Source organism: Argiope bruennichi, chromosome X1, assembly GCF_947563725.1.
Source record: "Argiope bruennichi chromosome X1, qqArgBrue1.1, whole genome shotgun sequence".
NCBI classification, from domain to species: Eukaryota; Metazoa; Arthropoda; class Arachnida; order Araneae; family Araneidae; genus Argiope; species Argiope bruennichi.
The window spans coordinates 107,876,372-107,945,675 of NC_079162.1; the positions used below are offsets into that span (position 1 = coordinate 107,876,372).

Sequence of the window (69,304 nt, forward strand, 5' to 3'; positions counted from 1 at the left end):
GGCGGGGGTGGCACCACGAAGGAAGGGTGACAGTTTTATGACCTCGTTTTATGACAGTTTTATGCGCTCGTCTAAACTAGTTCAATTAAATTTAACTTTCCCTAAACTAACAAATTAAAGTATCTATTTCAAATTTTGATGTGGAGGTGCTCGTAACCACTTTGTCACATCGCGGAACTCCGAAACATCACGACGTTGCCGTTGCCGTTGCAAGGCCGGTGCTTCGCAAACTCTACCATCTTCGGCTATCTGAATGATATTCCTTAACTAGTTTCCAAATATATTATCTACAACGGCGGTCATCGCCGTTTAGCTTGAAAAATAGTCTTTTCACGTCGGGCGAAGGAGAGTTAAACAGCTTCGAAAACAGTCCCGTAGCTTTTCTGAAGTTTTACAAGCGATCGCAATGCCTCTACATTCGAATATTGAATCTAACCTCATAGAGTGTCGTTTACAACGTATATTCCATGATGGAGCTGTAGTGCGTAAATTTTATAGTTAAATGAAATGCATTCCAGATTGCTTTTATTGCAATTAATAGACTACATTTTTCGTTCTCCATGTATTCCAATTCATTTTATATTTTTATGCGGCTGATTGTTAACGAAAAATCCATTGAGGATGAAATCTTCATGGAGTATGGTCATTTTTTTCAACCCATAATCTCCAACCCTGAAAATATTTTTTTAAAAGCTGGCGGAATAAAATATCGGCAGCCTTTTATTTTCCGTATTTTAACATTTATATGTAAAATACTGAAATATTCATATTTTGCAAATTAGCTTTTATAATTGTGATAGAAAAGTTATAGTTTCTACTCCAAAGCAATTTGGCAAAAATCTGTCCATATTTTTTGTATTCTATGTACCTGACATTTCTATTTAACTTATATGATCCTGCTGAAGATAGTCTGAATTGATTCTTTTTAACAATATAGTAATATTTTAAATGATTTTACAGTTTGATAAATCGTTCGCATTATACTCGTAATGTGTTTTGCAGTAATGTTTTCAATGAATTTTTACAAGAAGCATGTTTTCAATATACATTATCATATTTCATCCCTTCATTTTTTTTCCTTCAATAAAAACCCATCATATTTTAACTTTTTGTAATCAGTCTAACTTTTAGTTATCAAGCGTTAAAGAATCTGATTATATGTAAGGAATAACGAAATAATTTTACAAGATATATAATATATTTTATTTTATATAAATTTTTACTATATGAATATATACGTTATTCTGTTGTTTTGTAAAAAGATATTCTTTTTCGATACAATCATGCAATATTTTTTTGAGTAAATTTATTTTAACTTATTGTTGCATGACCAAATATAGGTCTTTGATTTATTGTAAAGGTTGAAAACTAAGAAAAAAAATTTCTTAAATATTTTGATATATTGAATTTGTATTCTTCCAATTGTTTTTATTTTTTGTGTCTTCAATAAGAGTGCAGGCAGATTAATTATTACTTGTATCCAATAATTATTAATTGCATTTTAAGCTTAAAGAGTTAATTAATTTTTCCATCTGAAAAATATTATGAAAGATGAATAAAATTGAGCTAGTAAATTAAAATTAATTTCCTGTTAATTTGAAAGAATCATCCAATATGAAAGATAACTTTTGAAAAAGTGTATTTTTTTATTAACAACATGGAAAATACTTTCTTATTCTTAAATTCTTTACTAGTCAAACAATTGTAATATTTTACTAGTAAAAAAATTTCGTAGATAGTACTTCTCCTGTCCACCACAATTCAGGACGTCAACTGTAAGTTCGTTGTGTATACTGTGCTGAAATTCATGACTGCAGAAAATGTCCAAACGAAGAAGGAAACTTCATTCCTAAATACGCTAACTGTATTGTAATGGAACCGCATACAGCCTTGTTAAAAGGGTGTCAAAAACTCCCCAAGATTAGCTCTACCTTAACAAGAGGGGGAAAAAAATTGTATTTCCTTCTTTTAAAAAATTGAAACAACCGTTATTAAAGAAAAAGACCAAGAGATGGCGCTACAGGACCAGATGTCAGTATATGGGTTGATATTAATTGTAAACAAGACCTACTCACTTTCTTCCAATTCGTACTGGAAATTGAGGAAATACTAATAAAAATTCGGAAGAAAGTCCGTGAAATATTTCGAATTGGACATTGCTTCAAAATTTTTGAAGCTAGTGGAGGAACTTACTGCGAAAACATAAACTGAAACCTTTTCGGCCTTTTTGTCTACTCAATCAATAAGCATTCTGTATTACCTCTGAAATAATGTTTCTAAAAACCTGGGTTATGCAAGCAGGGAAACTATGTAATGAAACGGCTCTCCTTACTTAAGTAACAGCAGTTAAGCTAATTAGAAGCTTCTCTAATTTCTGAATTACGTATCAGATATATTACAGGTTCTGTTCTTACTTTACAAAGCGCGAATTATTGACTCGTTCTTTTGCAACAAGATTAGTATAAGTGAAAGTGTATATAATACACTACTATATAATTTTACAAAATACTATATTGTTTCTTACTATTTTGATTGAATAAACATTTTTAGTTTGCTTTGATCTCGGGAATTACGAGGGAAATTTTGAGAAGAATCTTCTTTGTCTGCCTGAAATTTACTGTTGTTCCAAGTATATTGCAACAAACTGTATATTTCTATCGCTGCTCGTTTAGTTTTTATTGATTTTTGAAATATACCGGTCATTTCTGAAACACCCGGTATCAATAGCTTCTATTTGAAAATATACCAGCTTCTATTTGCAAAATACAGGACAAACAAATATAGCACTACAAACACACCACTATTTTTATTAAAAATAAATTATTATTATTTTCTTCATCCGATATTAGTTTGGAGTAATATGCAAATTGGGCATTCGTTACAGTGCGGTAACCTCATTGGTATACCGCGCTAATGACTAAAAAGAAAGGTTAATGCATTCTCTAAGTTAGAGAAGAGCACAGGGAAGGAGATCTGTTTTTTTGTGGTAGAGTGTTACATTTTAATACAGGCTTTCCGATCCCAAAATATATATCCTTAGTAAAGAAGAATCCATTGCAAATAGTACGTTTCACAGGTAGGAGCATTTGACAGAGGATGGCGCCGGGGATAAGTATTGTCTTTTAAATGTTGAGCTGTATCACAACGTTTGTCGTGGCGCGTTGTTAGCGGAATGGTATTAGTTTCTAAAGGATATGCCTACGAATTAGCTTAAAACATATTTTTTCAGAAACCGTTCTATATATTCATCGGATATTAAATGCACATTCCATTTAATTTTATTTATGGAATGATTAATTAATATAAATTCCATTTTATAAGCTTTTCTTTGTATAGTGTTTCATTGCAGCGAATGCTGGAGAAAAATTAGTGTTAATCGTTCAGTACAAATGAAATATTTCAAACTGTTTATTTTTTTCTGATGGCTTTTACTTATTTTCTACTGTTTTTTAATACTTTTATTGCTGCTTTTACAGGGTTCTGAATTTCCTGATATGAATGAATCTTGAAATTAAATAAAATTACTTTTTGCCTGACGAATTTTTACATCGATACATCTTCAAAGGTGGTGATTTACTAGTTTTTAAAAAAAATTAATAGTAATTTATAACACCCTGTAGTTGGTGTCAGGCGCTGGGTTAAATAAGGAATCTTAATCGATGCTTGTATACTGTACAAGCTTCTCAATTGCAATAGCTATCTCTATGGGATCGGCGAATCCATCGCAAACTTTACTTTTCACGAGTAGGAATGTCTGCGAGTTCGCAGACTTAAAAAAAATCAAGATTTTTTTTTTTTTTTTTACTTCATTAAACTTAATTTTCCTAATACTAGTATAAGAATTTCTATATAAGACCTGTTTTTTACTTGATTCCCTTTGAAGGTATTTGGTGTTTTGGATTGAATGGAATAAAAATGCATTCCATTATGCTCGTGCATTTGTATTTTAAGTTCTAAGAAAATTTATTACTTCCTTTTAAAAAAAATAATATGCAATTAAAAAATATATATAACATGTATTTGCTAAATTTCATAATGATAAACTATCAACTGATAATTTTCGACAAACTTTGAAGCATATCTTTGTATACTTAAAATTATAAATGAAATTCTGATCTCAAATATTATGTTCCGAGAAACAACAAATGAGTATGGCCTGATTCCATACAATAGCTATGATTATTTAGATTATATGAGTACTATATCTATCTGAAATTTTTAAATCTAAATACAAATATGTTTGTAATGTTGTTTGTAATTAATAAAATTAATGAAATTTTCTTGACAAAAAAAAGTACAATGCCACTATATTAACCCGGTTGTTCGAAGACTTTTAAAGTCGAATTACTTCTTTTGATGTGGCTGCTCGCAACTCGGACGAAACAAATTATTAACATATTTTGCTATTCTCACTTGCTATAGCTTTCTAACGAAACTGTTTCAAAAGTCACTTTCAGTCGTAAAGAAAATATTATTCTAATAGGTTACATTAAACTGTCAGTTAAGTTAATGATTTTTTTTAAATAAAAACGTCTTTTTTTTAAATTTTAAATTTGCATCATAATCCCAATTAATCTATTTTCTTTGTTCTTTACACACTTCTCAAATGTCTTAAAATATGCAAAATTAAAAAATTACTTCTGTATACAAAAATCTATTTTATTCAAATCTGACTCGAAAAGTAACATATTATATGAATTAAGAAAGAAAATTCTAACGGAGAAGTTGCAGCTTCTACAAGCATTAAAACAATGTGCCATTAAGGCACTTTAAAATGTAACATTGATGCTGATTATTAATTCAAATTTCTTCTACAAGAATTACAAGGAAGTGTCAATAGAGGTGCATTAAAATGCAACATTAATTCTGATTCTTAACACAAAATTCTTCTATATGTGTATTTTATTTCTCTAATACATATACATATTTTAATAAGATAATGAGTACATAAAACCACTAGGAAAGAATTAAACTGATATGAGCCATGCATGTATGTCATGTTCTATAAATTATAAAAAAGAGCAACATCAAATTAAAAATATATTTGATTTTCAAAGATGGGAATAAGGAATTATTTAATCATTTTTATACAGATAATTTATGAAATAATATCTTTCAAAAAATAATTAGGTAGAGAATACATTACAAGTAATGTTAAAATTTGTTGTGTAATGAGAAAAAAAACATTAATAAAAACTGGGGATCATTTTCAGCAGATGATAAAGGTCATGATTTGATCACTTTAAAAAATGTTAATTTAATACACATTGTTGAAGATAAAAGCTGAAGCAAACTGATATTATAAAAGAGATTAGCTGTATTGAGTGACTAAGCACATTATTATGTCACACAATTTACAAATAACAAAAGTAATTTCTTTAAACTTCTAATTATTAATCATAATAAAAACTGCAATAATTCTTTTTCTATAAAAGAAATAATAAAATAAAAAATCAATTTACTAAAAAATAAACTTATATATCCATGTGAAAACAGTGTACAGTCATGGAAATGAATCATATATTCTATATCCATGTGTATAGTCATGGAAAGGAGTCATACAGGAAAGTTTCAAAAATACAAAAAGGAATCCTGTATAATCATCACCAGACAGATGAAAAAGATTTCTTTGTTTGTTGCTCTTCTTCTTCTTCTTTTTTTTTTTTTCTTTTTTCAAAAGGAAAAGGCTGTTCCTTATTTGTTCCATATCTCGGCAAGTCTTTAATCCGGGAAATGTGAAATAAGAATTAATTATAATATTATAAATAACTGTAATGAAAAGAATTGCTAATTTAACAATAATACTTACATGACATACTTAAAAATTGATAGTATAAACACAAATATTTGATATAAGTCAAAAATACCATTTTTTGTATCTAAATTTAGAATAAATATTTAGTATTCATTTATACAGTACATCTATTATAAAAAAAAAGAAAAAAAAGACATAAGATATTCTATTCTCAATCACTAGAAATGTGCAGTCTAAAAAATTTGCAAGTGATTTCAGATAACTTTCGAACATATTCTGCAAAAAGAATATTTTTTTTTTACCGAATCTTAAAATATTATTTGTTCAACGAAAACATATTTATTATTTTGGTGGGATTTTTTTTTTCCAAAAACCCTTCTTGCTTTAAATATTCATACAAAAATCTGCCATAATCTTTGATATACAGCAGTATAATTGTAGCGGTGGAGGAATAAGAATTTTTCAATATGGAATAAAGCATAATTAAAATTTTAAGTTTATATTGCAAATAATCTTCAATACTTGAATTCTTTATTATATTTTTACAGATTTACAAAATTGAACAACAAAAGGAACAAGGTTAAAATCGATTAATATGTACACTGTCTAAGTAAAGAATGGGAAAATTGTCTTATAGCATGACAAATGCAAAAACTGTAAAGAAGAACTATAGTTATAAAAGTAATATTAAAAGTTAATTAAAAATGATTTAAAAAAATATTACATACATACATTATCAATTTTTAATTATATCGCAGTAATAACATAATTAAAAAAACTATAAGACTAAAAATGATATGAATAAGTATAGATATGAAACAACTTATTTTACTAGCAAGTCATTAAATTAACCAGATAGAAAATATGCAATAAAATGTTTTTAATGGAAGCATTTTAAGGAACAATCATTTGACAAAAAACAGTATAATCGTACTAAACTTGACGAGTTTTCTAAAAGGTATGAATAAGTTTAGCAAATTCTTTTAATTATAATTCAATTGCTTCAAAAAACTGTATGTTCAAGGAATTATGCAAATGACAGATTCTAGTTTTAATTCTAGCAAATAATAATCAAAAATGGACTCGCATATAATAATAATAAAAAGGGATTCCCATATGAAGGATATAAGAGATTAATGTAAACATACCTCAATTCGCTCAAATTCATTTTCTGGTAGGTAAATGAATCTTGGCCTCATTTCAGCTATACATCTAGACACTTCATTTATAGCCCGACAACATGATGACTGACTAATTTGATTGAAATCAATTATTTGTTGATGACTTCCTGAAACAAAAAAGCGTAAGGCAATACACAATTTCTCTTCAGTAGTTACAGCACTGTTTCGTAATATATTGGTGCTTAATTTCTCCTTCTTAAAGATAAAATGCATTCAGCAGAATTACGAGGAAGTCTGTACTTCGAAACAAAATCATATTCATCTAACAAATCCAAATCAGAAACTCTGTCCGTGTAAATTATTCGCGACCTCCTATCTGGTATCAACTGCAATAGTTCCAATGCATCTAAATCCTCCATGTTTGTTTGAAAACTAATGTCATAGTTGTCCTTCTTGAGAACTGCGTATGCGGAAAATCGTTGATGAAATTTGATCATCGGAAGCCTGTGAATCAAAAAAATGGGGCAAAACAGTGGGAAACCGGCAATCAGTTTGGTCTGGAGAATACCGATTTGACCGCTGAGCAACATTTAATCATCAGCTGATGTTTAACTACGGTTGATGAATACGGCCGTTAGGATTTTTTTTTAAGTTAAAAAATTCTGCCCGGTGCCTTCTTCGTATGCCGAAAGGCATCGCATGCTCTAAATTTTGCTTTTTAAACAACAGACCGGAGCAGCCGGTATGAAAAACTTTATTTCAAAATTGTTAAGATAAGCAGCGATGGTGATTCCAAAGATTAAAAAAAAATTAATTAAAATCTGAGATACAGACTAAATAAATCTCAGATTAAAATAAAAATTTCAACACTTATCAGTAAGGAACATAATTTTAATGCAGGAAGCGGTAACCGTCACTGTTTCGCAGAATTGCTTGTTTACTTTGTCCATCATCTTTATTAGCGACTTGGCATCCTTGGCGCAGCAAGGTGCACACTAAACTACAATTTTAGCAAAATTTTAAAGGTTTTAAATGATAATGTTTTTTTAAAAAATTTGTTTTTATGCTTGCATACCATTGAATGTGTGGAGACTTCTGCAAAAAATTGAAGCAAATGCAAGCATTATTTGTATTTGATGGATATTTTTTGGAAATTGGATGTTAGACACTAGTTTTTGCTAATGCGATTAATTCATTTATTTTGGATATTTTACTGTAAATAATAATTAATTCCTATCATCTGTTTTTTTTTCTGCTTGTCTTGCAGAAACATATGCCTTACAGAATTCTGATTTGACAATGTTTTCACTTTATGAGAAAATGCTTTATTTTAATATTGGATACAATTTAAAAAAGGTTCATTCAAGAATACTTTACAGTAACAGGTAAAAATTTTGATTTGTAACATAATGTATTTAGCATTTATTGCACTTTTTTTAATACCTAGAAACATTTTTATGTTTATTTTTTTCTTGTTTTTCATTAATATATGTTTGTTTCATGTATGAATCTCATGTTTCATTTTCCGTTAATATAAGGCAGCTTTTGAAAATACACCCCCATTTTTATAAATTGTTATTTTTTGGGGGAAGATGGAAATAATAGTGGCTATTTTAATCTTTAATAAGAATATTTTAAACTGTGTCATGCAGAATTTTATGTACTATTTTAACTTTACAACTCACCACTGTTATAAACAAAAGAAATGTGCAGATTATTTTGTGTTGTTATTGGGTGAGTAGTGTCAGTAAAAATCTTTAAAAACAAATTTTTAATGGTACTTATATAAGGGCCTTAAAAATGCATATTTTTTTTATATAGGCGTTAATTTTAAAAATAAAAAAAAACTATTATTTTCTTACTCTGAATCTGCCTAATTATATGAATGCCTTTTCTTTGAGATGCTGATCTTTCATCTCTGGCAGAATGTCAGCAATTCCAGAGATCAATATAAATGTTTTTCCTCAGTTTAGGAAATTATCGATAGTATGAGAAAAATATAGGTTTACCATAAAATAATATTACTCATGCACTTTGTTCTAAAAATATATAGAATTTTGCTTACATTTTTTTGTTGTATATGATATATTTCATTGCAATTTTCTGTATAGATATGTTATGTCCATTATATTTTAAAAACTGCAATTTTACTTTGTATATTTAATGCCAATTTTTAAATTGTAGAATATACCAAAATAATCTGTTCCAAAAGTTTATAGCAAAAGCAATTCTATGCAAATATGTTATTGTTAATCATGATGTCAGTTCAGAGCTTAGTAAGTATGTTGTAAGAAAAGGAAAGCGGTTTGTTTGTTCTGTGTTCCAGTATATCTAAAGTTTTCCAGCTTTCGAGCGAAGGAGTGAGTAAAATTCTGAATTTGAAATTGCTTGGTAAGATTATTTAAGGAAGTGCCAAAACTTTTAAATTGCTCTAAAAGTGTGACTTATTGTGTAAGATGCCATATGAGTCATGTTCAGGAAGACCACCTGTGATGAATATTCACAATGAGCCGGTTACAAAGAATGACTTCAAGTTAGAAAATATTGGTTTGAAATTACTTCTTGATGTAAGTGTTCAAGAATACTGTTCATGGAGGAATTTTAGAATCTGGCTGGATGTTTTATGCAAAAATGATTCACAGATTACCGTTGTTAAAGCTTCACATTAGCAAGAGATTACAATGGGCTTGTAATCATACATTTATAGAATGATGGTGAGAAATAGACGACTACACTTTTCAATGATTCCTTACATTTTCATTTTCTTTTCGGTTAGCAATTCTTACTATCATACTTTGAATCAGATTATGTTTTCAGTTAGCAAAAGATGTTAGACATTCTGTACTATTTCAATAGTATTGATACTGTTCCATGGTAGGAAGATATATGTATACATCACTAAATATGATAACCCATGTTAAATGGTAAAAACAGTACTTATCTTGGATAATTAATTTTCATTTTTTTGTGGTTGTTAGTACCTGTAATGAAGTTAATTCTTACTGATTATTGTAGCAAAATAATACATGAAATTCACTTTTATATTATTTTCTTTTATTTTATGTCTTAATAATATGTTTTATATTATTATTATACTTTTCTTTACATAGTTATATGATTTTGCTTTGGAATAAACTGATTTTCATCTTTTGCATTTTGATTTAATGTTTATTTTTGTAGTTTGAAAAAATGTATAAAAATCTCGGAATTCTTTTTGCACATAGTAATATGTTTCTGTTTGTTAATTGAAATGACATTTGAAATTTAATAATACAAAATAATTTTTTTTCATAATTTTTGTATTTGAATAATTTTTTCAGAATTGGACTCAAATTTGTCCTCAATCATTTCTCTCTTTGTTAACTCTTTCAGACATAAGAGTCTATGAAAAAATAATCACCTTGTTAAATTATAAAAGTAGATAATTTTTTTAAAAATTCAGTATTATTTTTAAAATGTATCAAATATTATTCTTATTATTCATTAGTACAATTTGTGTGAGTGTGTATTTGTATAAGTATAAAGGTAATTAGCAAATTGAATAGATTTACTCTGTACGTTTTGTATTTGTGTGTGTGTTGCAGTTAACATATGTTTTTCTACTGATTCTTTCTGGTTGATGTGCCAAACATGGTTCTTTTAGTAAATATATCAAGTATACAAAATGCTTTCTAAAGTGGTTCACAAAATGAATGATCATGCTTTGAAAATGTGCTTTCTTCATTAAATGGCTCAAAAAGCGAAAGTAACGTGCATTAAATATTTAACTATAAACGGTTTAAGAAATAAGCCACCATATTTGAAGGAAGAAAGGGATTCTTTCAAATTTCAAACTGAAAATATGTAAAAAAGAAAAAGCAACGGAAATTTAGTATATTAATAACTGTTAGAAATTAACACAAATCAACACTGAATGAAATTTAAATACTTTTTATTTATTACAATTAAGTCTTGATAGATCTTTGACTCTGTCATGGCCGTACAAAGTGTTTGTCATCCGTTATCCATTGTAGATTTGAATCCAAAAATTGTGTGATATCCGACTTTCCCCACCAGCGATGATGCCACTTCGGTCGAAAATGATTGGTTCATTTTCAATGAGCAAATATTTTGATGGTTACTTTCTAACTTCCGTGAAAATCTGTCGAATCCAGAGATTACCCTAGCATGCCCTTTGTAATCTCCGTAGTATACTAAGGTTCTTAGAGGCCTCAGAATTCTCCTTAATACATAGAAACATTAGGAAATCATCCTGTGCTTTTTCAGAAAACATAGGGGGATGAAATTGAGGATATCAGCATGGTTATTCTCCCATCTATATCTTCAATGCTATGAAAACTTATTTAAACTTGAAAAAGATGAAAGAGGAAGCGCATTGAGATACTATGTTTAATTCACAGGTGTAGACAGTAGAAGCAACAATCAAAAGCATTGTACGTTAAACCTAGTTTCAGGAATACCTTTAATAACATGAGAAGATTGCTTCTTCAGTCGGATGTACAAAGGTTTCGACAAGATGACTTTTATAGGAAAACAGAGCTGGCCTTCTCTATGAAGGAGCCGGGTGCAAGCAACCTTTTGGGGCCCTAAATTTTTTGCAAAGTAAAATAATAATAATAATAAATAAAAATGCGAAAACATATTATTATTGCATTTTTATTTAATGTGTGATTTTGTTTTTGCTATTAATTACTTTGGGAAATTACAATTCTTCGCAATTTATTTTTTCGATGCTCAGTATAGCAAGTCCATTTATACATTATGCACATAGTTGTGCATAATGTTTGACCGAAGACAATTCTTTATTCATTTTAATTTACTGAAAGAACGTTCAAAATTTATTATAGTAACTGGTAATGTAAAGATAAAATTTATCAGAGTTAGTACATTTAGCAATAAATCCTTATAATTATTACTAATTAGTGTAAATTTCAAAATGTTTTGAGGATTATTTACATCCCTTTCATTCAAAATTAAATCCCATAACAAAACAATTATTTGGATTAGGAATTATTATTATTTTGGAACATTTTTCTAATTCATGTTTTTCTAAAGTTTTTATGTCAGTGATTAATTTGAAGCACATTAAAACTATCTTGTATCTGTACAATAATAGTATCAGTTACAGAGTTAAAAAAATAATATCTAAATTTCTCAACCAGTTTTACTATAATTTCATCTTCTGCTGTTTCAAAATATAATTTTTCTCTTTTTTCGAATTAGTTTTTCAAGTAAATGTCCTGAAAGACTAAAATTATGTGCTATCGCTTTTGCTTTGTCTAAAATTATATTAATTAAATTTTGTATGTCAATTTTAATTTTATTGACTAAATTAACCGCTTAACTGTTTTGCCCGAGTGCCATACATGCATCGATTTATCGAATTTTGATAGTTGTAAGCAAAAAATAAACCATTCATAGCTATTATAATTCAATATTAAAATTACTTCAAATTCATAGATAAGTTAAGTATTCAATAGATTTCCATTTGAATCAAAATAAGAAAATATTCCCAACATAGAAGGTGTCATCTTATTAGATAGTAAAGAAAATAAAACAGTTAAGTGGTTAAAAGACCAGTCGAGAAAAATTGCTTTTACTTGAAATGATTTATTGATAGTGGTGATTTTGGAAAATATTGTAAACCATGCTATTAAACATAAAATGAATGTTATTTCTCATATTGAATCCAATAGACTTATAGCTTCAGGTACCATTGTATTATTGTTATTTATATCAATAAATTCTCCTAGGGCATTACAAGTTACGAGTATCGCATAATGGTTTAAGAGTAATGTTTAAATGCTTTTGTAGAATTTCCCATCTTTCTGAAAATGCAGAAAATAAGCAATTTAAATGTTGCAGTATCCAAAAATAATTACAATATATACTGCTGGAAGCGGCATCACAAATTAATAAATTAAAGTAGTGTCATTGGCAAGGCATATAAATTGTATGAGGGTTTATAGCAATTATTCTAGATTGTATTCCTTTATATTTCCCTTTCATGTTGCTAACATTGTCATATGCCTGTTCACTACAAACCATAATATCTAAATAAAGCTCACTTAATATTTCCAATAAAGCTTTTGCTAGTCATTCTCCAGTCACATCATTTACTTCAATAAATCCTATAAATGACTCATTTAAACTTAACCTTTTTCTCTTCAAAATTTACATACCTAATAAAGATCAAAGTTCACTTTTGTATCTATCATCTTTAATTTTGTTAAGAACTTCATTTCCTAATTCAAGAATAATTTGTTCTTGTGATGTATGTGCTAAATCATGCACAATTCCTATTGTCTATTCTAAATATTTTTGGAATATTTTATTCTGTTTATATGATCTATGAGCACAGAATAATGTTAACTTAAAAAATTTCCATTAGTAGGCGTTTATATTATTTCATGGTTTCCTCGAAGTGGGAGATTATTACATGCTAAAAATGGAGTCACATCTACAATTCTTTGAATTTAAGTCACTCCGTTTCCTAATTTATATCAACTTGATTTTGTTTTATCAATAGTCGAACATAAATTTAGTTGTTTCGGTAATTCTTTCCAAGCAATAAATGAATTAAATGACAAATAGAATGCTCATAATCTTGAATTGCAATTGATAACTTTCTCCACTTATTATAAACACTGATTTTTCATTTCTTCTGGAAAATAATCTACAGCAAAAACAAAATACCGAGTCTTGAATTTTTGATAATAAAAAATAATCAGCCAGCTGTGAGGCTGCATTTCACCATTTGGCATTTAAAAAAAAAAAAGTAGTAAGTAGTGGAAAATGATTTACCTTCATTCTTAGCAAAAACTGCTTTGTGTTGTACAGGTCTGTTTTTAACACAAAATATTTTAAGCTTATCATTTATAATTCTTGGACATAAACCTGAATCACTTATATGCATTTGATAATATTTGTTATTGTCATTTTCATTGTTGTTTTATGATTCAATCATATTTGTATAAACATATGGTTCTTCAAGGATTTTCACAGTTTCTATATATTCATTGCAAAATTGTGTAGTTTGTGCGGAACTTTCTTTGCCAGTTGAAACTTGAATTGTAACTTCTGAAGTTGAAGCAATTTCATTGCCAGAATTACTTTGTAAACAAACAAACAACAACAAAAAAAAACCCTGATATACTCATTCATTTTTAAAATTTAGTTCCCATCCCCCTTTTCTGCTAATTTTCTTTTTTGAGACTGAATCTAGACACCCAGAGGGATACTTCCTAAACATGGACATGATTTGATCTAATAATATTAAGCATTTTCAAACCCATTGATCCAGTTAAATTTCTTCCTCTCTTCCTTCCATTCTGCTATTATCGTTCAGAACATTATTTTAGTTCTGGATCATGTTGAAGACACCGCAGTCGTGGGATTCTGGTGCATAGCATGCAAATCTGATAACTGACATGACATATTTTCACATGAATACAAATTTCAGCATTTTCAAAATCAAATTTTATTATTCTTGAGATTGATTCTTTTTTTTTTTAATAATTCAACAGCATTTTATTATCTCAAGTATTTTTTTTTTTTTTTTTTTTTTTTTTTGTATAAATCTATTCATTTTATATTACTTTACTTATTTTACTTTTTTATGTTGGCAAGATTCATTATTTTATGAATTTCAGCCTTGCTTGTTTCAAAGCCTGAGTTATGTCTCTAATACATTTGCCCAACAAATTAATCAAACCTGAAACTTTTCTTTATTAACAAAATCTAATGCGCTGTGAAAAACTATTTGTGAGAAAATTGAATAATTGAAAGAGTTAGATAACAAAATTTCTAAAAGGAAACAAACTTTATTTATAGAATTAATGAATTCGCCGATTTGTATACCTTAGATTTGTTTCTTTTTACATTCTTTTTTCTTTCAAAGGATTGAATTGTTAATGAAGTGGCACTCTTTGAAACAGCCAACTGTAGTGTAATAAAGTAATTTTGAATATATAATGAATGTACTTTAGTTGGATTTTCATTAGAAACTTGCTGAAGAAATATTTTAAATAACTTCACTTTGGTGTTTGTGAAAAATATTCATCAATTTTTTGTGATATTCTCCGTTTATATTTGTATAAAATTGAATATTTTCTTCTCCAACATAATGAATTTCATTGTGACACATAGTTCTATCATCAAAACTACTCTGTAAATGCTGATTTTCACTTTTTCTGTATAGGTACTTAAAAAAAATGCTTATTTTTTTAAGTTAAAATTTGACTACTCACACCTTAATTTACTTTCTTGTTCACATTTAACTTATACTCAAATAAATATTATTTTTTGAATTTGATTTATATCTTAAAGATGATTCTTTTTAACAATTTTTAAAACAATTCTTTCTTATAAATTTTAAAAATAATAATAATAATAAAAAAAAACCTTGCTAGAATTATGTATTCAGAATTATATATAAAGCCATTTTTTTTATTTGGTTCTTTAGTTTAATTCTTACAGTGTCAAACAATAAATCTAGTATGACACAAAGTTGTCAGTTCTTGCAGTATGAAGTCTAAGCAGTTATACATCTAGTTATTGTATCAACTATTAAATCATAGTTTTTAAATATAATAACTCTAAATTTTAGCCTTTAATAATATTAACATTTTATTTGTAGAGTCTTAACATCTCGAGATTTCTGTGATATTTTACCAAACTATTTACTTAATTGGTATTATGACTTAAACAATTGATATGTTATACTGTAACTTCAACTTCTTCATTTGCTTATTTCTTCTTTGTTTTCCTTTCTTAAATTCTTAAAGTATTATTTCTATTTACCTTATAAAGAATTGAAATATATATATATATCAACTTGTATAAAGTTTTTTAAATTATAAAATTTGAAACTATGTTAAAACTTTTTATTTTTATTTAAGAAATGTACTATAATTTTAAAACTTGCTGTTGTTGGCAGTTTTGTCATTTAATGTCAATCTAAACCATTTTGTCAATCTAAATAATATATTGGCTTCTTTTCTTCCCTAAACAAGATTATTTATTTAAAAAAAAAAACCTTATGTATAATAAATTGAATCAACAGATTTGCTTTAAAACTAAAATACTACATTTCATTCAAACACCTTTATATCTTGAGATATTCTAAGATACAACATGTTATTTCTTTGAAATTATATCTTTACATGAAAAGTTCGTTTGTAGAAAAAACATTGTTTGAATTTCTCAGTACAGTAGAATTAGCCCCATCTTTACATAATACATATTTCAAAGTTATAATTCATTAGTACATTAACTTGATTAACCATAGTAAACATATAAAAATCAAGATGACGATGACTACATATTTATATACCATAAGATTATTTTTAATTTTTTATAGTAAAAGATAAAGACAACAAAACTTGATAACTCTAAGTTTCTTAAATTCTCTTTGGCAGTTTGACAAATAACTACAATATGTCAGTTAGTGTCTCGCATACTAATAGACAGAGGAATGCAGTTTGTTTCAAAGTAAAACTTTTTAATACCTTCCCCTGATAAAATTCTGATAGAACTCATATCTAATCATTCATGATAAGTGACAAAAACTAATATAATAACTGCTGTGATAATATGTTTTATAAGCTTAAAATTTCTTGCTCTAAAGCTCTCATTCCATTTCAGCTGTCTAAACTACTACTATTTTTGTCTTATATATTTGAATTTGGGTATTTTTTTACATTTTGTAAACATATAGATACCGAAAAAACAAATATATTTAATTTCTTTCATCATTCTGAAACTACTTATAAAATTATTCAAATCAGCATATTTGCAACATATCTGTTTCAAATATGCTGTATTAGTATATACAAAGATCAGATAGTCTTCTTTTCCTTCTTTCTTCAAAATAGTCTTCATTCTTCAAAATAAAATTTGATGTAAAATTATTAAAAGTATCAGTTTTTGCTATCAAGCTGCACATTCTTTGATACAATTGAACCACAAATTGAATTTGAACATTGAACCACAAATAACAAAATGATGGTTGGTTCCTAATTTCATTACTATACTGAATTATTTTTGCCTTATGAAATTTTTTTTTTAAATTTTAAGTTTGTTATGGTAGAAGTGTATATTTTTACAATTTTGAACATTGATGGAATATGAAAGTGAAAAAAACCAGATATGCTCAAAATTTTCATTTCTTTCAAACAAATTTATTTGGTCTACAGTGTGAGTGTATATATTATATAATGTATATTCAAGCAAGTTAGCAAGGCATAATTTATGTTCAAGTAAAAAGTGGCGAGGTACACCAATCTACATCACAACACAAGAGATAAAAGAGTGAACAAAATATTTATTCCTGTGATTATATGCTGTGAGATTTGTATAGGGATTTCTTTATACATGTTGATTTAGGTAAGGGAATTATAGGGATCTTTCAAAAGAATTTGTTTAGACTAACAAATTCTTATCCCTTCTCTCAAAGTGGGGGAACTTGTCGATTTCAGCAATTTTAGAGCTCATGTAGTATTAATTGAATAATAAAAAGGTGGAATTGGGCCAGGAAATAAGAGAACATTTTAGAATTAAGTTAATACAGATTAAATTAAGATAAAAATTAGGAAATTAATTTAAATTAGATTTAGAGATATCATTACATATATATATATATAATAGGGTTTTTACATGTAATAAAAGCTAGTAGCATTTTTGTGGAAGACTATACTTTAATAATTCAATATAAAGAACCAAGTATCTTTTTATTAGTAAAATTTAATTTTAAATGCTGTTTGTATGAGATTTCTGTTTTTGTATTAAGTTCTGTAGTATAATATATTTTATAATTCTGTTCACTGTATTTTAACAATATATATGTGTGTTATAACACTGAAATCACTGTATTTTAACAATATATATGTGTGTTATAACACTGAAATACTTTATTGTGTAAAAGTTATCATAAAATGAATTTAACTTACTACTCTTAAATATCTGATTTTTTAAAAAACTGTTTTTCACTTTCGTTTTTTCAATGTCTTAGGATAAATACTTTTAAAAAATAGCATTTCTTGTTTTAAGTATAATTTGTGGATAAGTAACAATTTGTTGCTAATCAGCAAAACTTTTCTTTAGTTTAGTAAAAAGTATTTGTGAACAGTAATATAACTTTAAAGTTTATATAGACATAAATACCTTACTTTTTAAGTATCAACTTTTAATGCCTTTACTCACAATGGCATATATGGCATTTGCATTAAATCACTGAATTTTTGGTATTTAAATCTGCAGTCAATGAAAGTATTAAGTAATTTTAAATGCATAATTCATTTGTAAATATTTCAATATCTCATTGGCCCTTCATATTATTAAAAAGCATGAAATAACAATTAATGGCTCAAATAGGATAGGCTGTCTATTACTAAGAAGTTAAGTATATTTTTTGATCAAGGCATTAATTCGGATTTGCAGAATAAAATATGATATTCTCAATCATATAGATGAATTGCAGTCATAAATCAAAAGCATCAGTTTGCTTAATTTTTTGCTTAACACTTATGATACCATGTATGTATTGTAAATTGAGTATCATTTTCCATACTCCTACTGGCAACAACAAGCATTAGGTTTTCAATTTTACTCTCATAATATTGTTGAAGCCAATACCGAGTATGTTGCTTAAGGGCAACACTTGGCATCTAAGTGTTAAAGGATGTGAAATTTTCTTGGAGAAATCTTAAATTCTCTCTTGTTTTCTGTTTTTTAATTGAATATATATATATTATACTTATATTTAAAATTTTTCTTCCCTTGAATTTATATTCGAGTTAAGTAACAAAATTTTATAGATATCATTAAAATTTTCAATCATATGTATGAGATATCTTCTATTTTCATGTAATTTTTATCAACTTCTTCATATCAGTGTTATTATTAATTTCATTAACTAAATATCCATATAAAAATTACCTAAAAATCTTAGACAGAGATAAAAAGTAATAAAATGATAAAAAAATAATTATTTTCAGTACATTTCAGTGAAAAATTCTTATAGATAGAATTTCTACATCTATACAAAATGATGATACTGAATATACTTTATTTGTAAAGAATTTACTTATAATTTGGAAAAAGACAGTTTTGGTATTTCATTTTGATTTTATTATTCAAAACTGTTTAGTTATGCAGCCAAAGTATTTCATGCAATGCATTCTTGTTTTTCTTTCTTTTTATTTTAAGAATTTTTTTTCTTTCTTTATATTTCTAGGTTAGAATTTTCTAGTGAACGAAAAGAATTCAAGGTTTGTGCTAATTTTATTTAATATATTTTTTAATTAATATTTAAAAAATAATAAAAGAAATGCATTGTTTTTTTTTTTAATTTCTTTTTTAATGCAGGTTAACATGAAAAACTTTCCTTTAAAATATATTCGAAATTTTGGAATAATAGCTCATGTTGATCATGGAAAAAGCACTTTATCAGATCGTTTGATGGAATTTGCAGGTAAATAAACTTATTGAAAATATTTAAGAAAATCTGACTCAATGTGCTAATAGATTGCTTATATTTTTGTATAATAGATTTGAAAATGGGAAATATTATTTATTCATTTTTTAAAACATCCAAAAGCGAAGTGGTTATTTTCCATTGAATCATTTATTGATATGTAGTGATACATCATCATTTATTAAGAGACTCAATGATTAAAACAACAACAAGAAGTAAGAAACGGTAAAACTGAGATTGGATGAAACAAAAAGCATTGTCTTAAGAAAAGGAAATGAGAATAAACATTCATGTTGTCTATATTATTTGTAACTTTCTATCCTTCATATATATAGTTCCATTAATTACAATACCAATACTCCAGCAAAATTTTCCAAAGTTCTTACCCAATCATAGAGCACTGTCTACTGAATTTAATTTGTCTGTAATAATAATAATAAATATTTAATATAATATAATATTTAATAAATAAAATATTTAATAATAAATATATAAATTTGTTTGTAATAATAAATCTGTCCCTTCCCCCAATGATTTTTCTAGGTCAACTAAACCGTAAAATTCTTTTACCTTTCCAGCAGCAACAAAAAAAAAACTTTATTTAAATTTCCTTGTTTTAGGAGATAAAATTATAAAATGGTTCAAAGCAAAAGAAATAGAAAAAATCTATTTAATGAGTTAAAGAATGAAAGTAAAACAATGAAAATTATTCATTTGAATGAGGATTTCATAGATTATAAATTTATGATTAAAATATTATTTCACATTTTATCTAAGGAAGATAATAATATTTTAATTAATAATTTCAAATTAATAATATTTTTTGAAAAAATATTATTAATTTGAAATGTTTTGAGGTTCCAAGTAGGTGTGCATTTAGTAAGGAAATTTTATTTTAATGGAAAAAAGAATTGTTTTCAAAATAGATATATAGACCCCCCCCCCCATTTTGTACTTCTTAAAATGATCGTTATCATTTAATTAAACTATTTTTCTTAATGTGTTCATTACTTTATGAGGATTTCATTTCAGCCATCTGCTATCTGAATTGAAATAAATTTTTTTGCAAGTGATGTCATTGCTACAACAAAAACCTATTAGCTGTTTTCATTAATTTAGTTTTAAATAGGTAAAGGGAGCTATTATTTGCCATTTAAAAAAAATATAGTTCATATAACCCTTTCCACTTCTCATCCTGATTTTTTTTTCTGATACTGGAATATATACATAATTTTTTTAATCTAATACATTAATATATTTTATATTCCTGGTCTGATCATAAATTAATATTTTAATCTTGTCAATGAAAGGTTATTTAATTTGATTCCAGAGTTCTTGAAAATTGTCTGAATTTTATTTTACTGAATTCGGGGTCCCAGAAAAGTACTTGATATTTTGTTGTTGTTGTTGAGTTCTTGGAAAGTTCTTGTAAAATTGGTGAAATAGACATTGTTTTTGGGGAGAAAGTGAAGAGAAAGTCAATTTGTGACTTGGTTTTGCCTTTATAATTCAACCAATGGGAGCTATCTCACCGAAGCGTACTCGCATACTCCTTAACAAAAGTGTTATCCACTCTTCTCTCTCTATAAAATTTGTGGACCTTAGACGACTGCAAAATCCATGACAGCCTCCCCCCCCCCCAAGAATCCGCACATATGCGTTTTGGGCTTCATAATACATTGAGGAAAACAGAGCATGTATTTTGGATACATTTTTTCGAATGATTTTTGAATGATACTTTAAAATATTAAAACCGTGTACCAATTTTATCTAACTGCTTATGTTTTGTAATTATTGTGTTCATTTGCTTTCAGATACAACTCGTAGAGGTATTTCATTTGAGATTGTTTCGGATTCTACAAATTTGGTGTAAAGACTACAGACCAAATTTCATCTATCTAGCTCATAGCATTTTTGAGTTATTGTGTTCACGAATAGATATAATTCAAAAATATTTTTCGGATCTGGAGAGGTCTGAAGCGGTGGAGATTCGTCAAATTATCGGGGCCAAATTTTTTGAAGATTGCTGTATTTTTTCTTTGTAATCTTGTATACGAAAAAGTAAAAATGGATTGAAAGAGTAGGAAATTTTCTATTAAAATACAAATATTTCAATCTTCTTTCTTTTGTTGCTGTCACTGTTGTAAGGTAACAGGTGACAATATATCAAAATTCAAAGATTCTGACAGTAGTACTATTTCGTACTCTATTGTTTTATACTTTTCACACTACTTTCTTTTTGTATGTGTCGTATATGTGCAATAAAAAGATGTTAATAACACTGTCAATCCCCATTCTTTTCTCTTTGTGTAGTTTAGAGGAATGAGTGTAGGGAAGGACGAACAAAGTTAGCACCACTACTATCTGGGGAACTTTAATAGAAATAGATGGAGATCCATCATTAAATTTGAGGTTTTTGATTTATTAAATGTTGAAATGCAAAATGAATTTTCAACATTGTTAATAATTGTGGATAATTGTAGCCTGCATATTGTCAATAATTCATTTACTCGTGCAGAAATAATATTCACGTAGGATATTGAACCTCTTTTTACCTAGTGTGTATTATTTATTTCAAGAATTGACAGCGAGATGAGTGAACTATTTAAAATTTTCAAACTGTGTGAAACTTCCCAAATTTTTTTTCAAAACTATATGTCTAGGGAATATTGCTGCTGCTGAATGGAAAAGCGGGACGATTTGGTGTTGTACATTGAGAACATTGAAAAGGTCAATATCAATATCTAAATCGTGTGAATTTGTTGCAAATTGTAGCTAAGATTCGAACCCTATCTGTTAAATTGAAGTTTTTCTTATCATTGATCAGTTTGCAAATCACGTGATATTATACAAGAGATGCTTCTGTCATTTTTGGCACAGGACATGAATAACTAAATAAGAATAACTAAATCATTTTCAGTTATGTATTATATAATGTTGTAAAACCCTTTCATATATTTAGTTGCCAAATCAAGCAAAACTTATTTTAATACCTCATAGAATTCTACATACTCCATAGAATTCTACAAAAAGGACTAATATAATGCACTAAGATCGAAATTAACCATAAAACATTTGCATTTTTAAAGTATGTCAAAGAATGCTTTAAAATTAAAGTCCCCCCTTTTTATTCTATATAATTGTGTCGGTTAAATATTTGAATTATTAGTGTGTTTTGCGAATATTGAAATGTTATTTGAAATTGATATTACTAATGGCTTATAATATTTCTAATTTATTACTAAGGAGCTGTGAGTTTTGATTGGTGTTGCCTGAAATATTTATTTTATTCATTTAAGTTTCTTTATCACATCAATAAAGTATACAATATTGAAATTTTAGAAAGTTAATTTTCATGATGATTTTGCATGTAAGAAGAGAAAGATGAGCTTTCAGATTCCTTTATAAATACTTTAGCTTAAAAATTCAAATTAATTTAATATGAATTTGTATATTTTAAAATTACTTAATTCTTTTGATATAAATATATAAGCTTCATATTTTCTTTTTATAAATTAGGAAATATTTCGAGAAAGAAAAAAAATGAGCAAGTTTTAGATAAACTTCAAGTTGAACGAGAGAGAGGCATTACAGTGAAAGCTCAAACAGTATCTCTTTTTCATGAGTATAAAGGACAAACATATTTATTGAATCTCATTGATACTCCTGTAAGTAATTGAATGTCAGTATAATGTATTTAAATTACAAAAATATTTTCTTTCATTAATTCATACCTTATATTAAGTTGGATGTTTTATGTTGGTAAAAATAATTAATTTAACACTATATATTTGCATTCCTCTAAATCTAGCATGATGGTCTATTACGTTTATCCAATGGAAACTCTAACCATATTAGATACGTAAAGATTGTGTTGGGAATGAAAGTAATAGATGCACCAGATAATATATAAACAAAATATTAGTCCAGTTTCACTTTTTTAAGCGAAATATTTTTATAAAAGAAAAAAAAAATGGTATATCCTGCATCCCATTTATCATTGCTATGTCTTTGTATTCACACAATGTAAAAAAAAAAAAAAAAAAAAAAAGTGTCTGCAGTGGCCTAGTGTCATGGCCACAGCTTCAGAACTGGAGGATTCCAGGTTCAGTACTTGATTCCACTAAGTATCGTTGTTTAAGCATACCTAACGTCATATACCAAACGGCCTTACATTCGTCATGTGGGATGCGGAAGTTTGGAGAGAGGGTGTCAGCTCAGGTATCGTCATTGGATCGCGATTCAAAAATACGACATCTATCCCAATATAACTCTAGAGTTGCTTCCAAAATAAGACGCTAATATAACTAAATAAAAAATATATATATTAAATGGCTATGATTTTGTTTGATTCTAAATGTACATTTGAAAGTATTAAAAGGCGGGATACTTAACTATATATTTCTTTCCTAATTATAAAAAATTGTAAAGGTTTATTTGTAAATATTAAATTATTAATATCATTTCATATATTTGATTTATTATGTTTGCAGCAACAGTGTAGAGTGCATTACAAGTTTTTACTATTATTTAAGTGGACTGCATATCATTCTAGTTATTCATATTCCTTGCTAAAAAGATAAAAGTTATCTCTCTTGCAATTTTAAAATATACTGCACAATAAATAAAATAAAAATCTTCATTTCATCGTTTTCACAACATTGTATTAGTTTAATGTGTAAAATCTAATTAAATTTTACTGATTCTGTATGCGATGCTGGAAAGATATTAGGGAAAGACAATTTATAAAAAAATAATATTAATGATTTCAAAATATGTAATATTTTTCATTCAAGAACACCGTTGGTAGAATGATAATCCCAAATTTTGTTGCTTGCATTGTGCCACGTTAGGTTTGTTGAGATGCATCTTCCTGAAAGATTTAGAGCAATGTTTCAAGATCGTGATTTTCAGAATCAATAGCTTGTCAAATATTTTGTTTATGGGGAAAAGATGCGCTACAAATAAGAGTAATAAATTTCTTTGATGTGTCTAAAAGTATAATTTGTTGACTATGGAATCGATTCGAAGTACTGTAGATGTTTGTAGAAGGTGAAGTCATAGTTATACATGTGGAATAAGACTATCCTCAATCGCTTCCTGTCCGTTATTCCTGTTGAAGCAGAACAAAAGAAATCATTTATCTCTCAAAAGTTCTTTTTTGAGCCACAGGATAAACTAAGCGAATTCGCCTTCATTAGTAGGATTTGCATGCACTTGGGCATTTCATTAGCCTTCGTATTGTGAGGAAATTCTGTGGATGATCATTGCAGTTTTGGTAGCAGTTGGATGATCATTGCAGTTTTGGATTTGCAGTGGCATAAATTTTTCTTCACATATGGATCAAGATTCTGTATGGTGTTCATTTTCTACATATGGAAAGATTTCCATATGAGAAATAATACTACCTTCGAGTGTGAAAGGTCACATAATCGAGGTGGTGGTCTGATAGTTTGGGCTGAAACAAATGCAGATGGAGGTAGAGAACTGCACATAATCCAGAATGCCAGTTTATTGAATAGAAGATTCAAAGAGATTTTCAACCATTTGTTTTATCGTGTACATCATGGATACTTTCCTATAATGGGAGGTAACGTTTTATGTCGCAGGACTAGTTCCATTGGAACAAGGCATAGAGTGGCCAGCAAGTTCACCCCTACTTGAATCCAGACGCTCTATAGAGATGGGTTATTGCTTATTCAAGGCCTCCTTTTATGATTCGAAAGTTTGAAATTTGCGAAAAAAATGGGAAAGCGGACTTCAGAATTTACAGGTCGTTATCGATCGATTTTCAGCCATTTTAAATGATTTGGGAAACAATTGGCCCTTTTAATATTGCATGGAATTAAAAAAAATACTTCAAATATCGAAAATCTGTACATGGCCGTAATTAAAAACAGAATTTTGTTTAATTTATTAAATGAAAATTATATATATATATATATATATATATATATATATATATATAATAAACCAGGAGACTAGCAGAGAAATAGCGAAAATTACCCAATATAATTTAGGCTGTTCTCAAAGAGGGAGAAACCAAGAACCCAACTATTCAAGTGAGCATACAACAGACTGCAGGAATTGTAAAGCATCACAAGAAGTGAATAAATGGAGATACTTCGCCATTTCAATTTCCTTGCAATCCAGTCATTCAAGTCCACTCTGCTTTTTGCTGTGATTGAGACATACATCCTGATGCTTTTGGGTCACAATGATCATGTGGATCATAAAGCTTGAAAGTTTGATTTAAAAATATAAGACACTGAAGAAAATTCTGGATTAAAAACTTTGCTTAATGGAAATAAATTTCCATTATTAAAAAGATGATTCCTTCTCTGGAATAATCTTTTTCAACTGTGCAATCGCTATTCTTTACGTATTTCTAAATTAATAAAGAATTTGCTGTGATGCAGTTTAAATTGTATTAAAATCTTACTTTAATGTATAAGGTCTTTTTAATATGTTTAATTTTCTTTCATTTGAAATGTAGGGTCATGTAGATTTCAGCTATGAAGTAAATAGGTCATTAGTTGCATGCCAGGGTGTAATTCTTCTTGTGGATGCAAATCAGGTAAGAAAATTACGTAAGAGCTGATGTCTTTTATTCAGTGCCGGCCTTTAGTTGATTGGATCAATTGTTCCCAATAGAACCAAACACCAGAGTGCTATCGAAAAAGCACGCGCATTTATTGAAAAGCTTAAAAGAAAACTTGAACTTGTGACTCGAAAAATTAAAAAAAAAAAAGTTTAAAAATAATATATAAATAAATAAACTCTTTTACATGACCACATTTTCGTAGTGAGATGTATCTTTTGTTTAATTTTTAAAGTCATTTTCATGATAGCTTTTATTTTAACAAAGCATTTTAAGCAATTCATTTTCATCCATTTATTTTCTTTTAAATAATGATTCTACAATATTTTTACTAACTCGATTTTTTTTTTTTTTTTTGTATAACTTTATTTTATTGTTCAATTTATCAAACTTACTTTGCTTTTCAATATTTAGGTTTGGCATGATATATTATTTATGAAGTTAAGCTCCCCCCCCTCAATGCTGCGTAATAATGCCATTTAATCAACATGGCTAATTTGAATTTTTCTCTGTTTCTTTTTTTCTTCAATTAATCTACAATAATTCAAATTTATTTTGCTTGGTTCGAAGTCAAGAATAAAAATTAATATGTATATATTTATTACATTTCTGAAATGTTTTTGTTAGTTAAATACTTCCATAAACTGTGTTTTCAATGTTAATTAATAAATAATTTGTTAAACCCTTAATTCATTCAGGAATTTAATGTTGGGCAATATATCTAATCAAACCTTTGACACTTCTGAATTTTTTAAAAAAATTTTTAACTCCTGTATAATTTTATTTAAATTCTTGTTTACAAAATTATTACAGATTTTAACAATAAATATTACTGCTTTAGCTATTTGAATTTAATTCCATTTATTTATATTTTATGTATTATTCATTGAACCTGTTAAATATATTGAGGCTCTCCGAAATTGTTTCCTATAATCCTCCATGTCAGACCGGCCCTGATTTTATTTATTATAATTTGTTCTCATTTTTAAATGTGAATTTAATTATTTATTTTCTATGATTATTTATACAGTGACTATATTTGTATTCTAACAAAAGTTATTATAATTTAACTAATCATTTCATGGATTCTGAAACAGATAACTGACCTTTTTAATGTATATTCTCAAGTGATTTTGAGAATGGGGATAAAGAAAAATATGGACACATCTCTTTTTAATATATCAAATATATCATATGTATTCTGTAAGAAAAATTATTAATAATAATTATTTTTTGTATCTTTTTTCCTGCCTCTACAGATTATTTGAAATTCCTTTTGAGTTTTATTTAGAAATATGTTTTTAGCTTATATTTTATTTTTGGGCATTCAGTGTACAATCATCAGTTATCTATACAATTCTTATTAAACAGAAATTCATATTTAACAGTTATGCTGAATCACGCATAGCTTTCATTGAACTTTTTGCATTTAAAAATTTCCTTTTTATTATTGTAATTTTTTATATGTAGAATGTACACTTCTGTGCTCTTTAACTTTCATTATACTTACTTGTTTATTGTGTGTGTGTGTGTGTGATATTTTAAAATCTAATTTAAACTTAATTAAATTCCTTACTCTTAGCTCAATTCACATCAACTTCATTCTAGAATATTCTCTTATTTCCTGACCCCATTCCACTTTTTCTATTTAATTAATTCAACACGAGTTCTAAAAGTGCTGAATCGGCTAAAAGCCGACAAGTTCCCACCCTCCGAGTGAAGGGATAAAAAATGTCCAGCCAAGCACATTCTTTTTAAAAGATCCTTATGATTCCCTTGCCTGTGATCGACAAGTGTTGGAAATCCCTATTAAAATCTCACAGTATATATTCACAGGGATAACATTTCCATTAGCTTTTCCTCATATCGTTTTGTGTCGTTCTGTGTTGTGCTCGTCGCTTCTGCTTGTTCATAAATCATACCTTCAGGGATGGAAATGAAACGAAGTTAAAAAATTCAGAGTATCTTCTCTCTCATCGGCCACGTCTCTGCTTCAAAAATAACGTTTATGTTTATATATATATATGATATTTTTAAGTTATTTTAAATCTTAATTAATTTCCTAATTTTTATCTGTGTTCTCTTATTACCTGATGCAAATCTTACTTTTTTATATAATTATTTCTAACACGTGTTCTACAAAAATTGATGATTACTTTAATTTTGGAAAATTAAGTGTACTTGACTTTTCCACTCTTTGAGTGGAGGGTTAAAAGTCCCCACACCTACACAAAGATGCCTAAAATTCCTTTTTTAAATCGATAAATATTAAAGAAATTCATCATCGACTTTCTTCCTCATTGTGGCCCCCGTGGTGAAATAAATTGAAGTTCATTCCAACGTTTCTTTTTTTCGGCCATGCATCTGCGAAAGTACGTTTGCATATATATATATATATATATATATACACAACCAAAAAAATATATACAATTAAGTGGAAAAATCCAAGTGAAAATACAAAGTAAAGACCGAAAGTAAAACGATTTTGAAGCGAAACGTTAATACATATATTTTTTAAAATTCATATGTCTTGTAAAAGTTACAAAAACACTATTATAAATCAACTTATTAATAAAATAAGGAACGGAATAAATTTAATCAAAAATCACATAAGGTATTTAAAAAATTATTATCATAAATATATCCACCTCTATCTTTAAATCTTCAATTAGTAGCTTTCAGATGAAAGTAAAGGATTTCATATTAGGATGATGTTGGCGCAATTTTAAATTGCAGAGTGGTCACCCAAGCTAATAAAGTTATTATAAACCTCGAAAATACGCCTTTGGCCAGAATTATGAATCCCAAATATTAATACTTTTCCTTCATAATTTTTTCCAGACCCTTTTTTGTGTCATTCTTATTTTAATTTCTTTCTTTATATTCAATTTATACCTTTTGGTTTCAGATGTAATTTTCCCTTTAATTTATGTCGTTATCCTCATCACAAACTCAACATTTTTCTAACTGTCCCCTTGCAACATCCCAATGGGATGCTTAGTCTCTTTACTTAATTCACTGTAAACATCTGGTAAGCACTTGAGATAACAGATGAAGATGTCCTTTTTACTGCTCTTTTCTCATTTGTAAAATACATTTCCTTTTAATTTCTTCATATAGTATCTCCACTTTGTATTGGTATTTGATTTACCTTGTTCTATTATGTAGTTTCCTTTAAATTATTTGATGGTTTCTCAGTTTTGCATTTTCGCTCTTGTTCACGGTCTGTTATAACATTTGGAATGAAACATATATTTTCACTTAATTGTTTGATTCTGTTTCCAGAAAATACTATAATAGTATTTGCGGTCCACATTGATTTCATCCTCTGTTTAGTAACTATTGTATCGAGTACCTTTATTTGTCTTTTATTTTTATCTTTATTATTGATTTATGATTTACATATAAATGTAAATTTTGCCTGATCCTAGTTTGATATTGATCCTAGTCATTTAATTTACTGTGTATATGTATTTAAAATGATCCAGAACTAAAGAGTGCAAATAGCAAACTATGCACACATATTTTGAAATCTCAGAAATCTCAAATTCTTCACTGAAAACTGGATGTTTTTATTATTTGATGGAAGACTTTTATAATATTTGTGAAATGATAATGAAAATATTTTCATGAATAAATTTTTTTTTCAATTTTCATTTAATTGCTCATATAATTTCGAATCCCATTTTATAAACATACTGGGCTTTCATAAAATTTATTTATCATTTGTATTTATAGGGCGTCCAAGCACAGACAGTTGCTAATTTTAATTTAGCCTCAGCTCATAACTTAGAAATTATCCCAGTTTTAAATAAAATTGACTTAAAAAATGCCAAACCTGAAATTGTCTCCAATCAACTTACTTCTTTATTTGGTTTCAACGAAGAGGATATACTACAGGTAAGAAAACTTATATATATAACGAATTTAATAGAGGTATAATATTAATATACTATTTCTCATAAACAGTATATTAATTAGCAATTATACAATTGTCTAAAAAGTATCTAATCACAGTGTATTCTTTGAAATTTTTACAAAATATTTTGTGTCTTTTGTGCTGCCTGTAATTTCATTTCAACAGATTGTTTCTATTATTATTTTGTAAAACAATTTGGTTCACTTAGTTAAACATTTATATGTTGTTTCTTATATGTGCAATTTAACTTTATAAGGCACTTCACGATTTCTCTACGAGTAAACTGATTCCCTTGTTTATATTTGATCCTTACTGTAGCTTTACCACAATATATTAATGCATAAATTAAAATTTTCTTTTTAAATACACGTATTGTATTCAAAACTTTTTTTTTCTTTTTGCAAACGTTAAGTATGGTGAAATAAAATTCCAAAATTTTGCTAGATTTGTACATTTTTTTTTCTACATTTTTGTGGCTTATACTTGTTTGTTTGGCAAGTTTTACATACTTTTTGTAACTTTTACAAGTCACATTTTCAGATTTCTTTTCGTTTAAACAAATAGATTCTTTCCAATCTATGACATTTTTGCAAGTTGTATTTGAAATTTGTTTTTGTGTTTTTTACAAAATTCAGATTTGAAAGGTAATAAAGGCGACTATTAATACGAATGCTAGCTGTAAGAACTTGTTAAATATTAAATTCATATTATGAATTGAAACATGTTTCACGTGAAATAAAAAAAATAAAAAAATCTGATTATCGTATTTTATCTTATCGTAGTTCGTAACCGAAAACTTAATCGTGTTTCGTATTTTTTTATTTTAAAAAATAAAAAAAAGAATTTTTAATTTATATAGTTTTTTTTAGGTTTCCGCAAAATTGGGTACAGGCATTGAAGATGTTTTACTCGCAGTTGTTGAAAAAATTCCTCCGTAAGACTAATTAGCCACTATGTTTAAATACTTATTTTTAAAATTTGTTGTCTACTATGTAGTTTTATTTTTGTTGAAATCTAAATATGTTTAAACCTTTACACTCTTTTATTCATTAAAATTCGAAAATTAAAAGCAAGTTTAGAAAAATTTTATGAGACAAATATCTTGCATATTATCATGCCTTGAAATATTTTAGCTGTCTTCAATATAGAAATTTCAGCAACTTTTTAAATTTTAATTTTTTGTAAGTAAAATATTGTAATATGCTAATGTAGTACTTTAGTTGAGATCTGGAATATTTAGAAAAAAAAAATTAAGATTGTATTTGCACTTTTACTGTTTATATTTGTTTTATTGTCATCGTTTTCTGTGCTGCTGATGATAAAATATATATGAAGCATACATGATTTTTATTGTTGTATTTCTGTGCTGATGTGACTTATATGAATTATTTTTTTCTCTAAGAAAATTAAAACTTTTTAACATTTTTCAACTTTTTACCCATGCATACTTTTCTTTTTTAATGTGCTGAGTAATAACTATAGCGTATTTACTTCATATTCTTTGATGATGTCTTCCATGAAGTGGGAATTTTCTCTGACTCATCTTGTTGACTGGAAAGTTATTATAATTGCTAGCTTTTGAAATAAATTATATAGAGTTTATTGTTAACTTTAAATTAAGTACTATGAAGTGTAAGTATCATTAAAAATGTGTGTATTTTGAAGCATCTAATTTTTTAGATTTAAATGAACATAAAAAATAAAATTATTTAATGCAATTTTGTTCTGTAATCTATTTCCTTTTTATATAATGAATTGAACAATCATTGAGAAGGGTATTTGAAGAGAAATATATTAAGAAAATTTCCTATAAAAGCGATTTTAAATATATAAACTCCTATAAATCCTTCATAATTTACATATAACAAATAGTTTATAAATTGTTTCCAGTAAATTGTAATTCATCTATATACTGTCTGATAGCAAGTGATTGTAATATATTACTCTTACCTTGTACATTTTATTTTAAAGGCCCCATGGAGACATAAATCAACAATTTCGAGCACTTCAGTATGATTCATGGTATGTACAATACCAAGGTGTAATTTGTCTTATTCTTGTTGTTGATGGCTCTATACAAGTTGGCGATGAAATAGCATCTTGCTCATCTGGACATAGTTATGTGGTCAAGGAACTTGGTATTCTATATCCGGAGGAGTTACCTGTTAAAGAACTGTTAGTATTAAGTATATATATAATTGTGTGAAAAGAGAGTTTCTTAGAATTAATCAATAAAAAATCATCATTTAGGCATACATTTTTTGTGCAATTTTATACTTATGCTATACTTGTCAAACAGTTAATTAAAAAAAAAAATAGCATTCAAAATAATCTTTAGAAATTTCTTTTAAAATATTTTTCTAATTAGTCGCAAATTTCGTAGATATATTGTGTAGCTTACAGATTTTATACATGCATTGCTCTTAAACATCACCAATTAATTTAATTTTATATTACTGATAGCTTAAAATGAAAAAGGACATTTCCCTATTTGATTTAAAGAACAGCAGTTTTCATACTGATTAGATTTTTGTATTGGTTGTATGAGTTATTATAATTCTATGCAAAAAAAAAAAAAAAAAAAAAAAATTGAACAACGCTTTTTGTAACTTGTTTCTTCTGTAAGTGGTACGACACATATATTTTATATCATCGCCTGTTTTTTTAAGAAGTGGCAATTGAAATTTTGTAAATATTAAGATTAGATTAAATTACTGGTTTCATTGCTACTACCGATGAAGACACTCAATTTATCTACATATTTCCTTGTTCATTTATTATACTTCATTTGAAATGGTTTTTATTCCTATAGCAGTTATGCGAGAGTGCTTCGTATCAATTTTTTCACTAGAAGCTGGAATTCTTCTTCATGCAAACATTCCACCATCTCTCGAAAACGGATGTATTTGATCTGTTAACATTAATCATTCTTAACTATAATGTAAAAATGTCATTTAAATTTAAAAAAATATTTAATATTATTTATGGTTTTTTTATATCTTAAAATGCAGTTGATCGTAAAGGAATAATATGTATAATGATGTTGATAATATATATATATATATATATATAATATTAAGAAGATGAAATATAACAGTTTTTATAACAGCATTCAGGTAAAAATAAAGCAGTCATTTTCTGTTTAAATTTGTTAGATTATTCATATAGGTTTTTTTTTTCTCCATTTAGATTGATAAATGGCAATATTCATGCGTAATTTATTTGGTTATTCATTGCAAAAATAATCTTAATATGAGGGCATTTATTAGGAAAAATGTTTTTCCTTGTGGAACAGGAAAATTTAACAATGTGCTATTTATATTGTGCGAGATTAACATTCTGATATATTTTTTATGAGTTACATGCTCGGAAATTAGTTAAACCTTATTTAATAATATTTCACTATTTTTTTCTCTGTTTCTTATCGTGCTAAGCAATTATATTTACATTTTAGATTATTTTCTGGTTTAACTTTGTATGAAATAAATTTATATTTATTTTTATATTTAGATTTGCAGGTCAAGCTGGATATTTTAAAGCAAATATTAAAAATCCCAAAGATGTTAAAGTGGGCGACACTTGGATTAAAAAGGATACAGTTGCAAATCCCTTACCATTAATTTCACAATCAAAACCTATGGTAAGGAGAAATCTTATTCTTAAACTTTTAATCATTTCTTATCGATGCATATTTACTTTTTAACTGTTTTTTGAGGGGAGTGGAGGAGAATAGTAAGCGTGAAAAAAATGAAACATGCTCTGTGTTACTCTTACATCAAAAAGATGAAGATGTTGCTGTTATCATTGATTACATCAATTTATTTCGTGGAGTATATAGTTGATAGTCAAATAATCTTAACAATAACACGGTTTCAAGAATTTTAATGTCAAGAAAACTCAGATTGAATGAGATTTTTTTAATCCTTTCTTTGAAGGCAATAAATTAATAAAATTGTAGAGAGTTTTGAAAATTATCTTTATTATTTCTTACAAACTAGCTTCTCATGAAAGAGAATTCAGCTTTGATAAAAATATTGAGGATAGAATTTAAATCAAGTATCTTGTTTCTATGACCGCAGAAAGCAGCTAGGCGAAATCCTTTCAATAAACATTTCTAAAGAATTGAGAATATAATCAACACCAACCTATTCAAAATATTGCTTGTTTTTTGAGGAACTGGTGACTAAAGAAATAAGCACTCAAATATGGAGATATTATTTACGACGCCTTTCGTTTCATTCGCCTGCTAAACTTTCATGCATTTTTACCACCTATATGCTACTTTTTTATCCCTATATTTAAAAAATATTTTATCCAGTTAATGATGTTATTTCATTTATGTTAAAAATGTTGCATTATCTGCTCTGTGGAAACAATGATTTAATCTCTCATATTTTTGGTATCTGGAATTATTTTCAGTTGTTATTGTTGAGTTTTCGTAAATTTAGCTTTCTCTTTGCTTTGCTTTGCTTACTGCCTAAATTCAGTAATAGCATTTCATTTTGAAATTCAGAATTCTTATGTCTTACATACATTGTGAAAACCCACATGATTATTGATAGAACACAGTTTATTTATATAAATCTATATACCTATAGCTGTTATATCTAGCCAGGCTTGAAATATTACTAAATGTTTGTTTCGCCAATTTAGTGACATTCGCTTCCTTCATAATCAATTTCAATGCTTTTTGAAATTCATTCAACTCATAATTTTGATAATTTTACATTAACTGGCTTATCACTTTTTTAGCTTTTAAAAATTGTTTTGTTTTCACCATTTTATAAAGTTTTCTTTTTTTAGGAATCTTATGTTTCTGAGTTAATGAAACATTGCTTCTTATATAGTATTCATTAATTATAGTTAAATGATTATGTAGATTATTATTAGAATAGAATTTATAATTTCGCTCACAAAAATTTAATAAATGAAAAATAATGTTTATGCAGTTTGTTTCTGTTATTGTTTGTAACATAGCAATGACAAATTCGTAAAAATGTCTGAAACTGTGTTGTATTGTTCCCTTTAAAAGCGAGACAATTTTTATATTTTTTTGTCAGTATGGGAAAAGTATTTTAAATGATATGCAAGCAAGTAATAAATGTAAAATTATTGTATGTGTGCTTTTTATACAAGATTGTAAAAAGTATTAACTCTAAAAATGTGTCTAAATATTCATTTAGGTATTTGCTGGAGTTTATCCATCAGATCAGTCAAAAACAGAAGACTTAAGAAAGGCTCTTGAGAAACTTCTTTTAAATGATTCCAGTGTTAACATTTCAATGGAAACCAGGTATAGAGTAAACTTTCTTAGGTGTCTTAATAATAACTAATACTAGTGATACACTAAAAATTTATTGATTGAATAATTCTTTGTTTGATTTAATGTTTCTTAAACTTCTTAATATGAAATGGTTATATCAGTTTTAATTCTATTTCAAATTTTTAAATTTTTTTTTTATGATGTATTAGAATTTATATGATCCTAGATCATCGTAGTGATCAACAGTTCTCATCAACATGATACAATTTATTTTCAAAATGAAAAAAAAAAAAAAAAAAAAAAAGGCATTACTTAATGATTTTTTTCTGTTTTGTAGTATCATGTGAAGATTTTTTTTTCTCTATGAAGAACTATACTATGTATTTTTAGGTGATTTGAAATGTAATCTTATTGTATATTAAGAAATCTGTTGTGCGAATTCATTTTACTATAGATAGCCAACAAATATCCACATGTTTTTTTTTTATTCTATATTATTATCCATGATTACTAATAATCCTTGAAGAGTGTGAAAAAAAAAGTTAATTTACTTACTAGAAATGATTAAAGCAGCAAATGGCTAAAATTAACAGTTCTCACAGCATTTTTTTTTTTTTGAGTGAAATTGTATTTTTTACCTATTGATTTCAGGTGTTAAGCTACGATCTTTCATTGGCTGCATATAACAATAAAATTATTAGTGTTATGTGTGCTTCAAGTATTAAAAAACTAACTATATGGAATTGTTATTATATTTTTTATTAGTCACATATCAAATCTTAAAAACGACTCAAATCATTGTAAGAATGAAATTTAGGAAATGAAAAACAACTACAAAACAGTATTTTTGAATATTTCCCTATTCTCAGTTTTTGAATGTTATTTATATAAATATATTCTCTTTTGCTATATACTTTTTATATTTAATATGTAAAGTTCAGCCTTGGGTCAAGGGTGGAGATTGGGTTTCCTTGGTGTATTGCATATGGAAGTTTTCTGTCAACGACTTTACCAAGAATTTGATGCTGATGTTGTTGTTACTGCTCCTGGAATTCCATACAAAAGTAAGATTGATAAAAGTTTTCTGTGAGCTTCAAAATATTTATTTTATAAGAATAATATTGCATAAAAATTAAATTCTAGAAGTTGCATATGTGTTTCACAGAAATTAAATCCTAGAAATTTCTCTGCCTAGAAAGATTTTTATTTAAAAAAAAATGCTATAATCATATTTAGAGAAATTTTAATCATGTGTAAAAAAGTAAAAATATTAGATCGTAATATTCTACCTATTTAGTTTAATAAGAGTGCATTTTCAAAATTTAAAATGTGTGTTTTTCTAAAATTATGATTTATGTTATTTATGCTATAATTTCGATCACAAATAGCGTAAAATCGCTGTGGAATCTAATGCTTTAACATTTGGAAGTGGATTTCTATCAATGTTTTTACATCAGTTTTTTTAAATTCGCAATACTCTAAAGATGCACTTTTAAGTAATTTCTTTCCTATTTTCGATAAGCTTTTTCCTGATTATTTTTTCCTATGAAAGTTCCAATGATTTATTATTAAAAAAAATGAGCAAACTGTTTTTGTTTTAAGTAAAAAAAAAAAAAATGTTTTTAACGTGCATATAAAGCGTTTTAGGTTTAGTTGTTGAAAATAAAAACGAGCTATCTCAACCTTATTTTACCATAATCCATCTTTTATGAAAATTAAATGTACCGTTTTAAATGTATTAGTGTCAACCAAAAGAATTTATGATTAAAAGGTTCATAAGGAATTGTCTACATATTTACAATTGCATTAACTTTAAAAAATTTTATGTCAACATCCGTTTTTGTTATCATTAAAGATTCTTTATTAAAGAATTATCGGGAATGTAAATTTTGGTTAACATCTGGAGATATTTGACATTTTATATTAAGGGGCCGTCTCTGCATTAGATATTTATGCTTCCTGTTTTCTCTGGATGATGGTAATAACATTTTTATTTTTTGTGACAGTTTAACTCTTAACTGGGGATGTGCGGTCTGTGAGACCGCTAGCGATGGATTTTTGGTCACCCCTATTCTATTTTTAGATCACTTGAATGGATTGATCCTGTAGCTTCATGTTTTGTGACCTTCAATACACATGCACTTTTTCAATTGATTTCAGCGGATGCTTTTTAAAATAATTTAGTTTTTTCTTTGAGCGCGGTCTCTAAGACCGCTCCTCCCTGTTAGTGTCCCAGTGATAAACAAGGCTTAGCAGATGGCGCTAAAACTTGGGCCCTGAAATATCACCCAATTTATTGATCCTATTATGAAGCAGTGCTCCAGACACTTTTAAATGAAGCAGAAAGTGATTTTAGTGATAAGGATAACTGTACAGAAGAATTATTTGATGAAAGTTCGCATTCAACTGATTCTGATATCTGTGTTCAAACGTAATTAATTTTTCTAGTGATAATGTGATTTGAAAAATTTATAAAATATATTAATATGCCAAGAGATATATATGCAGAATTTATAGGTTGATTTTTATATTACAAGTTTACCTGTATGTTTAAAACCGTGCTATGAAAGTCACACAAGCCGATAAAAATAAGGGCCAATTTTACCCATTGTCGATTTTTTTATTTTTCATACAATTGTTGAATTTTACATTATATTGCCTTCTATATACCTTTATATACTGTAAAAATAAATATGATTTAAAAAGTAAAAAGTAATATGTTTTTTCAAGAAGATTATTTATTGTAACATGTAATTTGAGAAGAAAATGTATGTTCCAACGCATTTACTTTTTTCAACGATAATATATTGTTACGAAATATCCTGGGGTTCGTTCTGATAGTGGGGGTTGTATGGTGTAAAGCACGCACAATCAGCAGGCTGCAGTAGAAAATGAAACAACGACGTTTATTTACACGAAGACACACAGGACAGCACAAAGACGACAACTATATACAGCACAGAAGACGATTATCTTCAGACGAGACGTGCAGCAACAACAGCATATAACAGCAGCTCGACTCAGTCGCTGCTCCGCTAGTCCCTGGAAGACCAGTTCTTCACTCTGTCGCTTCCGACTACAGCTCTCCGATCTGGTTCACCGCCATTCTTTGACTCCACTGGTCCACGACTCAATTCATCGTCGGTTCACAACTACGACGACTCCACTGGTCCACGACCACTCTTCTCTGTTGCTTCCGACTACTCAATTCACCACTCGACTCACCACTGGTTCACACTACTCTGCTCTGCCGCTTCCGACTTCTTCTCAATTCACCGTCCCGGTTCACGACTGCCCGGCAGCTGCGGCTGCTTCCTTTTATAGGTCTCAGGAGGCGGGGCTAGACGCCTCTCAACCAATCAGGAACGTTCGAGGCGTATCTCCGTTCCTACTCGACGGATCGGGAAAATTCTCGATGTTTCGGGTATAATCTATTTTGGCGCCGAAGTCGCCAAATTCGTCGCCAAATGGTCGCCAAGTTTGTCGCCACGCTCTGGGACCTCCTATGGAACCCACTATGCTTGGAAGCCGCATCGCAGGTTCGTAACAATATTTTGAAAAATTTCTAAAACATATCTATATATCAAGAAAAATATCTGCAAAATATATTGGCAGTTTTTCATTCTAATTCATTCATTAGAAAATTTGAGTGTAAAGGAAATGCGGTCTCGTATACCGCACCTCCCCAGTTAAATCCTAAAATTTCAACTCCCCAGTTAAGGGTTAAAAGCATAAATTGTATTTATCTAATTTTAAAATTGTAATCAATGTATTAATAATCGCTTACTGCTTGGTGCATGACGAAACATTGCTGCATTGAAATATTCTGAAACTGTTTGATTCTTTCCTGCAAAAAGATACTCAAGCTTGTTGAAAATTTTATGTTAATTGCTCTTAAACTGGAATTGTGTTTACTAAATCAAAGTACTAAAAATCAAAATTAATTTTATTGTATGAGTAACGAAAATAAAACCATATATTTTATAGCTTTAAATTAATATTAACTTTTGTGCTAAAATTAATAACTTGCTGATAGATAAGATTTACTTTTTTTTTCTTTTTCTGCTTTATTTCAGCACTTTCTTATAAGCTTATTTTATTTTTATTAATGTAGCTTAATGTTCATTTATTAAATGTGTTATGAAATGGTACATCACTTTATTTTACAAACATAAATAAAGTGATGTTTCTATCATGTAATGTAAACCAGTTTCTTTTTTTTTTTTCATCTATTCTTTACTAACAATTTAATGTTCTGTATAAATGCTTTTTAAATGCAAAAGATTTCAATATAAAAAGACACAGATGGCACGTGATAATCAAACCAAAGTAGTAAATACCTCAGGGAAATTTCTTTTACACCTCTGATTGTAATTAAACTATTCTCTGTTATCTCTTGTGTTATAATACTCCCAAGTTTCCAAATACATTATTTTTTCCCAATACCCAAATATTTTTATACTATTTATTTAATAACAAATGTTTATCATAAGAGTACTTTAAATCTTACTTTTATTACTTTCATTTAGAAGTGTTTCATATGAAATCTTTGAATCTTGTATTTATTATTTTCATTTCCAAATGTTTTATATGAAATCTTAATTATATCGATATTTCATATATGTGAAATCATAAGAATTCTGATATTTTATTTTATAATTTATTGTTTAATTACTAATTTAATAATTTTGTTGAGCCAAATTTCCTAATATTTAAGAATAATATAGGCAAGCATACCATAGACTATCCTCACCAAATTAAGTTTATGAGCTGAACTTCTACAGAAAAATGGCAGGAATACATCTGTGCATTATTTATATTTTGTTATTATTTTTGATTATGTAGGCTAAGCAATATTTTTACAAATATAATTCCTAGTCTTTTTATATTTCTAATACCCTTGTTCAAAATTATCTCTATATTATTGTAAAGGTAATGGAAACTAGGCATCACTCATAATATGCATTTAAATTTTAACATCTTACTTGGAAATCACTGTAAGGTAGGATTGTGTGTCAAAGGGCCCTGGCGCAGTTTCACGTCTTGCGTTGTGGGGGGGGGAGGTTAATTTAAATTTCAATTAATTTCCTAATTTTCATCTTAATTTACTCCATATCAACTTCATTCTAAAATGTTCTCTTATTTCCTGATATATTTTGTACTTTTTATTTAATTCATCTTACACATGCTCTGTAAAACTGCTGAATTCAGCAGGTTCTCACGCTTCGAGTGAAGGGATAAAAATCCTTAATGTTTCCAACTTTCTTTTAAAGATGCCTAAATTTCCCTATCCTAAGTCTATACGTGTAAAAAAAAAATGCCTATCAAAATCTCATAAAATCATATAAAACCATTGAAGAAAAAATTTGTGTCTCCTTTGCTCTTCTTCTTTTGTATCGTGATGTAGACTAGTGTATTTCTTACCTCTTATTCTTGTACATAAATATGCGCTCGGGATGGAATAAATCGGAGGTAAGAATTCTAAAGTTTCTTCTCGGCCGCGCAACTGCTAAAAATAGGTTCACCTACACACGCATGCACACACATCGTTGCTCATTTTATTTTATGAAGCTTTGTGATAGGAAAAAATGCATCTAAGTGCAATATTTAAAGAAATAAATTCTTGTTCTACTTCTTGGGTACTTCCTGTATATATAATTACAGGAATAATTATTCCATTGTATATCTTTGAAAGTTGACCATCTTAATAATTTAAAGCTTATACTAGAACCTTTTCTTATTTAACGCAGCCATTTGAATTGAATTATATCGGTAAAAGAAAGAATAAGCATTTTCCCACCAAATATATTTTTAGAGTAATGAAATCAATAAGCGTAATTTATGAGAAAAAACAGTGTAATATTTAGGATTTCAAAAATTGATATAATTTCAATTTTTTTCAATTCCTTTTGAAAATTCATTTCATAAGGATGCAAAAAATTGTATTATCTTTAAAACTTTTAAAACAATTATTTTACAAATCACGATTATCAATAAAAATAAATAACCATAAATATTCTAAAATTTGGAATTCATTTCTGACTTTTTGTTTTCTCTGTCTCTTTTAAAGAGTATTAACTTAAACATTATTTCAAATTTCGTGCATTATTTTGTGATAAATTTTGTGACGTATAAAAAAAATTCGTACAAAATCTCTTTTTCCAAGAAGTTTTATTTCAACATCTAAACAGAATGGAATTTTTTATTTTTAAAAATTTTATTTCATTAAAATCTGTACCTCGTTCAAATCTGAAATAATACATGCGTTATTTTTATGCCTCTAAAAATAATGATACTTGAAAATGTGAACCAATATTTCGTGAATCATTAAAATTAAGTTTTAAAAAAACACCTGTCACTTTTTAAATTTTGTGATTGTACCTCTAAATGCATCATTTTAGAAAAAATACAGAAAACTTAATGCAACAAAATTACTTGTAAAAATAAGCGGAAATTATGCATATCTCCGTAAAATGTCCATTGATTTATGCTAAAATTTAGGTATATTGCCATTCATAGATTTTTGAATACTAATTTGGATAAAATATATTACATGCTAAATATTACTTTTAAATGGTAAATATACTTGCAAAATGTGTAAGATGCCTAAAATTTCTATAGCAATATGTTCTAGAATAAATAACTATTTTATTTTCGAAAATAGTATAAAAATACAAAATTTTATTTTAATATTAGTTTATTAGCTCATAATTTCGAAACAAACAGATCTAATGAAATTTGGTTCCTCTGAATACTTATGATGTAGTTTTGAAATTTAGTAGTAAAATGCTTTTATTTCAATATATAGACAGCTTCTTATGAAAATTTTAGATCTGAAGTCTGTAACAGTATGTTAATTCCTTTAAAATAACATCTTTTGTGTGATTGCATTCTGAACAATGCTAGGAAAAAGGCTCGGATGCTTCTTTTTTCTTTCCACGACTGTACTTGTAAAACATCTAATGTAATGTAGGTCATTCTTGTGTTAAATTCATTTATAAATATGAAATTTTTTTACAGTTAAAATTAAAGGAAAAAGCAATATTAAAAAGTATGGCAGTGAAGAAATTATTATAAGTAATCCTTCCAAGGTCAGAATTCTTTTCATTTATTCATTTTAAAGGAACATATTAAAAAATTTTTAAGTTAAGTTGATATGTATAGCTTTATGATTGCAAATTAATTTTCCAGTTCCCTGATCCAACTATTGTTGAAGAATATTTTGAACCTATGGTATTGGGTACCATTATTACTCCAGAAAAATACTATAGTTCTATTTTAAATATGTGCATGGTGAGTAACTATTAAGAAACTGTAGTTTTTCTTTTTTTTTTATTTAATTTTAAAATATATCCTTATTTAATAATTTAGGTGATTAGAATACTTTCACGCTTTTTTTTTAAAAAAGTTATTTGTATCTGTTTCATTTATTCCCCCTATTAAATATAGTACGGAGATTAATAGAAAAAATTTCTATGAATCTTGCATGAACTATTTGTGGCGCTATTCAAATGTGGGATCAAATTAATACTATAAGGATTTAACAATTTTGAAAGCTAAGCAAGTGCTCAGGCATACCATGTTTCTGAATTTTAAAGATAGCGTTTTTATTTTCTGCAAATAATTCTCCATTTATTTTGTTTCCTAATTATTTTTTATGAGCTAGAAGCTGTTTATATTTTTATGTATCATTGGAATGATTTGTTTATTTTGCTCCACCCCCCCCCCTGAAAAAACTAATCAAATTGCTAATTAATCACATGTGCTAACCTTTTTAAATTATTTTAACCTTTTCCATATAATTGTAATTGAATTGTTATAATTTTTTAATGAATAGTTTATTAATAAAGAACTAAAGTATTGTGTGGCCACCTGGAGAACACTTCCTACCAAATGTCTATTTTATGACTGTCGTTAAAGAATCAAGTTACTGTAGGAGGTGTTCATTTCGCATAGGTAAAAGTTCGTTCAAGTTTCCTACATTGGTGCCTTTAATGTTAATTAAGGCATGTCGATATTTGGTATTCTGCATTTATTTTTTGAAATAAATTCAAAAAAATAATAATGGTCTAAACTCAAAATTATTCGAGTACTCGGAATCTTGAAAATATCTGATATTCCTGCCATTTGTATACAAAGAACAACACAAAAAAGGGCGAAACTGAATGATTCATGTGTAATGATAGCACAAGAAAGGAAAAAGATCAATTAAGAAATCTAAAGTAGAATCATACATGACAAAACATTAATTGTCTTCATTTAATTTGTTTTAAATTTATGTAAGTAATTAATATCGAATTTTGTAGAGAGCAAACGCGAGTTAAACTGTCTAATCTAACATAAAAACAATAATATAATTAATCATAATTAATTTTATAAAAGGTTGCTTATATTCTAGTATAAAGTAAAATTTTCATTATTAAATATGCTTGAACCTTTTCGAAATTTATTCATTTTCTCTGAAGTTTATACTATCTAAATTTGATTTGTAACTTATTTTCAATATGCACAAGCTTTCTGAAATAATATTAACTTCACAAAGTTTATATGTAAAAGTATTCTGAATTTGAAAATAATTCAAGTGTTCATTCAAATGTTTGTGATTTTAAAGTAATTCCTTTTTATAAATAGAAAAGGCATTTTAAATTATGTCAAAATTTAAGAGACAAGAAAATAATTATTAAACAATGAAATGGAGTTAATATCAACCAAAGAAAAGTTTAAAACGATAAAAGAAGTAAGCTAAGGGAATATAAAGACCTTTTCAAATTGACCTCTTCAATTGAATTTATCTCTTCAAAAAAAAAAAAAAAAAAAAAAATACCGAGACTTCTATCCGTTTCCTCCTATTCGAAATGGAACTTCCCTACCGAAGCCTGCTTCTATAACGTCCGCCGTAAACAACATTTGGCTGGAAATGTTCTCGTGGTGGACACACAGTAATGAAAAATATTTCGAATTATGCAATAGTTGTAGAAAAATCGAATTTTCAATATTTGGGCACACTTATGGCATACATAACATTTGTAACTTGTCGTTGGAATAGAAAATTTATGTTATGAAATAAAATAATTAAAATAACTAGTTTAATCTATTAATAGAGAATTAAAAGAGTGTTGCCTTTGTAACATTGTTCTTAATTTACTGCAGAATTGCACATCCCACTGCAATTAAATAAAGAATTTATTTTTTGGTAACATTTGGTAGCATTTAATTGCTACCAAATTAGAATTTAAATTGATTCTCAATGCAAGTTGAAAAATTATTTCTAAGAGATATTCCTCTTTGCAACTCAGAATTGTTTGGAAAATCGAGTAAATTCTCATACTCATATCAAAATAGGCTATAAATAAGGAAAAAGATTTTATTAAAGCTTCAGAATTCCTTTTAATCTTATGAAAATTCAGAAATTGGCATTCTTTCTTTCGTTCGTTCTACTTCTTTCCCTCTCTCTTGAACTGCTTATTTTTGCTTTGCGTTTTAATCATCGCGCTTTAATGTGCGAATTTTTTACACTGACTTCCAAAAGTTAAATAACAAACCGAAACTAATGATTATTCAAAAAGTATGCAAGCAAAGTGAACGAAATTTGGTGGTAATATCTATTCTAAAAACACAAGAGGCAGGTAGTAGCACAAAAGGAAATGTTATATATAATATTTACATTCTATAATATCAACAGGAACTTACAATGCCCTAAATTTTGGCATACAAATTATTTGCAAAGTATATCAATACAGACAGCGGTGTCTCATGTTATTTCTGATGTTTCAGGGGTAACAATGTCCATTGATCACATAAAGAAGTTCCAAGCTCATGTATGATTTGGAAAAGATATTGGAGGTCATCCAGACGCTTTCAGAGTACATCCCACATATCCTCTTTGGGATTAAGATCGAGAGAGTGTACTGAGCAATTCATTCAATTTCTTCAAGGATTTGATGAATGTGGCAAGCATCATCAATCAGGGCATTATCTGCTTGCATATTAAAAGCACTGCCAACTTCACCAGCATACGGATGAACAGTTGGATGCAGTATGCCATCTCTATATCTTTAAGCATCGAGACTTCCAAGTGCCAAATAGATGCAGCTCTGTGCTCCCGCCTATAGGTACTTCTTCCTATATAAGAATACTACATAAGCGTCTCTTTCCTGTATATTAGACGGAAGATATCTAGTGTTTGCTTCTCTTTATATGTAAACACTTTCATTCTTTAAAGTTGGGCTCAAGAGAACAGAACAAACCTCCACTGATTTTCAGTTCATTTCACATGACTACGTGTCCAATTCAAACACTTCTGGTGGAAAGTAAACGAGATGTACAATATCGGTTGCTTAGCATACAGATCTCCACCATGAAATGTTCTGTGTACTACCGTTGCTAATATTGCCCATCCTTTATAAGAAATAAGTAAGGATCTAAGGCGAGATTTAGATTAGTCTTGTTGCGACATGCACTAAACCGTAAATATCATTTATCAGAAGAAGTAGTGCTTAGTCTAACTTCCAGAAAACTTAGCTGGCAATTAATAATTCTACAACTGATTCTCTACGGAACGGTCGACATTTAGCCATCAAGTTGTCATTGATCTACTTCTAGTCAATCTATGACTTTATATCACAATTTAAGCTGCAAATTTCGTCTTGAACTTCTTCTCTCTCTCTCTCTCTTGCATATGTCTAATTGGTACAACTTACTTTTATATGTATTGCGTCCAAAGTTTTCAAGAATTTCGAACTACTTTTAGGCGATTTATTATATTATTAATCTGTTATTTAATTTTTGGAAGCCAGTGTAGATATTTTCTTCTTGTAACTCAATTATTCAGATAAAGGCCTTTCTCCGAAGAGAAAAATAAATATATTTTGCGATATGTTATCAAATCGATCTCCTGCATTTGCTGGTAATTGAACAAATTAGACAAATATTAAAACTTGCGTACTTTTATACTGTCATATTGCTGAAAATTTTAAAATTAATATCGAATGTAAAAAATGTTGAGTTAATAATAATTTTAAGATAATTTTTAAATATTTTTTATATTAATGCACGTTTCTGAATTTACAAACAGCTGTTACACTTACTTCATACAGACCTGCCAATAGCAATTAGTTCTTTCATATTTACCCATATTTATATATGAGATGATGAAAGAATTCAAGGCAAAAATGGTCATATATTTAATTCGATGATCAAATATTTATACTGATTTCTAATACATTTCTAGATTAGTATTGTTCAGTTTTAAACGCTGTTTTCAATATTTTTAAGGAATTGATTGAATATTGAAAACTGTTTTGATTTTGGTTCTTAATAACCTTGCAGAACAGAAGAGGTGAACAAAGAAATATCAATTTTCTGGATAATGAAACAATTGTACTCTCTTATAAATTTCCATTGGGTGAAATCATAATGGATTTCTTCAATGAGCTGAAGATTATTTCCTCTGGATATGCTAGGTACGTTACTTTTTTATTGTAGTTATGGCATCTGTGATTATTTACTTTATGCTATATAAACATTCTATGTTCTCCAGGGGAAGGCACTTCGATCCGCCTTCTTGGAGGTAGAGTTCATTTGAGCGCGAGGAAGACGTGTAAACACCCCCACTCTTGTAAATGAGACAACCCTAAATGCGCGCCAAACGGCGAATGTTTACTCTTTATCACTTACTTATACTGTCGTATTTATCATATACTGTCGTACTTCCCGTTCTTATAGCTAGTTATTAATAAATAATATATATTTAATTTCAAAAACTACTTTTCTCAAAGCAAACAACTGCTGTCTTCGTAGCAAAATGTCTTTAAAAGGGCGAACTATTCACTCGAAAGAGAGAAATATAATAAATAATGTTACTAAATTTTGTTAAGACGAGGCTAGATCTGGAACACTTTTGTTTCTCCTTTCCCAAGCCCAAAAACGTGCTGCTTCAGCTACTGTTGTTTCACTTAGAACAATTAAGCAGATTAAAAAGAAAGATATTTCTACAGATGGACAGTTATCTACGCTGGGGAAATATCGAAAGCGTTCTGAGGCTCGAAATGCAATATTGGACAATTTTGATCTGTGTGTTCTTAGCTCAGGTCATCGTCTGATTGTGGTTCATGCTGGTTTTGTGGTTTGGTTTCGTTCCAAATGCCAGATTAATATTTAAAGCTGGATCTGCAACTGGAGATTATCACGGGCAGATTAACTATGATAATTTTAAAAAATGGATAATTGAGAAGCTGCTACCTAATATTCCAACGAATTCGGTAATAGTTATGGATAATGCAGCTTATCACACAAAAGTGCTGGATCCGGTATCCACAAAAAGCATAAAAAATGATAAAATGTGTGCCTGGTTGGGAAAAAAGCAAATCCCATATTATAAAAAAATGCGATAAGTTCAGTTACTTGAACTGATTGCTGCAAATGCAAGTGGCGAAAAAAAAAAAAAAAAGATTTTATCGACGAAATTCTAAAAGAACAAGGACATGATGTTTTGAGACTTCCCCCATACCACTGTGACTTAAACCCAATAGAATTATTTTGGGCGGATATTAAACGTTATGTGCGAGAGAGAAATACGACTACCGACATGAGTTTGCAGCGTCTTGAAAGTCTTGCATCGAAAGCCATCACAAATATTGGAAATATGAGATGGGGAAAACACTGCAAACATATCGATCACATTGAAGAAAAGTATTGGGAAACTGACGGCATTGTCGAAGAAGTCGTGGAAAACATTTCTTTTATCATCAATTTTTATTCTGATACTGAGAGCAGTTTTAGTGATGATGACACTGATGATAGTTATGACGATGAACCTTAATTCTAATTCCTACTGTTTTCATTTTCTTTGTCAAGAATGTCTTGATTATTTTTAATTAAAAATATTTGAATAAAATTTAATCAGTTCAAGCAATATGAATAAAGGCCTAGTTAATGTTTTATTTATTAACAAGTTCTAGATATTGCAAAGGTAATGCAATATTTTTAAATACTATTTTTATTCATGAAATAATTTAAATCAGGATTCTTCATTATAGCTAGATTCTGAAATATGTCTCATTCCAAAAACTAATAACTGTAGCTTATTTATCAAATTTAAGAAAAATATATTTTAAACCAAATTTATATATTTTGCAATTTTTAATAAATTTTATCAATGGAAATGTCAACCTCAGTAACAAAATTTCAGTGTTAACAAAATACTAAGTATTGTATATCATTTTAAAATTTGAACTATCTATTTTTAATAGTACAATTTAATAGTGATTGAACATTAAATAATAAATTGTTTACAAAAAAATAGTTAGAATTGATGTTTAGAAATTTTGCTTGATAATTTGGTATGCAGTAATTAAACATTTTTTTAAAAATAATTTTCAATTTTAAAGAAGAGGTTAGTGTTATTGCTATATACATTACAGACAGCATATGGCAAGCTAATATCAAATAAATATCCTTATAGCACTTCATTTAGCACAAATTTAAATTAAATTTGTGAATGTCAGTTACTTAAATATTAACTTTTTGCTCTCAGAATGAAAGTTTTTGATATAAACTTTTTAAAATTCATATTCTTAACTTGTATTAAGAGTATTTAAATTCTGAATAAATACAATAAGAAGTTTGGATCTGGAACACAAAAAATTCATTGGCAGCTGATTGACATTTTATATATAATATTAAAATGACATCAGTGTACTTTTCCATTTATTATATTTCAATTCTCAAATATCAGGGTTCATTTAACTTAGTTTCATTCGGTTTTTTTAGTTTTACTTTAAAAGTTGCTTCTGATTAATGTGCTTGATTTCAAAACTTAAATATTTCAGAGTTAAAAAAAAACTTGATTTTATTGATTTTAAATTTATTTTCATGTTCTTGAAAGAAAGAAAAAATACTTGGATAGACATACGAGTTGTCATCTAATGGTGTAGAAAAACAGAAAAGCTTATTTTTTTTAAAAAAAAAATTGTAGATGGATTTGGTCCATTTCAAATCACTGAGGAGAAAAAGATTATTAAAGTTTATAGAAATTTTAAAAAAAAAAAAGCATTTTAAACCTAAGTGGCAAATAGAATAAAACTAGCAATAATTTTATTTCATTTGCTTCCTTTTTGTAAAAACATTAATTACATTTTACCAAATCATATTGAATTTTTTGCATTAGGGTTCATAAAAATGACATTCAGGAACAAATTCATTAATCTTTTCTTTATTCTACATACCACATAACCATTCTTTATTCTAGCAATTTTGTGACACTATATTTAAAATTAATTTTCATTTCAGAAAATTCTCTTTCTGAATTAGTTTTACTTTTCAGCAACTGAAATTTTCTTACACACACACGCACGCACGCAGTCATTCCTTTGAATATTTGCAAAAATAAAATGAAAAATTTCTATATATTAAATAATATGTAGTTACATTAATGCAATGTTATGTACAAGAATAAAAGATTGAGATTTAGGAATGTTATTTGTCTCAGATTCCACTGTTCTTTGTGCATAAAAGTATATATTTAATTTATTCGCAAAGAAATGATTTTTTGTCTATTTTAATCATTCGAAACTATACTGATGGACAATTGCCAAAGACGGATCACAAATAGCTATATAGCGCATTAAAAAGTAAGAGTGGTTGATGCAAAGTGAAATAAAATAATGTTAGGACATTACAATAACGATAATTTGTTGTGCTCAGAAAAGAAAGTTAGAAAGAAAAAACAGTTGAACAGAAAAGTTAGAAAAATGTTCAAGGTACAATCGTCAAAAAAAAAAAAAAAAAGACACATCTGTAACTTTTTTGTTTATTGTCGCATCTTCACAAAATTGGTGTCGATACAAAAGCATTAAAGGAACAGGTTTGTTGAGATAGATAAACTGACTAACCTAGTTAATTAACTACTGTCTCGAAATTGTTTCGTTACGGAAATCGAGATTTTTAACTGAATCGATTTATCAGCTTGTAATTAACTTTTAAATAAAATTTTATGAAATTTTGATGATAGGTTTTGAAAAGTGACGCTTCCAATGTTAAATGAAATTTATGCATTTTCGGCGATATCTTTTTTCTCTCACTAAAATAAAATTATAATTTTTCATTAATTCACGAAATAAACGCCTTAATAGCGCATATTTAATATTTTTTATGAATTTTTAAACATGAATGTGGAAAAAAATTGAATAGTAGCATAATAAAATTTTTATATGGGTTCAAAGCTGACCTGCTAAAAGTTTGAATTAAAAAATTGTACGCATATTTCAAATAGTTTTTAAAATATAGTAAAAAAATTGAAAATTTTCCACAGTCAATTTGCAACACCACTTTCTAAGGGACCGTATATTAAATTTATTTGTATTTATAGATCTACTCTTCATGAAGCGAAAGCTTCAAAGGCAGTTATAATATCGCAGTTAGATTAATAATAAATTTATTTTCAGATCAGGCGATTTTAATTTAATATGATGATTTTTTGGTTTGTTAAAAAAAGCCACGACATTTTTTTTTCACTCGGACGATATAAAAGTTGATTACAGGACAGATTGACTGTAGGAATGTTTAATTAATTTGTTCTCTTACTGGCGTTATTAAAATGCTAAGAGTTACTTAATATATGGTCCTCGGTGGGTTGTCTCTTTTTGGGCGGAGTTTTCAGAAAAGAATATTAAATCAAGAACTACTACGAATTTTAGAACGAAATTTGATATACATTCATAAAATGGCCTTTTGAATCGAATTTTTAAAAATAAGCTCGATTCCCGTAATGGAAAAATTTCGAGATGATTGATTAAGTTGTTTGTCAACAAACCTGTCCATTTAATCTATTTCCATCGATCCCAATTTTGTGAAGATGAGACAATAAATAAAAAAAAATTACAGTAGTGTTTTTGACGACTGTACAAAATAGTCATTTTGAGCTAAATACCTGAAAGTTGAAAAAAGGCTATTACCGTTTCCATGTATTCTGGCGGAAGATGTCAATAGGGAATATGGCCACCGTTCAGGGCAATGAAAGTTGCCACATGGCGTGGCATGCGTTGCACAAAATTATAAAACAGCTGTTGAGGTAATTTATTCTATTTCTTTGTCAGTGCAAGGATGATTGTGTCTTTGTTTATTGGAGGGCATTGACGACACGCAAGACTCCATCCCAAAGCATCCTAAATATTTTCAGTGGATTCAGATCTGGAGAACGTGCTAGCCATTCGATGCTTTGAATATCCTCGTCCTTTAGACACTGCTGAAAAGCGACTATTCGATGACAAATTTATCACCGACAACACCATAGTACATGAGGTAGCAGAACAACATTAATGTGTCATTCAATAGTTATAATCCCAGTTGGAAGAACATAGGGAGACGCATGATCATTAAGCATGATGCCAATTCATACCATGTGCTTTTCTGTGTGTTTGCTAGACTATATGCAGTACCACTCTCACGCCAGATCAGTTGTCAACAATCAAACTGATTGAACCTACTTTCATCTGAGAAGATTATGTAAGCGGGGTCCTCTTCCCTCTAATTGGGAGGGAGGGCGTATAGTCCTTTTTCTTGCAAATGTCTAACGATAGTTTGACGGGAGTTTCGTTTGCCATTAGGAGCAAGAAACTGATTTGCTTCCGACTAGTTGTGCTTCGCTTGTTCCTTTCTGCCGATAGCACTATGTATCTTCTGCAGGCGTTGTACTGCGAATATGACCTCGCCTGTAACGTTTGTTGTACATTCCATTTGTCTGAAAGGATTTCCAAAGCCTTGAAATAACACTGTGGCAGACGTCGAATTCTCTGGCAACATCTATTATTTTTCGCCCTTTTTCTACCGTACCAATGATACGGCCACGCTTAAAATCATGTTAGTGATGTCGGGAAAACATACCGAAAACCGCAAGTTCGTCAATTGATTCTTTCCCATTAAATTTTATGTTTGAACAACAACGGGAGATAGGTGTCAATTCCATTATATATCTTCTTACTACTATCGCGTGACTAACAAATTCGGCAAGCCGAAATTTGCATACCAAAACACGTTGTACTGTATCCCGAATTTATGCTAATTTTCACATTTGCCTGTTTTCCATTTTTGGTGTTGTTATCATTGCTACTGTCATCTGTCCTTAGCGATTGTGCACTAATGTATTTTGAAATGGAACAGAAATTTTGAATGCAGAATCGAAAGCGAGACGCACTAAACAATATATAGTTAATTATTATGAATAATAAACATGATCTTAAAACTTTTATTTAATATGCAAAAATCCGTTTCCCAAAATAAAACTTTTTAACACCTTTTGCCTCTGTAAACAGAAATGTTCACGCATGGTGGCATTGAATTGGCACGATCCGCGGATTATTCCGTTTGGGTTATTAAATATCTTCGAATAAATAAAGTGAACGTAAATGTAATTTTTCCTTATTTGAGAAGCCATTAATTTTCAACTGAGATTGCAATGTAGCAAGATAAAAATTTCTTACTTTGATTTTCGTTATTTTGAGAATTGGCCGCATCATGATATTTGTATTTATTTATTTATTTTAACATTTGATTTTATTGTTCTTATTAGTTATCTAATTTTGTTTTAGCTTTGATTATGAAGAAATTGGCTATGAATCAACTTTTCTAAAAAAGGTATGATGTTTTCTTATGTTTTATTAATATAGTTGATTTATTAAATACGTTGCATATTAAATATAGTTGATCGTGCTTAAAAGCCGAACAACTCTACTAATACTAAAGATTATTTGTGTATCTGTTAACATTCTATTGCCCGACTTTTTTTAATGTTGAGCTACTAAATTTTGTATAAATATACTTTGAAGAGTAAGAATGTGCATTTTCAAGTTAATTTTTTTTATAATTTTAATAAATTAAAAATTAAGTGAAGTTTTGACGTTTTTCTACCATAACGTTTGAAAATATTATTGCAAAAAATAATGTTTGCATTTTTTTTAAATTTAAAAATTATTTTTGTATTGTACCAATTTATTTGTCATGCGATTTTTTCTGGATTTTGACAATTTTTAAAAAAATTATTGTATAATTTTCTACAATATATTTCATAGTTGCAAAGAGATTCAACCATTTTAATTGCTACATCAAATATTTAATACCATGATTTTCTCCTATTGTTGAAATCTAAAGAAAGATTATGTTTATTATTCTAAAGGATAAGAAACTGAAGTTATGATACTGCAAAAGACATCATGCAATTAGAAGGTAGATTATCTGGATATTTATTTATTGATTGTTTATTGACTCCATTGGTAATGTTCATTTACAAAAAGAATGACTGTAATGCCATAATTGAGAGAATAATGGACATCAAAGTTATACACGAGAGATTAATTGAAAATTAAATGCACTCGGTATTCCCATCCAACCAACTGATCAGTAAAACCTGCTAGCCTCAACTGTTGTAAATGTTCAGTGAATCTAAAGAAGGATGGTTTCAAAAAATTCTTGTTCTCAATACTTTCCATCTAAAACTAGACTGCATTATATGTTTTCTTTGTTCAATACGTTATTAGTATTGGAAAATTTACACAGTCAACAGAAGTCATTTTGAAAAGTCTTAACTTGTAATTCTACTCTCTTTGGTTATAAGCAAAACAGATTAGTCTTTGAAAGGATTTTAATTTTTTTGAGAAATATATTCATTAAGAAATTATCTGATAATATTATTTTCATTTTTTTTAGATAGACATATACTTAAATGGGAAGATAGTTGAAGAACTTTCTCTAATTACTCATGCATCACAGGTTGAAAAGGTTGGACGAGCTATGTGTCTTCGTTTAAAAGAATGTATAGATCCACAACTTTTTCTAATAGCTATTCAAGCGTGCACAGATGGTAAAAAAGTTATTGCTCGTGAAAACATCAAAGCCTTGAAAAAAGATGTTGCTGCAAAATTAGTAGGTGTATTCTGTGTAATTTACTCATTATTTATCTTAAAAATTACGGTTTGAGGAAATTGCTTTATAAAACACACATGTACATACACTTTGCTGTTATGAAATATTAAGCTGGTTTTGTCTATAAAACCTTTTAAGTAGTGATATGCTGTTTGGAAATTTGCCTGACATGTAATATAGCAGTAGTAGGTGTAAAGAGTGTATAGTTTCCATAGTAACTCGGTCTTAAATAATATGAAGACAAAAAAAAAAAAAAAAAATGTCTGCATTTATTTTACATATTTGGAACCATTAATTACAAGAAAAAAATGCACTGAAGCTTTTGCTCTTGTTATCATTGTATGCCTGATAAAATATTTCACTTATCATTGTATTTAAAAAAAAACGTATACACTACATAATGTTAACTTAACTACAAATAATTTTTCAGGTATTACATAATTTTTCACAACTTTGTCAGTCATAAAAGGTAGCATGTCATTTGACTGTTCTGGGATGAATGATTTCTTAGTATAAGCATAAATAAAACAAACAAATAAAAAAAATGACCTATTTGCTTATAATATTTCAATGATGCAAAGCCTGTACAATCAAAGTATAATCCAAGGCCACTGATTAGATTAATAAATATATGAAGGCAAATTATTCATTATTATATATTAAATTACTGTGTAAGTATCCATGATTGATATCATAGCACATTAGAGTTAGTTTGTAGAATAACTTGATGCTAGCATATTAATATTTATTATATCTGTTGATAAACTCAACATTAAGCTGTTAATATATTATTCTTACCAAAGCCTTATAATTTTTTAAATTTGATTTATACATAATAAAATAAGTTAAAAGTAAGAAAGTCAAAGTAAGTTAATCCGTTACTGCAGTCATTTTTGATGATGATCTATTACAGTGATTTTCAAAATGTATTTAAATGCTAAAAATAGTTTTATCTTAATTTCAGTGTACTAATTTTACTGTATATATTAAAATTTATATAAATCTAAAATCTGCGAAATACCGAACCGCTTAGCTTTTTTTAACACTAATTTTCCTCTATCAAATGCAATTTTTGAACTTCTGGTAATAGGTTTATTTATTTAATAAAATGTTCGTGAAATATAGGCTGCTACCTCGAAACAGGAAGAGAAAAATCTAATAACCATGAAACATATAGAATGAAAATATAATTGCAGTTTGTCATAAAAAGAAAGAATTGGCATTCAAATACACATGATAACACTAGATGAATTGCATAAATAGTAGGAACCGGATATCTTAATGAAGGAGACTCAAATAAGCTTGATATGCAGGTAATTCGACTACTTTAATTTTTAAAAAATGCCTTCATAGTGAATGCAAGGTGTTCACTGCTTCACAATTCCCTCTCTGCTTATCACATCTAAACATAATTACCAGAATACTGAAAAATGTTTCAGTTTCCATATGGAATCAATTTCATAGTCTTCCTTGTCAAATAATTTGCTATGATAGCAATATTGTCCATTTTGTTGCATCATTTTATATGCTTATATTTAATCACATTTTATGTTACAATGAGATAGCCGTTTGCATTAGTTTAACGTATTTGTTAATATGCAATAATTTATTCATAAATTTTTAACACCTATTTGTACTTAAAATGCATTTTTAGAAGAAGATGTATTAAAGCCTAGGTAGTTTTGTTATAATCATAGATGTCCTATTTAGAATTATGATCAGAGGAAGAAAACAAGTCATATTAGAAAGTGTAAGTCATTTTTTGAATTTGTAGAAAAACAGTTTAAAGTTTCTCACATGAGTTAATTATTTTAGAACATGATTCAAAATAAATTCTTCTTTCCTCAAGTTAAATCATTTAACTTGAACCTAATAAATTGATTCCCTTCTTCAGCTTCATGAAAAACAACATAGAATTTAAAGTATTTTCTTATTTGAATCTGTGTAGTTATAACTACAATCGAATGAAAATATATTTTTTTCAGAGAGGTCTTTTTTATTTTAGAAGAGTCGATTGTTTCAGAGAAAAATTTGGGTGGCTGGGTTCTTGTGATTTCTTAATTATCAGATGATTTAAAACAAATAAGTTTATATAGCAAGAACGATACTTGATTTTCTTCATAAATACAGGATGTCATAAAATAGAACAAGAGTTTATTTCCTTAAATATTGCGCATAAACATGTACTTTTGATTTCTCCTATTGTTTTTTCATTTAATTGGTCAATAAAAAAAGTGAAACATTTTATAAAAATACTTTGATTTATGTGGAGGCAGATAGTAAAAGGTTTTTAAAAAAATTAAGTTTTCCTACTGCCCTCATAGTTTTAAAATGTTTGTAAAATGCTTCTCTTGCATTCATCTTTGCATGTACAACGTTTTACATTACTTCCTACAGAACTTGCAGAGATAAATTTATTTCTAATTTTACAGGAGCTTGCCACAAATTTAGATGGAAACATTTATTTTAGAATCACAAATTTAATTCATATATAAAAGCTTTCATATGTAGGTATTTGTCTAGTTGTACTTCAGTCAATCATCATGACTTGAAAGAAATATGTTTATTAAGCCTATCGCTTTTCATTTTGATTGGTCTATGGCTGCAAAAGGAACTACTTCTTAAAAAGGAAAGGAAAAGAAATTGATTATTTAAGGTATCTTAGAGAAACAGCGCGACTCCGAACGGAAAAATATAGTTCTTCGCTCAAAATTGCATATGTGATATTAAGATTCCAGTAATTTATTAATTCTTTCCTTTAAAATGCTAATGATTTATGCTGATACCGTCATAATGCAGTTGAACGAGTATGTACGTATTGGTAGAAAGATGCAATTTTGCACAGGTATCGAAGATATTCATATTGAATAAATTTTTTAAACACTTCAATTATTATATTATTGGATTATTCTTAAAATTATGGTAAGAAATAATAAATGCATTAGTATTTTCAGATTCTGCCCTGTTAACAATATATTGTAATATATGCAGTACCAATGAAGTATACAATGAAGGGGAATGAAAAAGTGATTTAAGTTAATAAATTTGTGTTTTAATGTTTCTGCAAATTTCGTAGACATAAACATGATAAATATGCTTTGACACTTAGATCTTACATTTATCTAAACGTACATAGATAAATGTAAGAAAGGCATTTTATCAGTTGTCTCTTTCTCACTGTGGGGACCGTGTTAATATATAATTTTTAAAAATCTTTCATTATTTACCTCCACGAAAGCCAAAGAATATTCATGTAATTGTCCATATTTAATGAAATTTGTAATTGGAAGTATATGCCTTAGGGTAATATGACACTTATTCCACTTTTTGGAATGTCTTATATAAATGAATATGTTTAAAATTAACTAGTGTACAAAACATGGAGATGGTAAAGAAATGTATGTATTTACAATATGATTATAATTTTAAAGTAAAGACTAATAGATGAATGGATATGTTTAAATGTTGTTTAAATATTACGTGTTATGGGAGATCTAATCATAGATGTGCCATACTTCCCGCTGTGAAAACGCAAAGATCGGTTACTGCGCTCAAGGACCTGGGTAGTAGGGCCTTGCTTCCAAAATGTCAATAAGCGCTTAGGATGTTCGATTATAGTACACGCGTTGTAGGAATGGCACCACTGGTCGGATTCCGATCGACCACAGATCCCCGAGTACGACCTCTGGCAAGTCAAATTATGGACTGTGGCTTTACTTGAGCTTTCCAATCACCCATCTACATGCAAAACCATCTAAACATTGTCAGCAGGATTAATTTTTAATTTCCAAATCACAATGTTCTTCTGGCATCAAATACACATCACATGCCAAATGCCTGCAAACTGATTTCTGCACCATCATGTGACTCAGAATTGCAGCATACGAAAATTTGTTTGATGCCTTCATGCAGATTCTCTCAAGCTATTGCACTGAATTGATAATAAACACTGATCACCAGATCATCCCTCCTTGGGTTTTTCCCCCAACAATGTACATATATTTAATATTTAGTTTTTTGAGTTGAAATTACATTTGCATCAAATTCTTGAAAAGGCATACAAACATAATACAATGTTTAATTTAAAAAATATCATATAATATCTGAACTCATTTCTCATTTATTTTGTCTTTATATTTAATATTATTTGCTGTTGTGATTCACTGGTTTATCCATTGTATTAATAATAATCAGTTAAATTATTTGCAAGTTGTTTAAAATTCTCATTTTATTTTACATTAATAGTTTGGAATTAAAGCTATCGGATGAAATCATTTCAAACTTTTCTAAACAAAAACTATCATTTTTGAAAGAATAAAAGGTAAAATTAAAGATTCTAATCAGTGATTACTATAATCCAAATGTAATATATATGAGTTTTTGGGGATTTCAAATGAATCGAGCACTTCGAATGAGGATGTGAAACATAATTACCATCACCAATGAAATTCGCATATGTTCAAAATTTGTGGAGAAGAGCAGATCATCTTTGAGTATATCAGTTCAAACTTCATAGTAAAGCAATTGTTAAATTATATATTAATAGGGTATCAAATAAAAGTAAATGCCAGTTTCCACTTCACAAATATTAATTTGAATTAAATGTCACTTTACAAAAACAGTTTTCAATCAGTTTCAAATATTTTCTAATGTATTAGTTAATAAATTGTATCGAATGATTCATATACCTGTAATTAGTATTAGAGAGAATTATAGAAAAAAAAAATATTTGTTGTCAGAAAGCATCTTTAAATGAATATATTTAAAAAAACATTGGCAAAAAAACCCTATTTTAATTAATGTATCAGTTGTGTATAATCATAATGTATCAGTTTCGTTTTATTTGTGGTGTTCGTAATCAAGTTTGTTATAAGGTATTGATTTGGAATATGATTTGAAATGGGATTGCTAATTTGACAAAATCACATCGATGTCATTTGGCATTAAATATGATGTCTTTGGAAAAATACCTTCACTCGTTTTAAAATGCTTCTAAAATGTTCAGCATAACTATCCTTTTGAAAGCTATTTCACGTTACTATTACCGTTATTTTGTTTAAATTAATTAATAATTTAATTTTGTTGATTAATATCGCGGACACTTAATTTTTGCCTTTTAAAATGGTTTAAAAGTCAATGTCATACAATAATTAGAAATTATTGAAAAAAATTCGGGTACTTTCTCTTTAATTTTTAGATAATTAAAATTCTTATAAAAAATGGGGGGGGGAATGGTCGTGATGAGCAGATTTTCTGCTATCAAAGTATGTAGAAGTACCTGCAGCTAGTTCGGAAGCCCAAGTGCAACCTAAGAGATCTCCAAGAGACTACTTTTTTAATTTAGTTATAGTTATATTCACGTCTCGTTTAGAAGTAATAGCAGGGTTGTTTTGGGATACCACGTTATTTTGTGTCATGGATGGATGGCGAGGTTGACATTCGGGCCGTTATCCCACTCTTCAAGTTTTCACTCCCCACTGGCGGGAAAATGTTTGATCCCTACGGAATTGACGTATACAAGCCGCTTAATCAACGGTTCTTTGGTGAAATCGAGCTTGGCGTTCTCCGGCCCAAAAGCGGGACTTTCCACCAGGCCACTATAGTCCCTGTTATAATATAAAAATCAAATTTGATTTTATGCATTTATTTTAATCATTATATTTGAAGAACTAACTGTATGTGTCTTTGTTAGTCTGTATATTTTGTATTTTTATAATGTATATTTGTATTTTTAAAAAAAATATTTCATGTTATTGTCTATTTTAATAATTAGAAGATGGAAAAAACAATTAATAGTTTTTTTAAACCTGAATTATGTCTTAGAATTGTCATATCTTACTTCACTCATGTAATTTAATAGTCTGTTATAAAAACATTTTAATCTTTTAATAAAAATTGATTTTTTTTGTTTCTTTGTTTAGTATGGAGGAGATGTCACTCGTAGGATGAAGCTATTGCAGCGCCAAAAAGAAGGCAAGAAAAATATGAGAATGGTGGGAAATGTACAGATCCCAAAAGACACATTCATAAATATATTGAAGAGATAAAAGATGTGTATAAAATTTTATTTAAAAATAAATTTCGTTTCATCCATTATTTGTATTAATTGCTTCATCATACTGTGCACTAACAAAAACCTTAATATGAGAATTTATTCATTTTGGAATCAAAGTAATTTATATTTTATTGTTATTTTTCTTCCATGTTAAAAAATATTACTGTATTTGAGTCATTATGCTTAAGAATTTTAACCAATTAAAATCAAAGTTCCTTTTTGTTTTTGAATTAATAATTTATTTCCAGTCCTGTATTTAATGTATTGTGAAACCTATTTACAGTTGCCTCCCTTTATTCAAAATAAAATAAGCTGCTCAGGAGGGAGGGAGGGTTGTAACAGGTTTTCACTTTTGGAAGACTAAATACCTCATTAGTAGATAAATAAATAAAAAATACTTTATAATTATTAAATTATAATGTAAAATTATAAATTTATACTTATTCATAAAATTATAATTATTAATCATTAATATATTACAATTGCGCTGAAATATTAAATTAAATTGACCACCTTATCAAAAGAAGAGCCTCTGAAAGAGGCTGCCTAAGAACCTTAAGCCACCAATGCTTTGGGCTGTAATTTTATTCCTTTTGATTTTTTGAACGTATAGTTGCATACACATTAATGTTTCATGGAAGGTTTATACCTAGATCATATTTTAATAGGTGTTTTACCCTTTGATAATTTATAAATACATCGATTTTTAATATATATATTGGCATGAAGTACTTCCACCCAAACCTTTGGTAATAAGCCATTATCTTGGAGCATGTCTTCAAGTTATCTGTACTAAATTTGTTGAATTTTTCAGACACAATTAATATAGTGTATGCTTAAACGCCCTTTCACTTTCCTATACCTATCTAAAAAGTTTCTCAAAATCTGGATGGCAAAATTCTAGCTGTTGTCCGTCCTTACTTTTTTACGTTTCATTCCTAATTCTGTTTCTATTCTAGATTGGTATTTTTTAAAAGTTGAAAATATTTCATTTTTATTTTTAATTGAAAATGCATTGCATCTGAAAATTATATGGACAAGCGATTTTTTGAAATAACAGTTTACATAAATGATGTATAATCGCGAAAAAAATGATAAACATGGAATTAGAATATAAGTGTATTACGACAAAAAAATATCGCATGAGTTTCACAAAATTATTGTATAGTATTAAAAATCACACACACACACAAAATAAGCTGTCCAAAAATATGCGGAGTTTTCGAATGTTTTGCATTTAAATTCAAATTTTGGATCCACTCTTTTAAATATCTTATCGGGCATATTTTGAATTAATGTTTGGGGAATGTGTTGCTCTAATAAGAACCAACTTTACTCTATTTGTTGTTTTAATTCCTGTACAGTCGAAAACTGACTACCATTGGCAGACTGCTCTTATGCTAGTACTTCCCAAAAATTTTCGATTGAATTCAGGTTTCGACGGCTGGCCAATCCATTAAACTCACTTCGTTCTATATAAACCAAACTCTTGTTCCACAGGAGGTGTGAATCAACGCATTGTCCTTTTGGATTTTCCAGTTCTCTCCCTTTAAGATGTTTCAAATTGGAAGCAGATAACATTTGAGGATATTCTAATAATTTACAAAGCACTGTAAACCATTAAAAAAAGCAATATCCGTGACAAAACGCTATGTTCCGTTGAAACAGAACGCCATCCATACCATTAGAGAACTCCCTGCTTGTTGCCGGTAGAAGAAACCGCATACCTCCCGTCGTTGATCACTCCTATAGTATGCCCAGCCATCAAGCCATCTATTTTTTTTTTCTGTCACTGAAGATAATATTTGACCAATCACCCATCCAATGCATGTTTTTAATAGCCCAAAGAACCCATGCATGATGCAATTTCATCCAACACATTATGAAATTTGCTTGCCTGTATGCGACGGTGAACAGTAGATTTCGAAATAGGAAACTCCGCAGTTTGTTGAACAACTATCTTGACGCAAAATCTTGTTACTGGGATGTCTTTCTTGATCGACATGAACGCTTTTTTTGCAATCGTATTCTCATCTTTTGACATAATTTCATAAATTCCAAAATCTGCTGCATTTCATGGTTTAGTGGCATCAGAAATTTTAACATTTTGAATCCTTAAATATCAAATTTTAGTTATATCAATTGCAAAAAACTGAACGTTGCAAGGCATTTTCCAATTATTTGCGAATTGTAGAACAAGTAGTGATTTTATATTCCTAAGTAGTTACGTCACATGCACAGAATGCACACCTATTTTTTTTTTAATGCGATGGTTATAAAAGCGAATTTTTTTACTGTCCATATTTTTGGGACATCTTTTTTGTAATATTTGTTTACAAAAGTTCTGTGATATATAAGTATGATATTTCTGTATTGTAATAAATATGGTTGATTCCATATGCTAATTATTTTTTTTTGTTGATTATTGCGAGATTTTTGAACTATTATTTTAAAAAACCGCTTGTCTACAGGATGATTAAAAAACGTGGACAAAATGACACGGTAGATCCGTAATACAACAAGGATCAAAAATAGCATAGGAACAGAGGGTCACAAACGCCTGTAGAGGGCACTAGAGCCACGAGAAGGCGTTGCGATACAAACACGAGCTGAACAAACAGAGATTGTCTTCATTCGAGCCATGGATACGTTGGGCATAACATGGCTAGTTACAAGCACCGCGAAATGGTTGACATGCATTTAATTTACGGCTTGATCAACTGCAATGGACAAGAAGCCTTGCGAATGTATCGAAAGAAATATCCTGGTAGAAAGGTGCCTAGCCGCTCATTCTTTGCCACTCTGCATCGACAATTATGTTAAACCGGCTCGTTTGACGTGCACAAGCCGGATGTTGGCAGCGAACGAATAACTCGGACAATTGATGCTGAAGAAAGAGTTCTCCAAGAAATGGAGCGTAATCCTTCAACAAGTACACGAGTTGTGTTCTAAGACACCCGTATCCTACAAGCTACCGTCTGGCGCATTGTACACGACGAAGGACTACATATTTTTCATTTACAACGCGTCTAGGCACTGGAACAGGGAGATTACAACAATCACATTGATTTTGCCCGGTGGTTTTTACAAGAAAATGCTGCAGACCGAAAATTCGCAGCAAGTGTTCTCTTCACGGATGAGGCTGCGTTCTCATTAGAGGGTGCCATGAACTTTCACAACATGCATACATGGGCAGATGAAAACCAGTGTGCTACACGTACGCATGCCGCACAACAAAAATGTTCCTTTAACGTGTGGGCTGGCATTGTAGGAGACTGCTTACTTGGTTCGTACATTCTCCCAGAAAGACTTAACGGCTCCATTTATCTAACATTCTTGCAAGAAGTTCTGCCAGAAATGCTGAATGATGTTCCGATGCCTATTCGTCGACGCATTCGATTTCAACACACCGGAGTTCCTGCACATTTCAGTACAAGAGCATATCTGCAGGCTACTTTTCCTGGCGGCTGGATTGGTCGCGGTGTACCAATCACATGGCCACCACGATCACCAGACGTGCCTGTCTTGGATTTTTTTCTTATGGTGATTTTTAAAAAGACTTATGTATAAAACACCTGTTGCAACGCCGGAAGACTTGGTATGACGAATTGTTGTGGAAGCAGGATGTGTTCGAGATACGCCTAGTATTTTTGAGAAGGTGCGCCGTTCCATGCAACGTAGATGCCAGGCGTGTCTCGATGCATTTGGCAAAACTTTTGAGCATCTCCTGTAGGCTCAACATTTGGCGTGTATTAGTCACATGTGAATGAGTAATTATCTGTAATGGTTTCGTTTCTTCTCGTTGTATTATGCATTATTTTAGACGCCCTGTAGCGGCTTCGGGTCGCAGTTGCGACCCGAAGCCGATTTGAACCCGACTTGCGATTTTTGATCCTTGTTGTATGACTGATCTGCCATGTAATTTTATCCATGTTTTTTTTTTTTTTAATTACCTGTATATAATGTTGAGACGCTCTGTGTATCAACCTTCTTCCTTCAATGTTCATAGTAACTCAGAATAAAAAAAAAAAAATAGTAACTCAGATAACTTAATCAAAATTAGAATAAGATACAATTTAAGAAAATACTATTTTAACTCGGGAATATAGTATACATTATGGATTTATGCACTGTATTCAGTTTATAACTTTTACAAGGTGTCTACTCAAAAACAATATATAAATGTACAGTAAAACCACGTTAAGTCGGCACTCAAGGGGCCAAACATTTTTGACAACTTAAGCGGAGTGGAAATTTTTTTAAAAACAAACAAACAAACATTAAAATATTATCATGAGTTGCTGTAGGATTCAATGAGTAAAACAAGATCTTCAGAAATCACTAAATGCAAATGAATGAATGAGGGGTTTAGAAGCACTTTTCATAGTTACCAGATCTTATTTTCTTTTAATTACTTTGGCGCATTAAAATTATCCCACAGTATTGATTGATGGTCATGTCGATATTACGTTCAGTGGTGGCGGGGTGGTCGGCTGCACGCAAGAAGAAGTATTGATTGATGAAGGTACTATATAATTTAAATAACTTTCTTATCTAATAAATTTAAAGCTTTAAATTCTTCGTCTGTTGTACCTTGAATGGATGCTAAGTATTGTCGAACTTTCTCCAGGACTTCGATTGTTTAATCTTGCTGTTTGAGTTTGATCTATGTTCACGACATCGCTATCCTCACTTGAACTATTTTGCTTTTCTTTCAAAATTCGGATGCCTAAGCTTTTACAAACGCTTGTGAGCAGATTTCGATCACCATCGATGTTGAAAAATACATTAACGTTATTTACGTTGTATTTATACAGCAAAGTCTCTAATTTTTCCATTTCTATGGTGTCTTCGCTGAGGATTTCTTCTAATTCTGAGTTTGCCATGAATGCTGCATGTAAGAAACTATTCGAAACAGTTTTTAATGAAACAGAACTGCAACTTTTGCATGCATGCTTAATTGCATCTCAAACCGAAACTTTTAACTTTTCTTTTTTATCCAATGCTTTTATCAGATCTTTTTTTTTTTTTTTTTTTTTTTTTTTTTTCCAAGTCATGAATTATCCCTTTATCTAAAGACTGAAGAAATGCAATTGCATTTGGAGAAGGAAAAACAATTTCGATCGCTTTTAAATTTTCGGGTCGGTATGCAGTACAGTTATCGACAATGATGGCAATATTTTTTTTTCTGACGCGAAAAACTGAGAATCCAATTTACGAATAAGTCGTTCGAAAATCGTTGTAATCATCTACGCATTTGAAATTGATTCATATTCAATTGGAAAAGATTTAGTACTTTTAAAGCAGAATGGCTTTTTGCCTTTACTTATAAATGGTTTTAATTTCTCATTTCCACTCGTATTAGCTTCAAGCAAAAGTGTCAGGCGTTGCTTATCCAGAACTTTTCTTGCTTACTCTGAACAGGTACTTTTCAACCTTAAACGACTGAGTTTTATAAGGCAAAATAGGTAAAATAAGCCTGGTTTATCAAGATTAAAAACATTTGATGCATCAAATCTAAAAAAAAAAAAAAAAAAAAAATGTTATTTAGAACATTGTTCTTCCATCCCATCACCAACTGCTGCTTTTCTACAAATTTTTTAAAAAGAAAGGCAATGTACGTCTTAGAAACGTTCTAGGCAACCATTGCTGTCACAGAAATCTTTAATGATCGACTTAGCAATTTTCATGGCTCTTTCTTTGAAAATCGTGGCAGAAATTGGCATATTTTGAGTTTTGGCGTGCTTTCGGCATCGAATTAAAACCTTCTCGATCTCGTCAAAATTTCCTCATTCTCTTTCTTTTTTTCTCTTTGCAAGTCAGCTTCTTCAATTACTTGTAATGTAGTTAAATCGTTCAATGTAGTCCTAGGAATAAGACAATCTTTTGTAAAAGCTCTTTTCGAAACATTTGATTTTTCAAAAAGTGCAATTAAGTCTTTTTAAGATAATGAGGTACGTTTTTGTTTCTTTTGCATGTTAAAAACGTAATCGTACCAAAACAGCCCCTTGCTAAGAAAGGAAATTACACTTAGGAACGATCAAGAAAAACGTTTACGCTTGACAGAGTCGCAGCAAGAAGTGTGCTTTGAATGATTAGCAGCTAGAAGTATGATATATGTGATACAGAAATTCTACGAACCGAAATTCCCAAAATGAATGTCGTATGGAAAAGAATGCTTAACAACAATAGAGATCTCTAGGTGTTTTTCTGAAGTGACAAGCGTGATCGAAAATTTCCTATAAAGACTTGGCTTTCTTAAAGTGAAGACGCGGGTCTCAAAACTGAACGGGACGACGACATGCAAAATGGAGAAGAAAGATGCCTTGGGCTATTTTTGAGGGTAGTGGGTTATCCGAAATTAAATTAAATTTGGTGATGAGTAAAGGAGGATTATTTTGTATGAGATCTTATCAGGATCAAAGAAAAGTGACGACTTTAACGGTGAGATTATTTCCGGATGATGACTTATTGAGATTTAACTGTATATAATCGCAAAAATTCTCTGACTTTTCTAGAATAAAAAAATAATAAAAAAGGTATTTTTTAATGTTTGATTTAGACGCTCAAAAGCCATTTTATACACACAAGGAATGATAGTCAAGGCCTATTACTCCGGTCCCAAACTATGGCATACATCCATGGATCAGCCAAGATTCTAAACTTTTTAAAGAAAAGGCTATTTTCATAAAAAAAAAATTTGTTCAGAAAATTATTAATTAGAGTAAAATTAAATATATTTTATAAGTGTCACAAGAAGAAGCGATTTCGATTTCAGGCAAATCATTAAGATAATACCTTGGAAATGAATTGTTAGCGCAAGCTGATTCTTGAAACATTTATAAATGTGAAAGTAATTAGGCTTTTACAGATACATATTATAACTTAAACCATAAAACATCAGTTAAAAAAAAACCTGAAGCTAAAGAAAGTAAAGTATTTTAACAAAAACTCGATTTTTTTACATGAAAAAAAGTTACAAAGTTCAATACAGTAAAAAAATTGAAAAAAAGTCAAATTTAACATTAATGAAATAGTTTTTATAAAGTTAATATTTTTGCAGTGCTAAGGTTCTTTAAGAATTTAACAAACACTTCCACGTATATATATAAAAGAATATCCAAGTATATATATAAAAGAATATCAAGCCATCATGTTCAGCTATTTGCTTCTTGTTGTATTTTCGTTTTCTTCATTTTAAGTTTTTTTATCTCCTCTGCAGCCCTCTTGCTTTTAGATGCTTGTTTTTATGCCTTTACCCCTCAATATTTTTTTTTTTGCTTTAAATTCTTCGTGATAGCAACTGTGAGTATTTATGGCCACAAGTATCATTTTGTTACATCTATCTTAAATAAGCCTCCACAATTATTAACAACATCGTAAACAGTTCATAAAGCAATTGCCGATATTTCTCGCATATTCTCAATCAGCATAGCTTTTTTAATGCTAAAACCGCATCAAAAGTTACATTTCTGTGTGACATAGTCATCATAGTCATAGTTTCTTACGAACATGAATAAGTTTTGATAGTAAATGTTTTTATCCATCAAAGAAGAATAGAAAACATTTAGTTTTTCACTCTTATATTTTAATTCTAACATTGCTTTTAACATGAGGAGATGGAATAAATTTTCTTCAAAATTAAGATTTTCATTTTATTAGCAGTGATTGCTGTCATCTTATGACAGTTCACAAAAGTATCCAAAACTATTTCTATTTTCTGAAGACAGGATGAACTTAAGCAAATATTATGTTTGGAGATTAGCAGCTCATGTTTCTAACAAGTTTAAAATGTAATGAATTTCTTTATATTGATTTCAGTCATTTTCGGTAAAAATGAAAGATATTCTTTCTTAAAATTTGATTTTAAAGCATCTGATGCTTTACTTCCTCTAAGGATATGCCTTGCTGCCAAATCAATATTCAGTTCAGTGACTGGTGAAAGATTACACTTTTAGCTGACATCAACTTACTTTAATTTCATTGCAAAGCTGTTTTTCTCTAAAATACAATGTTTAATAAATCTCTTCATTAAACTGTAAAACATGATATACATTTCTTCATACAGGAAAAGTGACATTTGCTTACCAGCTAGGAATTTCACTATAAAAAAAATCTCGTATTTCTGATGCGACTGAAATAAAGAAATCAAATTTTCCTTTTAAAAGCTCACTGCATTTTAACATTGATTTCACTGCACTTTAAGTCTTCGTATCTGATCCAGCCTTTTTAGTTTCCAGCTCCTGAACAAAAATTTTCAAGTGTGGCAAAAGATTTAAAGCTTTTTATGCAGGAGTTGTACTCTCCACCCACCAAGTGGAACAAAATTTTCGTAGAAAATATTCAGTTTTGTCAAACGAACAAAATTAACACATCTAGCTGGTAAATCTGAAAACAAATTAGACAGCACAGAAATTTTTTTATATCCTAGGATGTACTTTTATGTATAGTTTTAAAAACACCATGGACAATGTGGAGATTCAATATTCAAAAGAAATTTAGAGCCATCATATTCTTTTAAATCCTTTTGTAGTAATAAATGTAATTTGTGATTAACATTTGGACTATCTATAGATAATAGAAATATTTTATTTATATCTAATAACTGAATAGAACTTTTTAGAACATCCACTAAGAATATTACATTCAAATGATCAAGAAAAAATGATGTTAAACATAACCAAATTAGTAAAAATATAAAGTTAATATAAGCAAAAGGAATAAAAAAAGAGAAGAAAATATAAATCCGGCCTGAAAACTTTCTCAAGGGTCACCCCCAGGCAGAGATTCAAACAAGGGATTTTTTTCTGTGAGGGGTCTGACTTTCGTCCAACAATATTGACCCCTTGTGATCCGAAAATCCCCTGAAATTGAGGTTTTTGAGATAAAACAGTTTTCACAGAAATAAAAGCAAAATTACAATAACTTGACATAAATTATAAAAGATCACTCACCAACAAAAATTCATTAAAACATTGATGATAATTGCCGCCTCTACCTTTACCTCTCTTAAATCTTTTATAATAGTTTTTCTTATCCAGAAAATCTTTAAAAATGTTAAATTTGTTATAAATGCAGACATTGTTTAAATCCCCGTAACCCTCCCCATTTAACTTACTATTGAGTCCATAAGGAAACAAAGATTTTAAGTTACAAATATAAACATTTTCTAAATCTAATCTTTTGTTTAAGTCAATAAT

The 69,304-nt window shown here is 28.6% G+C and overlaps 1 protein-coding gene across 3 annotated transcripts; it reads left to right on the forward strand.

Moving 5' to 3' along the window:
* Positions 1-7,812: 7,812 nt before the first annotated feature.
* Positions 7,813-60,145, forward strand: LOC129958206 (translation factor GUF1 homolog, mitochondrial-like). 3 transcript variants are annotated; one of them, XM_056070484.1, is made up of 18 exons: positions 7,813-7,864; positions 8,144-8,261; positions 19,112-19,145; positions 19,243-19,348; positions 22,871-23,019; positions 25,848-25,928; positions 29,691-29,852; positions 30,741-30,805; positions 31,843-32,046; positions 33,382-33,511; positions 35,055-35,164; positions 36,071-36,198; positions 42,155-42,225; positions 42,326-42,427; positions 46,463-46,596; positions 52,720-52,765; positions 53,834-54,049; positions 59,971-60,145. In XM_056070484.1, exons 2-18 carry the CDS (start codon positions 8,176-8,178, stop codon positions 60,094-60,096), a joined length of 1,950 nt encoding a protein of 649 aa, XP_055926459.1. In that variant the 5' UTR covers positions 7,813-7,864; positions 8,144-8,175; the 3' UTR covers positions 60,097-60,145. The 3 variants fall into 3 exon arrangements, with proteins under 3 accessions (XP_055926459.1, XP_055926457.1, XP_055926458.1); XM_056070482.1 differs by having other exon boundaries at positions 7,827-8,036; XM_056070483.1 differs by lacking the exon at positions 7,813-7,864 and adding an exon at positions 7,880-7,901.
* The last annotated feature ends 9,159 nt before the right edge of the window (positions 60,146-69,304 follow it).

What these genes read in the sequence shown, in the direction of transcription:
- LOC129958206 (XM_056070484.1), top strand. Translation starts at nt 8,176, where the DNA reads ATGTTTTCACTTTATGAGAAAATGCTTTATTTTAATATTGGATACAAT. An exon ending in TCGTTTGATGGAATTTGCAG is followed by an intron (nt 19,349 to 22,870) that starts GTAAATAAACTT and finishes TTTATAAATTAG; the next exon opens with GAAATATTTCGAGAAAGAAA. An exon ending in TTTCACAATCAAAACCTATG is followed by an intron (nt 33,512 to 35,054) that starts GTAAGGAGAAAT and finishes ATATTCATTTAG; the next exon opens with GTATTTGCTGGAGTTTATCC.